Genomic DNA, 72,089 nt, shown 5'->3' with positions numbered 1-72,089 from the left:
CAAGAAATAATTGTGGGGTGATGGGGCAGGTTCCTGGTTTCTCTGAAGGAATATCTTTGAGTTTTTCTACAGGAACTGAAGGCTCCACCCAGGTAAAGGATGGTGACTTCTGGCTGAGTGCAGGATTCCAAGAACGTCACCCTGTTACCTCACCACCAAACAATCAGAAGAAAGTCATATATCCTCCAGCCCTCACCCCAAATTTCTCCTATAAAAACTTCTCTCCTAGGAAATGGGAGGATGGATGGGATGAATTAGGAGATTGGGATTGTCATATATACACTATTGATTGGTTGTTGTTGTTGTTTAGTCACTAAGTCGTGTCCAACTCTCTGCAACCCCATGGATTGGACAGGCCTGCCAGGCTCCTCTGTCCATGGGATTTCCCAGGTAAGAATACTGGAGTAGGTCACCATTTCCTTCTCCAGGGGAATCTTCCCAATCCAGTGATCAAACCCTTGTCTCCTGCATTAGCAGGCGAATTCTTACCACTGAGACACCAGGGAAGCCCTATACTCTATTGATACCATGTATAAGACAGATAAGGGTTTCCCTGCTGGCTCAGCGGTAATGTCTACTGCAACGCAGTAGACAATGCAAGAGATGTGGGCTTGATCCTCAGATAGGGAAGATCCCCTGGAGGAGGGCGTGGCAACCCACGTCAATATTCTTGCCTGGAGAATCCCATGGACAGAGGAGCCTGGTGGGGCTACAGTCCATAGGGTCGCAAAGAGCTGGACACGAGTGAAATGACTTAGCAAGTGTGCATGCATGCATAAAGTAGATAACTAATAAGAACCTACTGTATAACACAGGGAACTCTACTCAGTGCTCTATGGTGATCTAAATGAGAAGGAAATCCAAAAAGAAAGAGGATATATGTATACATATAACTGATTCACTTTGCTGTACAGTAGAAATTAATACATTGTAAATCAGATATATTCCAATAAAAATTAATTAAAAATAAAAAGCTTCTCCCCCAAACCATCAGAGAGTTCAGTTTTTGAGCACAAGCCATCTGTTCTCCCTGTTCAACCCTGCAATAATCCTTTCTCTGCTCACACTGCAACATTTCAGTTTTTTTGGCCTCACTGTGCATTGGGCACAGGAATTTGTGTTGAATAACACATCTTTCTTTTGAACAATTTTAGGTGATATGTAAATGAGGTTATGTGTTCCCAAATTATATTTTTTGTTTTATCATTAGATTTGTCTTATCATTATTAACCTTTGGCTTAGCACAAAAGTGAGTTGGTTCCAGGACTTGAATAGAGAAGCCAAGTGAAATGGCTATATTGATATACACTTCATAATGCTGAGACTCATTCTGTTAAATCTCTTCATATATCATTTTCCCCCAATCATAAGTCAGTGACATCTACTGTTATTTTATGTCTTTTTCTCAAGGGAAAAAAATCTTTATTAACTCCTTTTATTCTCACTCTCAAAAGTTCTGCCCCATTATTGTGGTGATATTAAATGCCAAGCTCTTGTTTGAAAATACAGGCCATTTTCAATAAGGCAGCTGAACTACAGAGCAATCGATTCTCTGCCTTCAATGAGATCTAGACACTTTTGCTTCAGTAAAAGTCTGTTATTAAGCCATCTCCCTTTCTAAAGTATTTCCTGGTGCTATTTTCTTTAATGACTCCCATTCTCATTTTACAAAACCTTCCTGAATCCTGTTGCCTTGACAACAAGGTAACATATTATGTACTTCATGAAGAGCAAGAACTAAAGACAACAGTATAGAATCCAGCCCTTCTCATTATTTAAGAGCTCATAGATGGAGGATTTGTGGCACAATGATAAAATAATGCTTACCAATAACCTCAAGAAGAGTTATAATTGTTGTTTCAATGACATTTTTCAGAAATGTCAAAGTATTCTATTTAACAATACATACAGAGTGCTTATAGGTGCCGCTAGTGGTAAAGAACCCTCCTGCCAATGCAGGAGATGTAAGAGATGCTGATTCAATCCCTGGGCTGGGAAGATCCTCTGGGGTAGGAAATGTCAACCTGCTCCAGTATTCTTGCCTGGAAAATCCCATGGACAGTGGAGCCTGGTGGGCTACAATTCATAGGGCTGTAAAGAGTCAGACACAACTGAGCACATACACCATAGAGTTTTCATAAGTATGGGGCAGTGTTGTAAACCTACAAAATTAACATCTAAATTTTCCTAGCCTTCTGAGTGACATGCTCTCATTGTTTTTATTTTACAGATAAGGAAACAGAGGTGTGGAAAGTTGAACCTACTTAAAATCACAGGGCTAGTAAATGTCAGAGGTTGCTTTCAACTCCTGGTAGTTTGGGTCCTCAGTTTCTAAGTAAGTTTATGTTTCCATATGACTAAAGAGTATTTGACCTTGAAATCTGAATGGAAGTTAATTTTCGGTGGCAAAAAAAAATCAAAAATACTGCTTCCATGTCACAAAGAGAATTTTCACATCTGAGGCTAAACAAATATTCCCCACATGTGATATTTAGTCCCAACTGGTTTGGTCTTTTTATTCTACTACATGTTAAAGAAAACCAAACAGGAGAAGAAAAATAGCCAAGATTTCTTGAAAGAACCATATTTCTGAGACCATTTATAAACATTGTCTCATTTAGTACTTTTTATGGGATAGACATTTTTATCTCTGCTTAATGATTAGGAACTAACTTTGAGAGGTTACACAACCTAAAAACATGCAGAGGCAGAGCCCAAACTCAAATGTAGCCTAGCTCTTCCTGCTGTGCATGGGCAGTTTTTAATCACACTTGGTACCATGGGGTAGCATTCCTAAACACCTTAATCATTTCACTATAGATCAGGCAATAGACTCACACTCTGGAATCTATTTTATTCCAAAGGTTGTATTGTTTTTTGGTTGTTTCCAAATTATCTTTAGTGTTAATATTATTCATATTACTTTTTCACAATAGATTTAGCTAAGTTAAACTTTGAATTTATGGAAATAAATTTATATTTATAATACAAAGAGGAAAGGGAGAATTCAAAACTGATCTCAAGTTTTCTAGAAGCAAAATTGGTGGTCAAGCCTCCATCCCTAACTATTCATCACTGCCTCATTGCCAACTTTATCATTTTTAATCCAATGGACTATGAACAAGTTACCTACCTCTCTCTGCTTTATTATGGTCAACACATATTTTAAGCTTGTTTCCAAAAACAGCTCTACAAAATTAGATTGTCATCACAAATTTATAAATATAATAGGCTTAGTTGCTCAGTCATGTCTGTCTGATTCTTTGTGACGCTTTGAACTGTAGCCCACCAGGCTCCTCTGTTCATGGGATTTTTCAGGCAAGAATCCTGGAATGGGTTGCCATTTCCTTCTCCAGGGGACCTTCCTGATCCAGGGATCAAATCAGCATCTCCTGTGTCTCCTGCATTGCAGGTGGATTCTTTATCTGCTGAGCCATTGAGGAAGCCCATAACTATAATATATAATCTCAAAAATCTTATTGCATCTTTATAGAATTAGATATTTTACAACTTTAAAAATATTTTACTAATACAACATGGAAAAGGGCATCTTATTATCATTGTTTTGTTCATTCATATCCATTCTCAGCAACCTCAAGTTAAAAAAAGAGATACAATTTCAGAAAAATACAAACAATAATGAACTGTTTCCTTAATAAGACAGCAGTTTTTAAAACTTCTTTAAAAATTTTACTAAAATATTGATAACACAAAGAAAAAAGGGAAAATTCACAGTTGATCTCAAGTTTTCTAGAAGTAAAACTAGTGGTCAAGCCTCCATCCCTAACCCTTCATCACTGCCTCATTGCCAACTTTGTCATTTTTAATCTAATGGACTATGAGCAAGTTACCCACCTCTCTCTGCTTTAGCTGTCACATCTGTACAATGAAAAAGGAAATAGAGCCTATTTCAGAGGTTCTTGTGAGAACAAAATAAATTTCTACATGCAGAGCTCTTCATGTGAAGAAGAGTAAGCTCTAAATATGCCTTAGCTACCATTAGCTTCCTCATTGTCATTGTTTACCCAGGGTTTTTGAAAGTGTACAATGTGTATTGCTGCAGATAAATAAGATTAAGTACTGCTCCCATGTGTTCAGTTATGTCTGAATTTTTGCAACCTCATGGACTGTAGCCCACCAGGCTTCTCTGTCCATGGAATTCTCCAGGCAAGACTACTGGAGTGGGTTGCCATGCCCTCCTCTAGGGGATCTTCCTGACCCAGAGATTGAACATACATCTCTTACTTCTCCTGCATTGGCAGTGGGGTTCTTTACCACTGGCGCCACCTGGGAAACCCTATACAAGATTAGGAGTGATATGGTTACTGTGGGGCAGGGGATATAAGAGATGTGGGTTCAGTCCCTAGGTCGGGAAGATCTCCTGGAGGAGGGCATGGTAACCCACTCCAGAATTCTTGCCTGGAGAATTCTATGGATAGAGGAGCCTGGTAAGCTACAGTCCAGAGGTCTCAAAGAGTTGGACAGACTGAAGCGACTTAGCATGCACACACACGCAAGCGTAGTTATTGTAGCAGGGACTCAGAAGTGTAATTGAATGAAAAGAATCACTTACAATGAGAAAATCATACCATTATCTTTTAACTCTCACTTAATTCTTCTGACTAAAACAAGATTAAAGTTTCTATTTTAGTGGCAAGATGTCTTTATTATCTCTCCAACAACTGAATATCTACTGTTTACCTAAGAGAGCAGGTCACAGACTGTCAGGGAATAGTTTTTGTGAGAATTTAATAAATTAATTTTTAAGCATATTTGCTTTTATAAATATGTCTTTTTGTTTTACTAATGTTTTTATTTAAATAATATAAAGATTTCCCATAAAATAACTTTAACTAAAAAATGATGCTGCTGCTGTTGCTGCTAAGTCACTTCAGTCGTGTCTGACTCTGTGCGACCTCATAGACGGCAGCCTACCAGGCTCCTCTATCCCTGGTATTCATGGGTCTCTCTTAAAAAATATTAAGTAAATAACAAGTGATAAGCAGATGTAGCAAAAATCACGAAGTGTTCATAAAGAGTTAGTTTGGAAAACACTAGAATCCTAACACTCTAAATCAGAAGTCAGCAAACTTTTTCTGTAAAGATCCAGACAGTTAATATGGTAGGCTTTGCAAAAGATACAGTCTCTGTCACAACAACTCAACTCTGCTCCAGGTAATATGTAAGTGAATGAACTTGGCTGGATTCCAATAGAATTTTATCTATAAAACAGGTAGTGGCTAGGTTTGGCCCACAGGCCATTATTTACCAATCCCTGCTCTAAATTATGAGGACTATTAGGATCCTGAAATAAATATTAGATTGCAGTCAAAGTTTTTATTTCTAAGATTTCACTATGGAAACAGAAAAATCATAAAACACTTCATTTGAAGTTGGGAGATTTTAAAAAGTGATTCTCTAGTAATTTCTTAAAAGACTGTGGCAAGGATTTCAGAATAAAAAACAGCTTCAGAACTTTAAGATGAAAAAGGATAGATAAGCAGCACCTAAACAACCTCTAATTCATATAAAAATATATGTATAATAAATGTGAGGTGATCAATGTGATAATTAACTAGATGATGGGAATCCTTTCACAATGTGTCCATATATCAAATCATCACACTGTACTCTTTAAATATCTTAGAGTTTTATTTGTCAGTTATACCTATTAAAGCTGAAAAACCCACAATGTAGTTTTTGGTTTCCTAAAAGTGCATAGTAAAGTCACCAGACAAAGTCATTTTTTTTGTAATATGAATGTGTGTATATGCATATCTTAAGACCCAATGGTAGCTTAGCTTTTAAACACAAACAATAACCTAAATATAATCTCATAGAATTTAAATTTATAGAAATTTTAATTTCACTATACATGATGTAATTAAATTCAGTTATAAGGTTTTCATGACTTCCCTGATAGCTCAGTTGGTAAGGAATCTGCCTGCAATGCACGAGACCCTGGTTCAATTCCTGGGTCAGGAAGAGCCCCTGGAGAAGGGATAGGCTACCCACTCAAGTGTTCTTGGGCTTGCCTTGTGGCTCAGCTGGTAAAGAAGCCACCTGCAATGCAGGAAACCTGGGTTCGATCCCTGGATTGGGAAGATCCCCCGGAGAAGGGAAAGTCTACCCACTCCAGTATTCTGGCCTAGAGAATTCCATGGACTACAGTCCATGGGGTTGCAAAGACTTGGACTCAACTGACTGAATTTCACTTCAGTTCTTCATAAGGTTTCCAAATGAAAAAATTAGTTTAAAAAATAATAAAATAAATAAATAAAACCCACAGATTACATGCCTAACAGCAACTCCTAGCAGAGAAGTAGCCCAGACACTTGCATCAACCACCAGCAAGTGAGGGCTGGACAGGGAGGTGTGGGCTGCATTGCTTAGGGTAGGAGCCAGGCCTGAATGCCATGAGGGCAATCTGAGGGAGCTAATGTGAGATAGCAACCCAAACTGTGGGATAGCCAGAGAGAGAGAAAAAAAGAGAGAGAGAACTTTCCCATGAAAAGCCCTAACCTGAGGCCTTGCCAGGCTGTTCACAGAACAAAGGACTGAGGAGCGAATACCAGAGGAGAGCTAGCCAGCAGCAGACTGGCCCATCCCCCGCTGGAGGCAGAGAGGCAGGCCAGCGGCAGCCAGAGCCGAAAGGGGCAATCTCCGCCCCAGAGACGGCATCCTCTACCAAACTGTGAGCAGGCTCCCAGTTGCTAATCAAGTCTTCCTGGGATCTTGGACAGTTGACATCCACCCGGAGAGTCACAGCCAGAGATCAGCTCCCCAGAAGAGACACACAGAGGACCTGAGTCGGCGCTCCTGCTGCGTACCCAGGAAACCGAGCAGCTGGGAAGGGGGAGGCAATAAGATGCACCACACCTAGAAGACTGCACTGCCCAAGCACCTGGTCACCTGAGCTGCTTGGACCTGGGAAGAGCACAAAATGCAGGCCCAACCGAGTCTGCACCTTTATGGAGTACCCGAAAACCTGAACCTGAGCGGCTTAGACCTGGGAAGTGCATGCAACCCAGGGCCCACTTTAGACAGTTCCCTGGCAGAGCAGCCTGGAGCCTGAGCAGTGTAGATGGCGAATGCACACACGCTGTGAGCAGGGGCAAACCCAGTGTGACTGAGACACTGTGAGCACTTCCTCACACACGCCAGTGATATTTGTTTGCAGTGTTCCTCCCTCTCCACAGCACAACTGAACAAGTAAGCCTAAATAAGTGATCGCCCCCTTGTATGAGGGCAGAAATTAGACACTGAAGAGACTTGTAAACAGAAGAAGCCAAGATAAACACAGGGAAACACTTTGGAAGTGACAGTTTCAACAGATTAAAACCCTGTAGTTAGCACTGACTACATTGGAAGTGGGCTATAGATCTTGAGAAGTATAAGCTGGAACAAGGAACTATCTGAAACTGGACTGACCCCACACTGCCCACAATAGCTCCAGAGAAATTCCTAGATATATTTTTACTATTATTATTTTTTAAATTTTTTTATTTTTAAGTCCTCTATTACTGCTTTAATTTTCACTTTTATAACCTACTATTACCTTTCACGATGCTGTGATCACTCATCTAGAGCTGCATATCCTGGAATGTGAAGTCAAGTGGGCCTTAGAAAGCATCACTACGAACAAAGCTAGTGGAGGTGATAGAATTCCAGTGGAGCTATTCCAAATCCTGAAAGATGATGCTGTGAAAGTGCTGCACTCAATATGCCAACAAATCTGGAAAACTCAGCAGTGGCCACAGGACTGGAAAAGGTGAGTTTTCATTCCAATCCCAAAGAAAGGCAATGCCAAAGAATGCTCAAACTACCGCACAATTGCACTCATCTCACATGTTAGTAAAGGAATGCTCAAAATTCTCCAAGCCAGGCTTCAGCAATATGTGAACCGTGAAATTCCTGATATTCCAGCTGGTTTTAGAAAAGGCAGAGGAACCAGAGATCAAATTGCCAACATCCGCTGGATCGTGGAAAAAGCAAGAGAGTTCCAGAAAAGCATCTATTTCTGCTTTATTGACTATGCCAAAGCCTTTGACTGTGTGGATCACAATAAACTGTGGAAAATTCTGAGAGATGGGAATACCAGACCACCTGACCTGCCTCTTGAGAAACTATATGCAGGTCAGGAAGCAACAGTTAGAACTGGACATGCAACAACAGACTGGTTTCAAATAGGAAAAGGGGTATGTCAAGGCTGTATATTGTCACCCTGCTTATTTAACTTATATGCAGAGTATATCATGAGAAACGCTGGACTGGAAGCAACACAAGCTGGAATCAAGATTGCCAGGAGAAATATCAATAACCTCAGACATGCAGATGACACCACCCTTATGGCAGAAAGTGAAGAGGAACTAGAAAGCCTCTTGATGAAAGTGAAAGAGGAGAGTGAAAAAGTTGGCTTAAAGCTCAACATTCAGAAAACAAAGATCATGGCATCCGGTCCCATCACTTCATGGGAAATAGATGAGAAAACAGTGGAAACAGTATCAGATTTTATTTTTCTGGGCTCCAAAATCACTGCAGATGGTGACTGCAGCCATGAAATTAAAAGATGCTTACTCCTTGGAAGGAAAGTTATGACCAACCTAGACAGCATATTCAAAAGCAGAGACATTACTTTGCCAACAAAGGTCCGTCTAGTCAAGCCTATGGTTTTTCCTGTGGTCATGTATGGATGTGAGAGTTGGACTGTGAAGAAGGCTGAGTGTCAAAGAATTGATGCTTTTGAACTGTGGTGTTGAAGAAGACTCTTGAGAGTCCCTTGGACTGCAAGGAGATACAACCAGTCCATTCTAAAGAAGATCAGTCCTGGGATTTCTTTGGAAGGAATGATGCTAAAGCTGAAACTCCAGTACTTTGGCCACCTTATGCAAAAAGTTGACTCACTGAAAAAGACTGATGCTGGGAGGGATCGGGGGCAGGAGGAGAAGGGGACAACAGAGGATGAGATGGCTGGATGGCTTCACTGACTCGATGGACGTGAGTCTCAGTGAACTCCAGGAGTTGGTGATAGACAGGGAGGCCTGGCGTGCTGCAGTTCATGGAATCGCAAAGAGTCGGACATGACTGAGTGACTGAACTGAACTGATTACCTTTCAAAAAAAAAAAAAAAGACCCTATTTTTATTTTTATTTTTTTAATTTATTTTATTTTTAAACTTTACAATATTGTATTAGTTTTGCCAAATATCGAGATGAATCCGCCACAGGTATACCTGTGTTCCCCATCCTGAACCCTCCTCCCTCCTCCCTCCCTGTGCCATCCCTCTGGGTCGTCCCAGTGCACCAGTCCCAAGTATCCAGTATCGTGCATCGAACCTGGACTGGCGACTCGTTTCATACATGATATCATACATGTTTCAATGCCATTCTCCCAAATTATCCCACCCCCTCCCTCTCCCACAGAGTCCAAAAGACTGTTCTATACATCAGTGTCTGTTTTGCTGTCTCGTATACAGGGTTATCATTACCATCTTTCTAAATTCCATATATATGTGTGTTAGTATACTGTATTGGTGTTTTTCTTTCTGGCTTACTTCACTCTGTATAATAGGCTCCAGTTTCATCCACCTCATTAGAACTGATTCAAATGTATTCTTTTTAATGGCTGAGTAATACTCCATTGTGTATATGTACCACAGCTTTCTTATCCATTCATCTGCTGAGGGGCATCTAGGTTGCTTCCATGTCCTGGCTATTATAAACAGTTCTTCAATGAACATTGGGGTACACGTGAAAAGACCCTATTTTTAAAGCAAACTTCATATATATTTTTTATAATTCTTGTGATTTTGTTTTGTTTTTTTAATATTGTATTTTTGAGGGTCTATCCTCTACTTTAGATTTTTAGTCTTTGCTTTTTTGTATTTGTTATAAATTTTGTACCTTTAAGAATCCAATCTTCAGTACCCATTTTTACTTAGGAGTGTGATAACTGGCTTGATTTCCCTCTCCCCCTTTTGGCTCTCCTTTTTCTCCCCTAGGTCACCTCTATCTCCTCCCTCCCCCTTCTCTTCTCTACCAAACTCTGTAAATCTCTTTGGGTATTCTGGGTTGTGGAGAGCACTTAGGGAACTGATTACTGGCTAGATCTGTCTCTCTCCTTTTGAACCCCCCACTTCTCCTGGTCACCTCTATCTCCTTCCTCCCTCTTCTCTTCTCTATGTAACTCCATGAACCTCTCTCAGTGTTCCAGGCTGTGAAGAGCACATAGGGATTTGATTACTAGCTAGATTGCTCTCTCCCCTTTTGATTCCCCCTCTTCTCCTTCTGGTCACCTCTATCTCCCACCTCCCTCTTCTCCATGTAACTCAGTGAACCTTTCTGGGTGTCCCTCATTGTGGAGAATCTTTTCTCCATTAACCTAGATGTTTTATCATTGATGCTGTATGGATGGAGAAGTCTTGAGGCTACTGTAAGAATGAGACTGAAAACCAGAGGCAGGAGGCTTAAGTCCAAAACCTGAGAACACCAGAGAACTCCTGACTCCGGGGAACATTAATCGATAAGAGCTCATCCAAAAGCCTCCATACCTACACTGAAACCAAGCTCCACCAAAGAGCCAACAAGTTCCAAAGCAAGACATACCATGAAAATTCTCCAGCAATGCAGGAACATAGCCCTGAGCTTTAATATACAGGCTGCCCAATGTCACACCAAACCCATATACATCTTAAAACTCACTACTGGACACGTCATTGCACTCTAGAGAGAAGAAATCCAGCTCCACCCACCAGAACACTGACATAAGCTTCCCTAACCAGGAAACCTTGACAAGCCACTCGTCCAACCCCACCCACAGGGAGGAACCTCCACAATAAAGAGGGACCACAAACTTCCAGAATACAGAAAAGCCACCCCAAACACAGCAATCTAAACAAGATGAAAAGGCAGAGATATATTCAGCAGATAAAGGAACATGAAAAATGCCCACCAAACCAAACAAAAGAGGAGGATATAGGGAGTCTAACTGGAAAAAAAATTCAGAATAATGATACTAAAAATGATCCAAAATCTTGAAAACAAAATGGAGTTACAGATAAATAGACTGGAGACAAGGATTGAGAAGATGCAAGAAACGTTTAACAAGGACCTAGAAGAAATAAAAAAGAGTCAATCAATAATGAATAATGCAATAAATGAGATAAAAAAACACTCTGGAGGGAATCAACAGTAGAATAACTGAGGCAGAAGATAGGATAAGTGAATGGTGGAAATAAATGAAGCAGAGAGGAAAAAAGAATTAAAAGAAAGGAGGGCAATCTCAGAGACCTCTGGAACAATGTCAAATGCCCCAACATTCAAATAATAGGAGTCCCAGAGAAGAAGATAAAGAAAAAAGCCATGAGAAAATACTTGAGGAGATAATAGTTGAGAACTTCCCTAAAATGGGGAAGGAAATAGTCATCCAAGTCCAAGAAACCCAGAGAGTCCCAAACAGGATAAACCCAAGACAAAACACCCCAAGACACATATTAATCAAATTAACAAAGATCAAACACAAAGAACAAATATTAAAAGCAGCAAGGGAAAAACAACAAATAACACACAAGGGGATTCCCATAAGGATAACAGATGATCTTTCAATAGAAACTCTTCAGGCCAGAAGGGAATGGCAGGACATACTTAAAGTGATGAAAGAAAATAACCTACAACTGATATTACTATACCCAGCAAGGATCTCATTCAAATATGAAGGAGAAATCAAAAGCTTTACAGACAAGCAAAAGCTGAGAGAATTCAACACCACCAAACCAGCTCTTCAACTAATGCTAAAGAATCTTATCTAGACAGGAAACACAGAAAAGGTGTATAAACTTGAACCCAAAACAACAAAGTAAATGGCAATGAGATCATACTTATCAATAATTACCTTAAATGTAAATGGGTCGAATGCCCCAACCAAAAGACAAAGACTGGCTGAATGGATACAAAAATAAGACCCCTATATGTGTTGTCTACAAGAGACCTACTTCAAAACAAGGGACACATACAGACTGAAAGTGGAGGGCTGGAAAAAGATATTTCACACAAATGGAGACCAAAAGAAAACAGGAGTAGCAATACTGATATCAGATAAAATGACTTTGAAATAAAGGCTGTGAAAAGAGACAAAGAAGGACACTACATAATGATCAAAGGATAAATCGAAGAAGAAGATATAACAATTATAAATATATATGCACCCAACATAGGACCACCACACTATGTAAGGCAAATGCTAACAAGTATGAAAGGGGAAATTAACAATAACACAATAATAGTGGGAGACTTTAATACCCCACTCACACTTATGGATAGATCAACTAAACAGAACGTTAGCAAGGAGACACAAACTTTAAATGATACAATGGACCAGTTAGACCTATTGATATCTATAGGACATTTTACCCCAAAACAATGAATTTCACCTTTTTCTCAAGTGCACAATGGAACATTCTCCAGGATAGATCACATCCTGGGCCATAAATCTAGCCTTGGTAAATTCAAAAAACCTGAAATCATTCCAAGCATCTTTTCTGATCACAGTGCAATAAGATTAGATGTCTATTACAGGAAAAAAACTATTAAAAATGCCAACATATGGAGGCTAAACAACACGCTTCTGAATATCCAACAAACCACAGAAGAAATCAAAAAAGAAATCAAAATTTGCATAGAAACAAATGAAAATGAAAACACAACAACCCAAAACCTATGGGACACTGTAAAAGCAGTGCTAAGGAGAAGGTTCATAGCAATACAGGCTTACCTTCAGAAATAAGAAAAAAGTCAAATAAATAACCTAACTCTACACCTAAAGCAACTAGAAAAGGAAGAAATGAATAACCCCAGGTAGTAGAAGGAAAGAATTCATAAAAATTAGGGCAGAAATAAATGCAAAAGAAACAAAAGAGACCATAGCAAAAATCAGCAAAGCTAAAAACTGGTTCTTTGAGAAGATAAATAAAATGGACAAACCATTAGCCAGACTCATCAAGAAAAAAAAGGAGAAGAATCAAATCAACAAAATTAGAAATGAAAATGGAAAAATCACAACAGACAACACAGAAATACAAAGGATCATAAGAGACTACTATCAGCAACTATATGCGAATAAAATGGACAACTTGGAAGAAATGGACAAATTCTTAGAAAACTATAACTTTCCAAAACTGAACCAGGAAGAAATAGAAAATCTTAGCAGACCCATCACAAGCACAGAAATTGAAACTATAATGAGAAATCTTCCAAAAAAAAAAAAATCCCAGGACCAGACAGCTTCACAGCTGAATTCTACCAAAAACTTAAAGAAGAGCTAACACCTATCGTACTCAAACTCTTCCAGAAAATTTCAGAGGAAGGTAGACTTCCAAACTCATTCTATGAGGCCACCATCACCCTAATACCAAAACCTGACAAAGATGCCACAAAAAAAGAAAACTACAGGCCAATATCACTGATGAACATAGATGCAAAAATCCTAAACAAAAGCCTAGCAAACAGAATCCAACAACACATTAAAAAGATCATACACCATGACCAAGTGGGCTTTATCCCAGGGATGCAAGGATTCTTCAATATTCGCAAATCAATCAATGTGATACACCACATTAACAAATTGAAAGATAAAAACCATATGATTATCTGAATAGATGTAAAGAAAGCCTTTGACAAAATTCAACATCCATTGATGATAAAAACCCTCCAGAAAGCAGGCATAGAAGGAACATACCTCAACATAATAAAAGTCATATATGATAAAACCCCAGCAAACATTATCTACAATGGTGAAAAATTGAAAGCATTTCCCCTAAAATCAGGAACAAGACAAGGGTGCCCACAATCGCCACTGCTATTCAACATAGTTTTGGAAGTTTTAGCCACAGCAATCAGAGAAGAAAAAGAAATAAAAGGAATCCAGATTGGAAACGAAGACATAAAACTCTCACAGTTTGCAGATGACATGATCCTCTACATAGAAAACCCTAAAGACTCCCCCAGAAAATTACTAGAGCTAATCAATGAATATAGCAAAGATGCAGGATATAAAATTAACACACAGAAATCCCTTGCATTCCTATACACTAACAACGAGAAAACAGAAAGACAAATTAAGGAAACATATCCACTCACCTTTGCAACGAAAAGAATAAAATACTTAGAAATAAATCTACCTAAAGAAACAAAAGACCTATATATATATAACTATAAAACACTGATGAAAGAAATAAAAAATGACACAAATAGATGGAGAAATATACCATGTTCATGGATGGGAAGAAACAATATAGTGAAAATGAATATACTACCCAAAGCAATCTACTGATTCAATGCAATCCCTATCAAGCTACTAATGGTATTCTTCAGAGAACTAGAACAAACAATTTCACAATTTGTATGGAAATACAAAAAACCTCGAATAGCCAAAGCCATCTTGAGAAAGACGAATGGAACTGGAGGAATCAACCTGCCTGACTTTAGGCTATACTACAAAGCAACAGTCATCAAGACAGTATGGTACTGGCACAAAAACAGAAACATAGATCAATGGAACAAAATAGAAAGCCCAGAGATAAATCCACGCACCTATGGACACCTTATCTTTGACAAAGCAGGCAAGAATATGCAATGGAGAAAAGACAAGCTCTTTAACAAGTGATGCTGGGAAAACCTGTACTCTACAGTACTTGGAGAGTACACTCCAGTACTCTTGCCTGGAAAATCCCATGGACGGAGGACCTGGTAGGCTGTAGTCCATGAGGTCACTAAGAGTCAGACGTGACTGAGCGACTTCACTTTGACTTTTCACTTTCATGCATTGGAGAAGGAAATGGCAACCCACTCCAGTATTCTTGCCTAGAGAATCCCAGGGATGGGGGAGCCTGGTGGGCTGCCATCTATGGGGTCGCACAGAGTCAGACTCAATGAAGCAACTTAGCAGCAGCAGCTGGGAAAACTTGTCAACCACTTGTGAAAGAGAGAAACTAGAACACTTTTTAACACCATACACAAAAATAAACTCAAAATGGATTAAAGATCTAAACGTAGGACCAGAAACTATAAAACTCCTAGAGAAAAACATAGGAAAAACACTCTCTGACATAAATCACAACAGGATCCTCTATGACCCACCTCCCAGAATATTGGAAATAAAAGCAAAAATAAGCAAATGGGACCTAATTAAACTTAAAAGCTTCTACACAACCAAGGAAACTATAAGCAAAGTGAAAAGACGGCCTTCAGAATGGGAGAAAATAATAGCAAATGAAGCAACTGACAAACAACTAATCTCAAAAATATACAGAGTTCATGCAGCTCAATCCCAGAAAAATAGGTGAGCCAGTCAAAAAATGGGCCAAAGAACTAAACAGACATTTCTCCAAAGAAGATATACAAATGGCTAACAAACACATGAAAAAATGCTAAACTTCACTCATTATCACAGAAATGCAAATCAAAACCACAATGAGGTACCCCTCTTAGAATGGCTGCTATCCAAAAGTCTACAAGCAATAAATGCTGGAGAGGGTGTGGAGAAAAGGGAACACTCTTATACTGTTGGTGGAAATGCAAACTAGTACAGCCACTATGGAGAACAGTATTGAGATTCCTTAAAAAACTGGAAATAGAACTTCCATATGACCCAGCAATCCCACTGCTGGGCATACACACTAAGGAAACCAGAATTGAAAGAGACATGTGTACCCCAATGTTCATTGTAGCACTGTTTATAATAGCCAGGACATGGAAGGAACCTAGATGTCCATCAGCAGATGAAATGATAAGAAAGCTGTGGTACATATACACAATGGAATATTACTCAGCCATTAAAAAGAATACATTTGAATCAGTTCTAATGAGGTGGATGAAACTGGAGCCTATTATACAGAGTAAAGTAAGTCAGAAAAAAATCAGCAATACAGTATACTAATGCATATATGGAGAAGGCAATGGCACCCCACTCCAGTACTCTTGCCTGGAAAATCCCATGGACGAAGGAGCCTGGTAGGCTGCAGTCCATGGGGTCGCAAAGAGTTGGACACAACTAAGCGACTTCATTTTCACTTTTCACTTTCATGCATTGGCAAGGGAAATGGCAACCCACTCCAGTATTCTTGCCTGGAGAATCCCAGGGATGGGGCAGCCTGGTGGGCTGCCATCTATGGGGTCGCACAAAGTCGGACACGACTGAAGCAACTTAGCAGCAGCAGCAACGCATATATATGGAATTTAGAAAGATGGTAATGATGACCCTATATGTGAGACAGCAAAAGAGACACAAATGTATAGAACAGTCTTTTGGACTCTGTGGGAGATGGCTAGGGTGGGATGATTTGAGAGAATAGCATTGAAACATGTAGATTATCATATATAAAACATAACGCCAGTCCAGGTTTGATGCATGAGACAGAGTACTTAGGGCTGGTGTACTGGGATGACCCTGAGGGATGGGATGGGGAGGGAGGTGGGAGGAAGGGTCAGGATGAGGAACACATATACAGCCATGGCTGATTCATGTCAATATTGGCAAAACCCACTACCATATTGTAAAGTAATTAGCCTCCAATTAAAATAATACATTAAAAAAATAATAAAATAAAATAGCTTATAAGAGGCAAAGTTGGTATTTGAACATAGCCACTAGGCTCAGAGCCCATGTCCCTACTCTGCTTCTGCTACTGCCACTAAGTAAGAACACAGTGGTTGGTTGTGTTTTCTTGAAATCGTTAACTCAGCTTAAATTCTGCTAGATATGGCAGGAATTTTCTTGCTGGTGCACATGAGAGAAGTTTGAGGGCTTGAACAAGGAGAAATACTTCTTGAGCAGAAATCAGAACACTGGAAAACAATTTCAGGCCATAGGTTTGGGCATGAAGTCACTAGTTTCATGGTAAGTTCCGATATGCACAGCTTCAGATAGCTCAGGCCAAGGAGAATTTGACAAACTGTTTGCAGTGGTTATACAAAGGCAGAACTGTGGTGGAGGAGTTGTTTTAAACAACTATGATGCAAGAAGGGCATCCTATTAGAATTAAATTAAATGTTGGCTTAAAAACTTAAAATTATAATTCCCTCCCAAGCTCAGATGCTTATTACTTTTGTAAATCTGGCTGCAAATTTATCTTAATGTTATATATCAACATGAGTAGTAGCTCATCTTCATAAATTTTGTTATTTTCATACGTATGTTCTTGTAGAAACAATTTAAGAATGTATGGAAGTTAACTTTGATACCCCTCATACATGTCCCACTTGGGCATAAGCATGAAAGACAACAATACCTCATAGTGATTATGGAAGTCAAAAATGAAAAAATTATTGTGTATTATAATCAGCATGAAGAAAGGCATGCCTCATACACCTCCCCTACTCCAGCTCTGGCAACTATTACATGGGGTGATAACAGTGGAATTACCAATACAGCTTGGAAGGCTATAATCACAAATTATTCTGAAAATCAAAAATACGTCTTCCTCTAGAAATTAAGATTTGAATTTTCTGAAACATTTGAATGTTTTAAAACTTTGAATAAAGAAAACAATATCATTAAGCAACAAATTGGGGTTTAATAAAGTTTTCTTATTGGCTTATTTCAATTTGATTTCAGCACTTATGTGAATAGTGAAGAAAATAGAGGCATTTGGGGCATATTAATCCATTACCCATTGACTACTCTTCAGTCATGCCTAATGCAGCCATCAGAGCGGTTCTGGACATCTGTGGTAGTACCAAGCATACCAGCAGTCTCAGTCCTCTCTCCTCCTCACCCACGGCTTTCTGGTTCTCCTTTTTAATTATCACTCTCCCTCCCCCTCCAGTATTCTCTCTTTCTTCCCTTCTCCCACCCTCAGAACCTTTATCTTTCCATAGGAATGAATGCAGCTGTCTTTCCTGGGACATTTACAAGAGCGCAAAGAGAAATTAGACATTTCAATGGCAACCCACTCCAGTACTCTTGCCTGGAGAATTTCATGGACCGAGCAGCCTGGCAGGCCACAGTTCTTACGGTCACAAAGAGTCAGACATGACTGAGCAACTAACACATACACACACACACACACCCCTGGCCAAATTTTTCTCCTGCTTCTCATCTATTCACATAGTTGAGCCTGTAACTAGAGCTTCTCTGTGTTATTTTCTTAACAAATAGAACTTTAGGAAATGGGGAAGTTACCAATGAATACTATAGAGTAAAATATCCTCTAAAATTTGACTTTTTTTTTATAAACACCCTTTTCCAAAAATCATTCAAATTAACATTATTAAACTAAAATAAATAGAGGGCATTTTAGGACAAAGAATAAATATAAATAAGGAAAAAAGATAAAACACAACCCATAAGGTTCCATCTTTTTGTAGATTAGCCACAAATTCAGATTTACAGGAGTCAGTTCAAAGAGGAAAGTACAACTTGGTACACGATTCACAGTAAACATATAAAGATATTATAGCAGATCCTCAGAAGAACCCCAAGTACTTCTAGAGATCGTGGATAAAAAACAATGTCCTCAACGTTGTTATAAGAAGCACAGTAAAAAGTTTTGCAACACAACTCTCATCAGATCAGATCAGTCGCTCAGTCGTGTCCGACTCTTTGCGACCCCATGAATCGCAGCACACCAGGCCTCCCTGTCCGTCACCAACTCCCGGAGTTCACTCAGACTCACGTCCATCGAGTCAGTGATGCCATCCAGCCATCTCATCCTCTGTCGTCCCCTTCTCCTCCTGTCCCCAATCCCTCCCAGCATCAGAGTCTTTTCCAATGAGACAACTCTTCGCATGAGGTGGCCAAAGTACCGGAGTTTCAGCTTTAGCATCATTCCTTCCAAAGAAATCCCAGGGCTGATCTCCTTCAGAATGGACTTGTTGGATCTCCTTGCAGTCCACGGGACTCTCAAGAGTCTTCTACAACATCACAGTTCAAAAGCATCAATTCCGCGATCAGCCTTCTTTATAATCCAACTCTCACATCCATACATGACCACAGGGAAAACCATAGCCTTGACTAGACGGACCTTTGTTGGCAAAGTAATGTCTCTGCTTTTGAATATGCTATCTAGGTTGGTCATAACTTTCCTTCCAAAGAGTAAGTGTCTTTTAATTTCATGGCTGCAATCACCATCTGCAGTGATTTTGGAGCCCAGAAAAATAAAGTCTGACACTGTTTCCACTGTTTCCCCATCTATTTCCCATGAAGTGGTGGGACCGGATGCCATGATCTTCGTTTTCTGAATGTTGAGCTTTAAGCCAACTTTTTCACTCTCCACTTTCATGTTCATCAAGAGGCTTTTGAGTTCCTCTTCACTTTCTGCCATAAGGGTGGTGTCATCTGCATATCTGAGGTTATTGATATTTCTCCCAGCAATCTTGATTCCAGCTTGTGTTTCTTCCAGTCCAGCGTTTCTCATGATGTACTCTGCATATAAGTTAAATAAACAGGGTGACAATATACAGCCTTGACGAACTCCTTTTCCTATTTGGAACTATCCCTCAAATCAGAATTCATTAACAAGCTATTCTACAGAGTTCACAAGTACATGTTGAACAAAATATGGGGATTCAGATAGAGAACACACCAAAAAAAATGTAGACAGGACATAGAGGCTATGATTAGAAACCTTCTAGATATCTATAAACTCTCCTTTTACCATCAGATATTTGCTTTACCTAGACCCAGAGACCTGTGTTAGCCATGCCTCTGACAGGAAATGCAGAAACTCCGTCCATGATCCTTGACCAATACCTTACTGTCCCTTGCACGTCTCCAGTGCATATGGCCTTATAAAGAACACTTCTGGGTAAATGATGTTTTCACTATACATTGAGATTGAGGCCCTAGATCCCTATGTCCTGTCTTATCTAGTGAGCCAGGCTGGCCACCTGTGAGCCAAACTCCAAAACTGTGAATACCAAAGTATACTTGTTTGTACTTGTTTCTAAGTTGATTTACATACCCTTATTTTATCCCTCCAACAGATGTGAAAGCAGAATGTTTAATCTGTATCACTAATCTGTATCATTTGTTATATCTTTAAATTAGTCTTTATAAATATCAGACACTACACCACAGCACTGAAAATGAATCACTGTTCTGAACAAGAACTGAAACAATTAAACAGAGCATCACAGCTTGCTTTGATAAAGAACAAATTCCAACTAAGAAGAGGCTCTTAGCACTGGATCCATAATGAGATAACTCAGATTGAGGAGACAGACCCATTATAATCGCCTAGAAATTCACTACTTGTAATGATAGTGACAAAAATTCCCTTTCATCATGATACATCTTAACTAAGTGCTGAATGCAAAGAGAGTATATGTTGATAAAATCTTATTCAGCTATTTAGACACTATTTGAGGATAAACAATGCTTCTCTTTTTTTCTTTCTCTCTCCCTCCTTCCCTCCCTTCTTCTTTCTTACACACACACACACACACACACACACACACATACACACACACTGCAAAGTGTCTTTAGGGATAATCATGGAGAGTATGAGAGAATTCTCATGTCAAGGTGTCTCTGTCAAAACTTGAAACAAAGCTAGGCCTCAGACCAGGGATTTGGCCAGCTGCTAAAGAAGCTAGGGCCAAAATTAGTGAAAGAAAAAAATATGAGAAAGAGGCAAAAAACTAGTATGTGATAAGATGATAAAAATCTGAACGTGTGAAGTATCTAACAAACACTAAAACAAACATCTTGAAGTGCATTTCCTTTCCAATTCGTCCCACCATTCAATCTACAGCATAATCAAAGAGGCCAGAATACCTAAAAAGTAAGCAAAACAACCCAAATACTTTCATAATTCTGCAAACTACTCCAATCTGTAGGATTTTCTTTCAAGAATCTGTTTTTAGAAAAGTAAGTTTTTTCTCAACTATTTTCTGTGTCGTGTTAGTTTGACTGAACTTAGGTGATTCTTTTTTTCTCTTCCTTTAGTGTTGCTAATTAGTGCTGAGCCTTGGCAGACCATACAGATAAGCTGGCAAATGACCAAAAACATGTTAATAGAGAATTGCTCATAACTCCCTTGCCACCAGTCAGAAATAATTGGTACCTTTCTTCAAGCTTCCCTAGGAGAATGACAAATCAAGAGGAAATGCCTTTTATTTCAAAGACCTTTTATCAGCTCTGGATCATAAAGCATGGCAATTTGTTTCTCCTTCTTTATTATAAAGAAACTATAACAACAACATTTTTAAAGGAATACTGATCAAAGTTAAGGAGCTTAACACCTGTCAAAATACAAATCCTAAAAAAAAAAATCACAAACCCTTTTGGCACATAGAAAATCTGAGGACATAGGGCTGCTAAAGAGTCAGGTTCCCTCCTTCACAGAAGGCACACCATCTGAGCCAACCACACATTTTGGTATGAAGATGAAGCTGCACTCCACATACGTAAACAAAACAAACAGAATAATCTATCATCATGTAGAAGGCAAGGTATAGGCCTCTTACCTGTTGGAATCAAGATTAAACAAAAGGAAAAGATAGACACATTTTTTTAAAAGCCATTAACACAAAGAAATAACCTTCCTCCTTTTATTGTCCAAGCTAAAGCTGCAATAAACCTCCGGGAAACTCAAAGACAGGCCAAAGCAGAGTGATGAATTGGCAAAATCTGGGGAATCTGTGTTTTAATTAAAAAAAAAATTTTAGGATTGGTAACAACTAAATCGGAGAAGGCAATGGCACCCCACTCCAGTACTCTTGCCTGGAAAATCCATGGACGGAGGAGCCTGGTAGGGTGCAGTCCATGGCGTCGCTAAGAGTCAGACACAACTGAGCGACTTCACTTTCACTTTTTACTTTCATGCATTGGAGAAGGAAATGGCAACCCACTCCAGTATTCTTGCCTGGAGAATCCCAGGGACAGAGGAGCCTAATGCGCTGCTGTCTATGGGGTCGCACAGAGTCGGACACAACTGAAGCGACTTAGCAACAGCAGCAGCAGCAACAACTAAATATATATTATTCCTAAATTTTTTTAACTATCACACTATTCACAACTTAATATTATCATCCACTTTTGCCAGCTCCTTATTATGGACAATATATAAAGTGGCATTTATTGTACATTATGCTATGCAGATTTGGCCTTGCAAGCCTGGGTCTGAGGTATCTGTGATATATCTTTGAGGTTTTCCATATGCATTATTAGAATGCATATACTTCTTGGAGAATTAAAACTACCACTTGAATTAGGTATGTATATTTGGAAATAAGGCTCCACTCTCACTTTATATATTAATTCTATGATTTTAATATTAAAATCTACTCTTTTTTATAGCTCATTGAAAGTTGAAATAGAATCATTTCAACATTTCAACTTCTAATGAGCTATAAAACACAGTAAATTTTAGTTTTAGAAATCACAGAATTACTATATAAAGTGGGAATGGAGTTGTATTGCCAAATATCCATGTCTTATTCAAGATGCATGGTTAATTATGTAATCTTTTATGCATAGGAAAGTATTTAGACATCTCAGTTGGGAAATTAAAAAGTTAGCTACTATTATTTAGAACACCTCTATTGAGTGGTAAGGTTTTATTTTAAAGACATCCAAAATCTTCTTTACAGAAATAAGCATATCAGTTTCTTACCCTGCCAGATGGAACACATCTGATCCTTGTTTTAAATTATACCAAATTATTTCTGTTTTATGAAAAGCTTATTATGCTTTGCAGCCTGGCTATTGCTTTCTGAAACTATATTTTCCACCAAAGAGTAAAAGAATTCTTCTTTTTTTTCTTTTGGTTTCAATAAGTAAAGAGAAGAGGGGAACCTCCATCCAAGCAGTTTGCACACACAATTTTTTTATTACAATATCTGATCTTGGTCACTTTTAAAGAGATTTTCTAAATTTTAGGTTTTCTTCATATATACATATCATATATGTGCATTTTCATACATACACAGGTAACTTCTGAATATTTTTTAGAATCCATCCAACGTTGCACACAGACAATTAATAAGGTAGCCCTACCAGGTTTTTAGCTGGGGGTGTTTGTGTTATAAATCTGTAAAGGAACCCAGGTATTTAGTATCCAAGTTTGTGAAACAGATAACTTAGAAAATAATTATTCAAAGACTCACTGAAAGATTTCTCCAGCTTCTTTCAGTAGCAAATTCCCAAAGGGCTTTCATAGTGATTCAACCAGCATTTGTTGATTCCCTGCCATGTGCCAACTGTTCAGAATCAGGGGGAAGAAAAGATGAGAAAATACCAACATACGTTCTCCTGAAATCCAATGGTTGAGACAAATCCATAAGCAAATAATAATAATGTTATAACATTTTATATATACTCTTACTTTGTCCCCCAAAGAATTTAAGTCACTAAATTATACCAAGTCTTCCCAGGTGGCTGAGTGGTAAAGAATCCATCTACCAATGCAGGATAAGTGGGTTCAGTCCCTGAGTCAGGATGATCCCCTGGAGACATAAATGGCAACCCATTCCAATATTCTTCCCTGGAAAATTGCATGGACAGAGGAGCCTGGCAGGCTATAGTCCACAGGGTTGCAAAGAGTCAGACACAACCGAGCAACTGAGCACATATGCAAATTACAGCTCTGGATAAGTGCAACATTAGAAGCACAAATGACGCATAGAAGGGAAAATAACAAATATGCTTTAATTTATAGTTGTATACATTTGAGCTTTGACGATGAATAGAAGAGGTTTCTTAGAGGGAACCCACAGATTGAAATCTGCCATAATGTCCAATCACAATTTTGAATACACTTACACAGCTAAATTCTATGAGTTAATATCTATTTATAGTTGGCAGATAACTAGTTTCTGCTATTTCTATTTGCTATCTATGAGTTCTTGATTTCATAGATGGTCAGGCAAATGTCTATTTGAAACAGCATATCAAAACACTATTTTAAGGGAAAGCTCAGGAAAAGCACCATAAATAGCTTGTGTCTTCTGTATTTCCTCATATAATTGTTGGGAGTTTTAATCTTTTGGGAGATATTAGACTTCTAAATAAATAGTAAGATAAATCATTAGCCCTGTATAGATTTGCTAAAATCATTATAGTTTGAAAACATTAGCTCCATATTTCAACCTATATGTAAAACTGAAAAAAAAAAGGAATTTGCTTTATGCTCCATTTATAGTTTCTAAAAGGTAGTTACAAGGTGCCTGGTACGTAATAGAAATTTGTAGTGGACACTGCTTTTCTTCTGACTAGAATCAGAATTTCTTTGGGGGCAGCATCACTGCTGTCCTTGGTCCTGATAGCTGTAGGCATGAGCATGTAAGTCAAGTCTAGCCACAGTAATATGATCAAGAATGGCCCCGTGACCCAAGTCAGGCCAATCAAGACCATTAGCAAGACTGGCTAGAGCTACAAGGAAAGAGATGCTAGCTGTAAAGATTATGTCTATCTAGAGAGGCCAGTGACCATCTTCACCACCGTATTGAAAGCTCCCATTTAGAATAAAGCTGATCCAGAAGAAAGCAGAGTCAAAAAGAGAGTAAAAGACTCAGATTTCTGATAATTTCAGCTATACTTCTATAGTATAGAGCATGACTGAAGCCAGATTCTCCTCTTTAATGTCCTTATTAACAAATTGTGTGTATATATCATGTATACATACATACATATGATGAATTCTGGTAGTGGCAACTACCAGAATGAGGCTTGATTAACATAGTAGCAAACAAATGTGAATTTTCATCCCCTCTTTTCCTTTCCTCCTCATTTTTGTAAAACTTAAAAGATTGCCAAAATGGGTACATTAGACCATATATTATATAACTATAGAAAGCCCATGGACAAAGGAGCCTGGGAGGCTAAAGTTCATGGGATCACAAAGTCTGACCAAGCAACTGAGCACAGTACATAGTCTATTAGACGGTATAACAACCTATTTTGTGTGAGAGAAAAAAAATCTTAAGGAATAAATATTATTGCATCTGGGATTTTTTAATTGTTAATTTTATGTCTGATTTGTCATTTACAGCTAAAAGAATTCACTGTGCATCTTTAGTTTCTCTTTGAATAAAGATAAAATAAGTATCAGGAATTTAAAAAAAAAAAACCTCACTGTGGTACAAGAGAACAGATACACTTTCATGCTTCACAAGCTTAATTCTGGAAACTCACAAAAACTTCAGAGAGCATAGATTATATTGTGTTATGTCAGTATTTAATGAAAAATCTGCTGTTTGCTGAAAAACCTAATCCTAAGAAGTAATTACTCTTCTACCCCTTTGTGGCTTGAAAAGCAAATATGCCATATCCCACCTATTTCTCAAGAAGGCAGAAAATCATCTTAATGATGCTTCCTTGCTAAACATCTGATATTACCTAGATGGTACACGAAACAAGAGATGCCAAAGGGACAAAATAGGAAACAGAGCTGTTGCCACAGATTATTCTAAGGTGAACATACAAAATCATTTGTGTTTTTATTGACAGTTCTTTGGTTGAAAGACACAGATGAAAATTAGGGATCAGGCTAATTTGCTGGGGAATGACTTTCATGTTTTCAACACTTTACAGGAATAGAAATCAAAGGGAATGTGCCTGCTTTCTGGCCCAGGTAATTTTTGAAGAGTACCAGTTAAAGAAGGAAAACTACTCTCTTTTTCAAACCCCCTCCTTCCCAGGTAGTATTTGAAGAGTACCAGTTAAAGAAGGAAAACTACTCTCTTTTTCAAATCCTTTCCTTCTCAACCCCCTATGAGAGTAGTTTGATGTTCCCCTTGAGACAGTATTGGGTACTTTGCCAAGAACATGCAATCTATATTGTTCATATATGAGAAACAACATTTACAAACAACTGTTTGTAAATGACAAGTTATTTTTCTTCATAAGGTTTTATATGTCTTCTAGGTATAGTTACCATTTCTTGTATAGGTACCTAAATGAAAGGAAAAGATTGCTTTGCATCCCTAGTATTTGGCATAGGCAATCTAAGCTTTAAATGATGGTATCAGTATTCCCACAGCAAGCAAGATGTGCTTCCAAATACAATTAAACAGATATATGAACAATGCCACCTCCTTTTTCAGCCAATTTTTGCCCTCCTTTCCGGGCACTTGCTCAATATGTTTTATTCTTTTTTAAAAAATGCTACATTAACCACCAGCATCAGAAAAGATCATTGGCAGCTAATCTGCTGCCCAAGTTAAGGCTCTGTTCAATATTTCAGTGTTTCCAAAACTGACACACTGCTTGTTTGGCCCTGACTGCAATCTTGTTTTCAATTTCTATCTGCCTTGGGCATCTTCCTCCTGTCACATATCCATATGCGTCTAACTGCACCACATGTAGGGCCAGATGCTAGGAATGCCATGATACCAAGGCATGTGACACAAGGATGATCTGCTCTTTCCCTTATAATTAAATGAGAAAACTGCGGGTGTACTGTCTCCCACCTGGCCCCATCACAAATGCAGCCAACAGATGCCACCACATGTGATTCATGCAAGTCCAAAGGAAAGATGTAAATACGCCCCCTAAAATTTTTTTTTCATCAAGGACTGGAGCTCCATGAAGTTGGTTACTTTGTGAAGAAAAACAGGTGTTAGGGTAAAATAAAAGACACAGCAACACCCAAGGTAACCAACACTCTGTGGCTTCTGTCCAAAACCATGTCACACACTGGCCTCACGCTTTAAAGCACCTGTCATTTCCTATTGTGAGCTTCCCAGGCGCCGGGTTGGCGACAAGCCAGGGTTAAACCCACTGGCAATTATTCACCCCATGTCCATCAGCCTGTGCTCTGAAAACCCCTCAGACCCCTCAGACTTGCCAGCAGCAGCCAGTGTTTCCTTTGATATCTGCTACCTCCCAGCAAACCGAGTTCAGAACAGACAGGCCGTCAGAGAATGCTCACTTTCATCTCTGCTCTCTTACCACTAATAAGCTCCTCTCTAATAACCATATTAAATCCAGCTATCACACATTGAAAGAAGGCTTCAAAAAAAGTGCTGCAAACAAGTTTGTGACATAAAGTACAGAAATGAGGACACTGGATAGATGACGAGTGATGCTGGGTACAAAGGATTAAGTACAACAAGAAACCTTGAATACTGCAACTTTTTGCCAAATTCAGTCTGTGATTAGGTCTCTAAGTTTGATTCTATTGATTTATCTTTAATGTTGTCATCTAATCTTATGAAATTATATTTTTTTAAAGAATTGATGTAAATACCAAATAATCATGAACTAAAACTGCATTAGTCTTCTGACATTTAGTGCTGATGGCTTGACTGAAAAATGATCAAAAAGAAATATGCAGCCGCTAACAACTTTCCCAGATGTATACATTAATACATGCATACATTTCCTAAAAAGAAGGTTGCAAATTTTCAGGTGTGAATTTGTGTTTTCAGAAAATTTATGAGCATTTAATATCTCAAGTAATAATGTAATAGTTTTATAATTAGTCAGACCTACCTCCTCTCATAAATGTATGTCTGATGCCTCTGTAAATGTATATCATCTGCTAAGGGTTCCAATGGAGTTATCAGCTTTTCTTTCCCTTACTAAGTAGTCCAAAAGGAAGAAATCAAAAGAAAGAAGCAGTCATCACTGACCACACACCTTGGGGATGTACAATACTTTTATGTCTCTTCAGATCCATTCCTTGCCTTTATCCTCAGCCTTTAGCATTTACATTGATGACCGTCTGGCACATGGATCTCACAGCCTGTATTTTTCAATGGCTTTAATGGCCTTCATCCCAAACCAGCCACAAACATGTTTGAACAACCTTGTCATAAAGCTATGGTCCTAATAAGCTGTCAGTTCCATGAGAGCAAAAGTTACAACTTGCTATTTTTTGTAGCTCCCACAGCATTGGGCAAAATTATCAGCACATAATATGCCATTGCTGGAGAATGGAATGGCAACCTACTCCAGTATTCTTGCCTGGAGAATCCCATGGACAGAGGAGCCTGGCGGGCTACAGTCCATGGGGTCACAAAGAGTCAGACATAACTGAAGCGACTGAGCGATATACCACTGAGGCTTGGAACTCTTTGATTTGAATGCAACATATCTGAAATTCTTATCACAGCATTCTGTCCATATCCTCCCATCTCGAAATGCATCTGCACTTCATTCTTATAGAAGATACTTAATAACAAAGTCTTTTATACTTCTTCCAGTTCATCCTTGATCTCTCCACTGACAATATAATCCCCACTCAGTCCTGGACTTCTGTTGAGTCACTTCTCTGCCAACTCCATCACAATCATAAAAGCCTCACCTTTGGACCTACTGGCAAGTTTATCTCCAAATTATTTTCCCACACATACATGCTTTTCCATTCTATTTTCTCTGTTTCTAGACTGATTGAGATGTCTAGAAAAGAGGCAGAAATGGCACGGTGCAGTTTCATCTTGCTGCTGCTGCTGCTAAGTTGCTTCAGTCCTGTCCAACTCTTGTGCAACCCTATAGGCGGCAGCCCACCAGGCTCCCCTGTCCCTGGGATTCTCCAAGCAAGAACACTGAAGTGGGTTGCCATTTCGTTCTCCAATGCATGAAAGTAAAAAGTGAAAGTGAAGTTGCTCAGTCATGTCCGACTCTTTGCAACCCCATGGACTGCAGCCTACCAGGCTCCCCCGTCCATGGGATTTTCCAGGCAAGAGTACTGGAGTGGGGTGCCATTGCTTTCTCCAGCAGTTTCATCTTGGGGAACTCCAAATAGACTTACTTGCTATTACTCATCAACTCTTAGCTTACTCCTAGGGATTTCTCAGAGTTTTGTCCCCGTAAGCCCCCAAATATTCACATGCTAGAATATGGAATATGGCACAAGCTGGAATCAAGATTGCCGGGAGAAATATCAATAACCTCAGATATGCAGATGACACCACCCTTATGGCAGAAAGTGAAGAAAAACTGAAGAGCCTCTTGATGAAAGTGAAAGAGGAGAGTGAAAAAGTTGGCTTAAAGCTCAGCATTCAGAAAACGAAGATCATGGCATCTGGTCCCATCACTTCATGGCAAATAGATGGAGAAACAGTGGAAACAGTATCAGACTTTATTTTGGGGGCTCCAAAATCACTGCAGATGGTGATTGCAGCCATGAAATTAAAAGACGCTTACTCCTTGGAAGGAAAGTTATGACCAACCTAGATAGCATATTAAAAAGCAGAGACCTTACTTTGCCAACAAAGGTCCATCTAGTCAAGGCTATGGTTTTTCCAGTGGTCATGTATGGATGTGAGAGTTGGCCTATAAAGAAAGCTGAGCGCAGAAGAATTGATGCCTTTGAACTGTGGTGTTGGAGAAGACTCTTGAGAGTCCCTTGGACTGCAAGGACATCCAACCAGTCTATCCTAAAGGAGATTGGTCCTGGGTGTTCTTTGGAAGGACTGATGTTGAAGCTGAAGCACCAATATTTTGGCCACCTGATGCAAAGAGCTGACTCACTTGAAAAGACCCTAATGTTGGGAAAGATTGAATGCAGGAGGAAAAGGGGACCGCAGATGATGAGATGGTTAGATGGCATCATCGACTCAATGGACATGAGTTTGGGTAAGCTCCAGGTGTTGGTAATGGACAGGGAGGCCTGGCATGCTGCAGTTCATGGGGTCGCAAAGAGTCGGACACAACTGAGCGACTGAACTGAACTGAAAAGGTCACTTGAGTTGGATAAAGAAACATGCTTGTGTTTGGTTACAGAAACAAGAGTGGGTTGACGTCAGCCTTTGACTCAAGTTCAGGGGAGCAAGTCCACTGCTAATGGGCTGACTTTCAAACCATAAGACTATTACCAATTGACTGACTTTCCATGGTGAATTCATAGAAGCAAACTCTTATTAATCAGTGAGACAGGTTTAATACCAGGACTGATGTTTACTGATTATCAAGTCAGCTTTTCCTCAGAATGTGAAGACTTTAAAGTTTTTATCATGCCTAAAAAATGTACTAGCTGTAGTAAATTTTGGTGCTAGTGATATTTTTTAATTTCATCTAATATAGTAAACCATTCCCTTGACTAAAATAAAAGACCCAGATTGGCATGGAGACGTCATCTGATTTGCCAAAATCTATCAGATGGGCATTAATAGCCTAGAGCAGCATATTGAGAGGACTATGAAATCTTATCCAGGCCCAGCAGGTTAGAGTGTCATCATTCATTATCAATGTTTGTTATGGAGAGAAGAATTGAATGATCGTACAATGCCATATCGTTCTGATTCTGCCCTAGACCCCAAAAACCAGTCAGAATCTACAGTTGGCTAGATTGAACTTCATGGATGGTTATGGAAGAGATTAATTCTAACAAGAATGATTGAACTGGTTGTATTCCAAGCAACTGACATTTAAAAATAACAATGACTGGGATGGAATAAAGGGTATATGTGCTAAAGGCATATAGATCGCACCAAAATTCAGTGAAATCTTAATAAATTGAGACAGAGTAAAAGAATAAACATTTCCAAAGAAGTAAAAAAGGAGGAAGGCTAATGTAATTGATAAACACATCATGCTTTAATAATTTTTTCTCTGAAAAAAATGTGTAATATGAAATGTTTAACAATGAATAAAATGTTTCCTAAGTTTAATTCTTTATGGGTATTAATTCAGCATTCAAAACATAACTTTTTTTAATCTTATATATATATCTTTTTCTTCAAAAACAAAGGGGCCTTAGACCAATAAATTAATATCCTTCACAAAAATACTATTATTGCATACAGGCAAATTCACTTTCCTCTCAGGAAATGACATTGCATTTTCCACTATTTTGAAAGTAACTCTCAAGATATAAGACTGTGATAATTTTTTAATCAGGTAAAACACAAATTTGAATCAGACACTTGGTTAGAGTATAATAATATGTCGCTTTTTAGTGAAGGAGTCTAGCAAACCTTTCAACATCTATATCTAAATTTATTTTTTCCATCCTCACCACTACATAAATCATAATTCTTAAGAAGTAATGTTATAACATTATTTTCATTGACTCCAAATGGAAAATTATTACTGCTTAATGATAAAAAGGAGAAAACAGAGATTCTAAAGAATAGATGGAATTCATGAACTTAAGAGACCACACAGTTCTCCAGAAGTATTTCTCATGTTTTCAAGGGCTTGCTCAATTTTAATTTCCTTTCAAATACCTAAGGTTGAATCATGTCTTAAAATTACATATCTCCAGTGTTTCCTGTCTTACAACATACTTGGTCTCTCTACTCACTGTCAGTATATGAACCAGAACAGTGATCTTTCCAGCACAATGACAGTTCTTTATGTTCCAAATAGTTAATCCAGGGGACACTAGCAAGCACATGCCTCTATAACATCTTCTTGGGCTTCCCTTGTGGCTCAGCTGGTAAAGAATCCACCTGCAATGCAGGAGACCTGGGTTCGATCCCTGGGTTGGGAAGATCCCCAAGAGAAGGAAATGGCTACCCACTCCAGCATTCTGGCCTAGAGAATTCCACAGACTGTATACTCCATGGGGTCGCAAAGAGTCAGACACTACTGAGCCACTTTCACTTTCACTTTTCATTTTCACTAAATGCAGTAAATGTAAAGTAATCAACTATAAAGACTGTATAAAAAATTTACAGTGAGCAATAAAAAATATTGGATTTAGAGCCAAAAATAGTGAAAATTGGAAACATAAATGTTAAAAAATGCAACATTATTCACTAAGGATATGACTGAGCAAATGTCCTAATTTCTCTGAAACTTATTCTCCATATTTCTAAAATGGTGACCTCTCTCTTCATGATGATTATTAAATGTGATAATTCCACTAGAGTACTTATTCAGTACTTGATGCATGACAAGTATTAGTAAAGACGTAGTAAGACCAGATGTGGAAACCAAGGATGACTTCCTAAACGTGGTGAAATGCAAGCCAGCTCCCAAAGTAAAGAGAAAAACAGAATACATTCAGGAAAGGACATGAGCAGAGAAATGGAAATGGAAATTTTCAAGAAAAGCATTTCATTATATTCATCTTCTATCAGATCAGATCAGTCGCTCGGTTGTGTCCGACTCTTTGCGACCCCATGAATTGCAGCACGCCAGGCCTCCCTGTCCATCACCAACTCCCGGAGTTCACTCACACGCACGTCCATGGAGTCAGTGATGCCATCCAGCCATCTCATCCTCTGTCGTCCCCTTCTCCTCCTGCCCCCAATGCCTCCCAGCATCAGAGTCTTTTCCAATGAGACAACTCTTCGCATGAGGTGGCCAAAGTACTGGAGTTTCAGCTTTAGCATCATTCCTTCCAAAGAAATCCCAGGGCTGATCTCCTTCAGAATGGACTAGTTGGATCTCCTAGCAGTCCAAGGGACCCTCAAGAGTCTTCTCCAACACCACAGTTCAAAAGCATCAATTCTTCGGCACTCAGCTTTCTTCACAGTCCAACTCTCACATCCATACATGACCACTGGAAAAACCATAGCCTTGACTAGACGGACCTTTGTTGGCAAAGTAATGTCTCTGCTTTTGAATATGCTATCTAGGTTGGTCATAACTCTGCTTCTAAGGAGTGAGCGTCTTTTAATTTCATGGCTGCAGTCACCATCTGTAGTGATTTTGGAGCCCCAAAAAATAAAGTCTGACACTGTTTCCACTGTTTCCCCATCTATTTCCCATGAAGTGATGGGACCGGATGCCATGATCTTCGTTTTCTGAATGTTGAGCTTTAAGCCAACTTTTTCACTCTCCACTTTCACTTTCATCAAGAGGCTTTTGAGTTCCTCTTCACTTTCTGCCATAAGGGTGGTGTCATCTGCATATCTGAGGTTATTGATTTTTCTCCTGGCAATCTTGATTCCAGTTTGTGTTTCTTCCAGTCCAGCGTTTCTCATGATGTACTCTGCATATAAGTTAAATAAACAGGGTGACAATAAACAGCCTTGACGAACTCCTTTTCCTATTTGGAACCAGTCTGTTGTTCCATGTCCAGTTCTAACTGTTGCTTCCTGACCTGCATACAAATTTCTCAAGAGGCAGATCAGGTGGTCTGGTATTCCCATCTCTTTCAGAATTTTCTGCAGTTTATTGTGATCCACACAGTCAAAGGCTTTGGCATAGTCAATAAAACAGAAATAGATGTTTTTCTGGAACTCTCTTGCTTTTTCTATGATCAGCAGATGTTGGCAATTTGATCTCTGGTTCCTCTGCCTTTTCTAAAACCAGCTTGAACATCAGGAAGTTCACGGTTCACATATTGCTGAAGCCTGGCTTGGAGAATTTTGAGCATTACTTTACTAGAGTGTGAGATGAGTGCAACTGTGTGGTAGTTTGAGCATTCTTTGGCATTGCCTTTCTTTGGGATTGGAATGAAAACTGACCTTTTCCAGTCCTGTGGCCACTGCTGAGTTTTCCAAATTTGCTGGCATATTGAGAGCAGCACCTTCACAGCATCATCTTTCAGGATTTGGAATAGCTCAACTGGAATTCCATCACCTCCACTAGCTTTGTTTGTAGTTCTTGCCATCTCTTCTTAATATCTTCTGCTTCTGTTAGGTCCATACCATTTCTGTCCTTTATCAAGCCCATCTTTGCATGAAATGTTCCTTTGGTATCTCTGATTTTCTTGAAGAGATCTCTAGTCTTTCCCATTGTTATTTTCCTCTATTTCTTTGCACTGATCGCTGAGGAAGGCTTTCTTATCTCTTCTTGCTATTCTTTGGAACTCTGCATTCAGATGTTTATATCTTTCCTTTTCTCCTTTGCTTTTTGTTTCTCTTCTTTTCACAGCTATTTGTAAGGCCTCCCCAGACAGCCATTTTGCTTTTTTGCATTTTTTTTCTATGGGAATGGTCTTGATCCCTGTCTCCTATACAATGTCACGAACCTCATTCCATAGTTCATCAGGCAGTCTATCTATCAGATCTAGGCCCTTAAATCTATTTGTAAAGTTTAAAAATAAAATAAAATTTAAAAAAAATCTATTTCTCACTCCACTGTATAATCATAAGGGATTTGATTTAGGTCATACCTGAATGGTCTAGTGGTTTTCCCTACTTTCTTCAATTTAAGTCTGAATTTGGCAATAAGGAGTTCATGGTCTGAGCCACAGTCAGCTCATGGTCTTGTTTTTGCTGACTGTATAGAGCTTCTCCATCTTTGGCTGCAAAGAATATAATCAATCTGATTTCGGTGTTGACCATCTGGTGATGCCCATGTATAGAGTCTTCTCTTGTGTTGTTGGAATAGGGTGTTTGTTATACTATTGTCTAATTCTCCATAAGATCATATTAACTTTCTTTTTAATAATAACACAGAAACTGAATTGAGAGAGATCTTGAAAGAACAGCTCATCTGTTACCTATGCTTCAGACAGACAGGATCATCTTTAAGCTATTTATTTGTTAGTTCCTTGAGATGACAAAAAGAAAAATCATGGTAAATTACAAAATACAAAACCCTTTAATTGGTGGCAAACCTATCTTCCACTTTAAGCTAAGACAATACATTCTTGAAGTAACTGCCAAATGGATGTACTCTCTGCAAGGGCACAAGTCCTTTCATCCTCCTTCCTGTCCTTGGAGCTGTCAGTTATCATTAATGTTGCAGTCTGTTTCATGCAAAGCACTTGCCAATGTGGAAGGTGTTACTCTTGAGTATCTGACTTATGGATAGAGAACAATATTCAATATGAAATCTCAACTGCCTGAATAAAGGTCCCCTGCCACAAACAACTTCTATTTGTCCATCTTGGTAGGTAGAGATACCAAGTATTTATTAGAGTGCATAAATTATAAAAAAGAACTGAGTCATTTTTTAAAAAACTGTAATTAATAAATTTTCTTAAAAAAATAGATTAATTAGACCTTCATATACTTAGTATCTTTTTAAAAAACTTCTTTTCAAAAATATCAATATATCAAAGATGAATGTAGACACCCTATGTGAAACAAAAACAGAATAGCTTTCTTAGTCCAATACGCCCTCTAAAAGTAACTAGAAAATCTAACTAAAATAGTTTTGAAATATATCTGTTGGCATTGGAGAATCTTTGGGACATCCAGAACAGAGGGTCAAAATCTCAAAAAAGAAGAGAAATTCTTTGAGGTGAACCCTGAGTCTTAAGGAAGAGGGAAGAGGCTGAAGACAGAAGCTAGAGGAGAACATAGGCAAAACACTCTCTGACATACATCACAGCAGGATCCTCTATGACCCACCTCCCAGAATATTGGAAATAAAAGCAAAAATAAACAAATGGGACCTAATTAAACTTAAAAGCTTCTGCACAACAAAGGAAACTATTAGCAAGGTGAAAAGAGAGCCTTCAGAATGGGAGAAAATAATAGCAAATGAAGCAACTGACAAACAACTAATCTCAAAAATATACAAGCAACTCCTACAGCTCAACTCCAGAAAAATAAATGACCCAATCAAAAAATGGGCCAAAGAACTAAATAGACATTTCTCCAAAGAAGACATACAGATGGCTAACAAACACATGAAAAGATGCTCAACATCACTCATTATCAGAGAAATGCAAATCAAAACCACTATGAGGTACCATTTCACACCAGTCAGAATGGCTGCGATCCAAAAGTCTACAAGCAATAAATGCTGGAGAGGGTGTGGAGAAAAGGGAACCCTCTTACACTGTTGGTGGGAATGCAAACTAGTACAGCCACTATGGAGAACAGTGTGGAGATTCCTTCAAAAACTGGAAATAGAACTGCCTTATGACCCAGCAATCCCACTGCTGGGCATACACACTAAGGAAACCAGAAGGGAAAGAGACACGTGTACTCCAATGTTCATCGCAGCACTGTTTATAATAGCCAGGACATGGAAGCAACCTAGATGTCCATCAGCAGATGAATGGATAAGAAAGCAGTGGTACATATACACAATGGAGTATTACTCAGCCATTAAAAAGAATTCATTTGAATCAGTTCTAATGAGGTGGATGAAACTGGAGCCTATTATACAGAGTGAAGTAAGCCAAAAGGAAAAACATAAATACAGTATACTAACGCATATATATGGAATTTAGAAAGATGGTAACAATAACCCTGTGTACGAGACAGCAAAAAAGACACTGATGTATAGAACAGTCTTATGGACTCTGTGGGAGAGGGAGAGGGTGGGAAGATTTGGGAGAATGACATTGAAACATGTAAAATATCATGTAAGAAACGAGTTGCCAGTCCAGGTTTGATGCACGATACTGGATGCTTGCGGCTAGTGCACTGGGATGACCCAGAGGGATGGTATGGGGAGGGAGGAGGAGGAGGGTTCAGGATGGGGAACACATGTATACCTGTGGCGGATTCATTTTGATATTTGGCAAAACTAATACAATTATGTAAAGTTTAAAAATAAAATAAAATTTAAAAAATTTTCAAAAAAATAAATAAATAAAAAGCAGAGACATTAAAATAAAAAAAAATTTTTGCAGAATGAAAATTCTAAACCAAAGAAGACAATGCAGCTTTTCTCATAGAACTAACTAGATAAAAAATGCACTTTGGGCCTGCTAAGGCAGCCAGAGAAGCTGAGATCATCAGCAGAAGTGAAGCATAAGTCCAAACTCACATAAGTTTTCCCCTCATATCATTTCCTAATTCTTAAATTACACAGGGAAAAGTAGGTAATAAGCTGAGCAAAAGTCTACAGGAAACCTCAGTGGAGCTTTCCACAGTCTCACAGTACAGGTGAAATAAAAATTAGAGTTCAGGATCTCCCAAGTAGAACAGCCTTGCATTAAATACCCTAGGCTTTCACTTAGGAATTTTTGAATTCTATCTTCTGAGATGGGCAAACATGAGATCTAGGCTTAAAAGGGTCAAAAATGTAGCCTAGGATCATTTTAATCTCTGATTAGATTAAGGGCTTCTGCCCCTATTCTACTACATGATGGAATGTAGGGCAAATCACCTCTGGAGGAAGAGAGCCCCTTCCTTTGTAGATACATCCAAAGCCCCTCCACTTTATAGATACAGATGTAGGTATAGATACAATGCCATCATTCCATTAAAATATTATTAGACATACTAAGAAACAGGGCCAGGTGACAAGCAAACAATAAAAAGAGACTCACAGAAAAGAATCTGAAAAAGAATAGATGTATGCGCACGTAAAACTGAATCATCTTGCTGTACACTTGAAACTAATGCAACATTGTAAATCAACTACATTCCAATATAAAATAAAAATAGAAAAAGAAACAGATCCACAAAGGAGACCCAGATATTCTACACAAATTTTATTTTTTTCCTTCAATGGGATATTATTTTTTAATATAAATTTATTTATTTTTATTGGAGTCTAATTACTTTACAATATTATATTGGTTTTGCCATACATCAACATGAATCCGCCATGGGTATACACATGTTCCCCATCCTGAACGCCCCTCCCACCTCCCTCCCCATACCATCCCTCTGGGTCACCCCAATGCACCAGCCCCAAGCATCCTGTATCATGCATTGAACCTGGACTGGCAATTCATTTCATATATGATATTATATATGTTTCCATGCCATTCTCCCAAATCATTCCACCCTCTCCCTCTCCCACAGAGTCCAAAAGACTGTTCTATACATCTGTGTCTCTTTTGCTGTCCCGCATACATGGTTATCGTTACCATCTTTCTAAATTCCACATATATGCGTTAGTATACTGTATTGGTGTTGTTCTTTCTGGCTTACTTCACTCTGTATACTAGGCCCCAGTTTCATCCACCTCATTAGAACTGATTCAAATGTATTCTTTTTAATGGCTGAGTAATACTCCATTGTGTATATGTACCACTGCTTTCTTATCCATTCATCTGCTGATGGACATCTAGGTTGCTTCCATGTCCTGGCTATTATAAACAGTGCTGCAATGAACATTGGGGTAGCTCTTTCCCTTCTGGTTTCCTCAGTGTGTATGCCCAGCAGTGGGATTGCTGGGTCATATGGCAGTTCTATTTCCAGTTTTTTAAGGAATCTCCACACTGTTCTCCATAGTGGCTGTACTAGTTTGCATTCCCGCCAACAGTGTAAGAGGGTTCCCTTTTCTCCACACCCTCTCCAGCATTTATTGCTTGTAGACTTTTGGATAGCAGCCATTCTGACTGGCATCTACACAAATTTTAAAGTTCATATAAATGACTTTTAAAAAACAGATAAGATAAAGAACTTCACTTGAGAAATAAAAATCTACAAAAACAACCAAATATAAATTACAGAACTGAAAAGTAAAATAATTGACATTAAAATGCAATTATTGTTTCAGCAAATTGAATTGAAGTAGAGAAATTCATGATCAAAAAATAGGTTATTATAAAATATACATGTTCAAAAACAGGAAGAAAAACAATGCAAAAAATATCAAAGACATGAAGAAAAATCTAACAGTCATATTATTGGAGACCCAAGATGGAAGGGTAAAAGAATCAAACTGAAGTAACATTTGAAGGAATATGTGTGAGACAGTATTAAGATTTGTAAAAAATATCAATCTGCACATTCATAAAGCTCTAAGAAACTACACACACACACACACAAAAAAACATTTTTACCAAAATTCCTGAACAAAACTCACGATAAAGGGAAAGGTCTTAAAAATGAGCCAAAAGAACAAAACACATTAGCTTTAAAGGAGCTACCAAATTAACAGCTAAGTTTGAACAGAAATGATGGAAGCCAGAAAATAATAGGATAACTGCTGAAAGGTTTTTTAATTCAATGTAAAATTATATGTCCAGAAAAAAATGACCTTTAAAGATAAAGGTGTAAATCATAAACAAAACAAAAAGAGATCATGGGAGGAAAGACACTTCTGACAAGGGATTAGTTTCCAAAATATACAACCAGCTCATACAGCTTAATATCAAAAGCAACAACAACAATCAAAAAATGTGCAGAAGACTTAAATAGACATTTCTCCAAAGAAGACATACAGATGGCCAACAGGCATATGAAAAGATGCTCAACATCACTAATTATTAGAGAAATGTAAATCAAAACTAGAATGCTGAAAATATCTATCTTGGGGAATCAGAAAAATAACAACAAATTAAATTCAAATGAAAGTAGAAGGAAAAAAATTATAAACAGTAAAAATAAATGATGTAGAACATATACACAGTATAGAAAATCAACAAAGGCAATACTTGATTATTAAAATAAAATAAAATTATGAACTCCTATCAAGAGAAACCAAGAAAAGAGAGGTAAGTTACAAATGACCAATATTTAGGATACAAAAGGACACATTACCACAGGCACTCTGGACATTAAAAGGAAAATTAGAAGTTATCAAAATAACTGTTTGCTGATAAATTTTAAAAATGCATATAAAATAAATTCTTAGATAAGTACAAGATAAAAAATAACATAAGAAGAAATTGAAAAATAGAATACTACTATCCTAGAAAAGTAGGACTTCCCAGGTGGCACTAGCGATAAAGAACCCACCTTCCAATGCAGGAGACATAACCGATTTGGTTCAATCCCTGGGTCAGGTAGATCCCCTGGAGTAGAAAATGGTAACCCACTCCAGTAGTCTTGCCTGGAGGATCCCATGAACAGAGGAAACTGATAGGCCATAGTCCACAGGGTCACCAAGAATCGGACGTGACCGAAGCAACTTAGCATGTACACGCATACTAGAAAATAAATAGTATCTCTAATCAAAACCCAACAATCTCCAGATCCAGAGAGTTTTACCAGTGAATTCCTCCACATGCTAAGATATAAAATCAATCTTATATGAACCCTACCAGTGAATAGAAAAACAGGAAACACTTCTCAACTCATTTTTTAAAGCCAGCATATTTATACCAAAACCTGACAAATGCAATTCAAGAAGGAAATGTTTATGTCAATTTCTTTCATGAACATAGACATAAAAATCCTAGACAAAATATTAGTAAGTCCATGTATGGTTAACTCCTTTTGCTGTTTACCTGCAATTATCACAACATTGTTTGTTAATCAGCTATACTTAAATACAAAATAAAGTTTAAAAAACATTTATTAGTAAGTCAAATCCAGTGACATAAAAAAATCATAACCAGTTAAGATTTATTCAAGAAATACAAAGTTGGTTTAACAAACTAAATTTAATCAGTATATTCACCACCTTAACTAAGTAAAGGAGAAACATTATATAAATACATGCAAAAAAATATTTTTATAAAATTCAACACCCATTTTGGTTTAAAAAAATCTCTTGGCAAACCAAGAATAAGTAGGAACTCCTTAAATCCAATTTTAAAATGATACTTACAAAAACCCTATTGCAGGGACTTTCCTGGGGGCCCAGTAGTTAAGAATCCTCCTGCCATTGCAGGGGACTTTGGTATGATCTCTGGTCCAGAAACTGAGATCCCACATGTCCCAGGGCAGCTAAGCATGCAAGCTGTAACTACTGAAGTCCACATTCTAGAGCCCACACTCCAACAAAGCTAGTAAAGGTGATGGAATTCCAGCTGAGCTATTTCAAAAGACAATGCTGTTAAAAGTGCTTCACTCAATATACCAGCAAATTTGGAAAACTCAGCAGTGAACACAGGACTGGAAAATGTCAGTTTTCATTCCAGCACCAAAGAAGAGCAATGAAAAGAATGTTCAAACTACTGTACAACTGCACTCATTTCACATGCTAGCAAGGTCATGCTCAAAATCCTCCAAACTAGGCTTCAACGGTATGTGAAGTGGGAATTTCCAGATGTACAACTAGATTTAGGAAAGGCAGAGGAACAAAAGACCAAATTGCCAACTTCCACTTGATCATAGAAAAAGCAAGAGAATTCCAGAAAAACATCTACTTCTGCTTCATTGACTATGCTAAATCCTTTGTGTGGATAACAACAAACTGTGGAAAGTTCTTAAGGAGATGGGAATACCAGGCCATCTTACCTGCCTCCTCAGAAACCTGTATGCAGGTCAAGAAGCAATAATTAAAACCAGACATGGAACAATGGACTGGTTCAAAATTGGGAAAGGAGTCCATCAAGGCTGTATACTGTTACCCTGTTTATTTAACTTATATGCAGACTGCATCATGCAAAATGCTGGGTTGGATGAAGCACAAGCTGGAATCAAGATTTCCAGGAGAAATATCAATAATCTCAGATATGCAGATGACACCACCCTTATGGAAGAAAGCAAAGAGGAACGAGGGAACCTCCTGATGAGAGTTAAAGAAAAGAGTGAAAAAGCTGGCTTAAACCTCAATTCAGAAAACTAAGATCATGGCATCCAGTCTCATCACGTTATGGCAAATAGATGGGGAGAAAATGGAAACGATGACAGACTTTATTTTCTTAGGCTCCAAAATCACTGTGGACGGTGACTGCAGCCATGATATTAAAAGACACTTGCTCCTTGGAAGAAAAGCTATGATGAACCTACACAACATGTTAAAAAGCAGAGACATCACTTTGCCAACAAAAGTCTGTCTAGTCAAAGCTATGGTTTTTCCAGTAGTCATGTACAGATGTGAGAGTTGGACCATAAAGAAGGCTGAACACCAAAGAATTGATGCTTTGGAAATGTGGTGCTGGAAAAGACTTTTAAAATCCTCTGGACATCAAGGAGCTCAAACCATTCAATCCTAAAGGAAATCAGTCCTGAATATTCACTGGAAGGACTGATGCTGAAGCTTAAGTTTCAATACTTTGGCCACCTGATGGGAAGAGCCGACTCACTGGAAAAGACCCTGATGCTGGGAAAGTTTGAGGGCAGGAGGAGAAGGGGATGACAGAGAATGAGATGGTTGGATGGCATCACTGACTCAATGGACATGAGTTTGAGCAAGCTCCAGGAGACAGTGAAGGGCACATAAGACTGGCGTGCTGCAATCCATGGGGTCAGGAAGAGTCAGACATGACTGAGCAACACAACAACAGACCAATTCTAGACAGAATGTAGATCTACATGTAAAGCATCAAGCAATAAAACTTCTAGAAAATGAATAAAGAAAATATTCTTGTTTTGTGGTAAGTGTGGAATCCTGTGCCTCCAAAGACACTATTATAACAGAAGATCATGAAGCAAGTGAAAGGAGAAATTGACAAGTGTACATCAATCAGACAACTCATATGAAGAATCTAAAAGAACTATTGATGCAAATCAGGAAGAAGAAAGAGCAATTACTTAAGATAATGAACTGCAGAAGGAAATGGCAACCCACTCCAGTATTCTTGCCTGGAGAATCCCAGGGACAGAGGAACCTGGTGGGCTGCCATCTATGGGGTCGCACAGAGTCGGACACGACTGAAGCGACTTAGCAGCAGCAGCAGCAGCAAGATAATGGACACTGCACAGAAGAGTTTCTCCAAATGGTCAACAAGCATATGAAAAGTTGTTCAACTTCGTTGGTCACCTAAAATATATCACTTAAATCCACAATGAGGTTTTATTATATAAGGCCAGAATAGCTAATATTAAATGACTAACAATTCCACATGTTGGCAAGGATGGGAAGCACCCGAAACTCTACACTAATGGAGATGGAGTAAATTGGCACAACCATTTTGGAAAATCATTCAGTGATATCTACAACAAGCGAACAATAACTGAATATACGCCTTCCCTATGACTTAGAAATTCCAGCCCTAGATGGATACATATGTATACATGTATACGCAACAAAAGATACACAAGAATATCTTATATGAACATACATGAGTGTTCATACCAGCACTATTTATGATAGTCAAAAGTTGGAAACAATCCAAATGTTCCTAATAAATAAACAAGTATGATAAATTGTGTTATATTCATACAATAGAATATTAAACAGCAGTGCAAATGAATGAACTCCTGACATGACAACAATATAGAAGAGTTTTGCAAACATTTTAAGTGAAAGAAGTCAGCCAAAAGGAGGACATATTGTACAATTCCTTTCATACAAAATTCAAAACAGATAGAACTTAAAGATGTTCATAGAAGCCAGGATATTACTTACCTTTGAGAAAGAAGATTTATAACTGAGGAAAGCACAAGAAGTGTTTCTGAGGTGCTGGTAATTTTCTACTTCATGATCTGGAAAGTGGTTACACAAGTGTATTCACTTCCTAAAAAATTACCAAGCTTAGGTTTCATGCATTTCCTTGTGTACATTATACTTCAACAAACAGTTTTAAAAGTAAAAAATGAATGTGCAAGAAGTGTTCCATTAAAGAAAGATTAGCAAGAAACTTCTATTAGAAAGAAACATTAAGAAAAGGCCTACAATGTAATTTAGTGTTCACAAAAAGAACACTACTGTTTTAGGTTGCACATAAAAGGCATTCTGTTACAGTCAGGGGGGCTAGAACACCTCCCTAAAGATTAACGGAAGCACTCCAGAAGATTGCATTCAGATTATGATATCACTATACTACAAAAGAAAGCTCAGAGAAAGATCTTTTTTAAGTTCAGAGGAAATAAGTCTTTGATACAGGAAATAAGAAATATCCAATTTTTCTATTAGAAGAAAATCTTACCAAAAGAAGAAATACAACAAATCACTAAAGATAAAGAAAGCTTAATCCATCTTCCTCGCTCCTGTGCTTTCTCTCCAATCCCACCCTTCCCCTAGTAACTCTACCAGCCACACTCTCAGCACTGTTGCGTTTTCTCACCTCCTGCAAGACAGCCACTTTGAGAAGTGGGAAACACAAAGCTCTAAATAAACACAAAGCTTCTTGATCACCACTGCTCAAAACCATCCTTCTTACCAATATTACATTCCTCAACCAAGTTTTTAGGAAACCGGTTAGGGAACAAATACATAACATGAAAGTTTACACATATTTTTCTATTAAAATTACCTCATCTCCTCATCTGGCAGCAAATAAGTCTATACATTTCTAAACCTGCCTCTCATTGCCCAGAATATCTATGTAGAAATAATTATGCCTAAGTCTCTCTTAGGGGACTTTCCTGGTGGTCCAGTGGTGAAGACTTCGCCTTTCAATGCAGAGGGTATGGGTTCAGTCCAGATTGGGGAGCTAACATACCACAGGCCTTGCGGCCAAAGAGCCGAAACATAAAATAAAAGCAATATTATAACAAATTCAATAAAGACTATAAAAATGGTCCACATTAAAAAAAACCTCTTTAAAAAAATCTATGTTACCTTGAAAAAAAAAAAAAGCAAAAGTAAGCTTATTGAGCTGGTAAAGTAAGTCCCCTTGCACGTCCTTATTTCTCCTTTACTTCAAACAAAATAATAGTTTAAATTTTTCAATGTCTTTTAAAGACATTGGTATAATTCAGAACAATATAAGTATCTTCATGGTTCAGATACAGAAAGAAGTCCATAATAATGAAAACTAGTTGTAGCCAGCTCTAAGCATGTGAGGCACTGGGATCAAAATTAACAAGTGTTGGTCTCTGGCAGCTCCACTGCTTCAGGAGAATAAGGACAGAACACTCCGTGAGTGTCAGAGCCCACATTCAGGCTCAAATGTTGAAACTACAAGCTGAAAAAAAAGACTATTCCTGTCTGGGAACAGAGACTGGAATGGAAAGCTGTTAGCCTTGAAACACAAGAAAACAAATGAAAGTTTCTAGGACTAGATGTACAATATCCCCAAGTCAATATAAGACATAGTTTTGAACTGGACAAGAATCCAAAGGAAAGCAATTGCCAAATCGCCAAGTACAAGGATGTCTGAAGAGAGAAGGAAACCTCTTGCTTAAGATGAGACTTGAAAGTCAGAATTTAAAACCTGACAAAGAAACCCCACCCAGTAAATGAAAGCCCACAAATTCAACAAAAGGGAGAACTGAATCTCAAAGACATGGAAACAATAAAGCATATGACAATTTTTTAAATAAGCATTTTAATATCTTCAAACTGATAAAAGAAGAAAATGCTTCTATTGCAAAAAGAGGGGTCGGGGTAGGTTATGGCACAAAAATAGGTAGATGTAAAATAAAAACAACTTGGTATGATAAAATTATAAATGCTAGAAATGAATATATATATATATATATACACACATACATACACACATATATCAAGTGCTTTTCTGATGGCTCAGACAGTAAAGAGTCTGCCTACAATGCAGGAGACCTGCATTTGATCACTGGATCAGAAAGATCCCCTCCTCCTGCCCTATGGAGACCTCTGTTTGTGGAACCTAACAGACAGGAAGTCAGCTGAGAGGGAGAAGTATGATTCACAAAATCCCAGCCCAAGAAATGAGGTAGAGAAATAATAACTGGTTACCCGTGCAGACATGTAAGATAGGTTATGCTGTCCTGACAACCTAAAATCTCTAATAGAATAAAAGTATACTTTCTGCCATTCTTTTTGTCCAGGGTCTCTGTTCATCACAGCCAGTCAAGGACCATGCTTATGGAAGTTTCCACATCCATCAGTGCAATGGGAAAGGTGTATGGATCATACATTTGCTGTCAATGCTTCTGCTCTGAAATATTACACGTCACTTTTGGAGCCATGTGTTGTTGGCCAAAGCAGGTCACATCAGTTCAGTTCAGTTCAGTCACTCAGTTGTGTCCAACTCTTTGCGACCCCATGAACAGCACGTCAGGCCTCCCTGTCCATCACCAACTCCTGGGGTCCACCCAAACCCATGTCCATTGAGTCGGTGACGCCATCCAATGATCTCATCCTCTGTCCTCCCCTTCTCCTCCTGCCCCCAATCCCTCCCAGCATCAGAGTCTTTTCCAATGAGTCAGCTCTTCACATCAGGTGGCCAAAGTATTGGAGTTTCAGCTTTAGCATCATTCCTTCCAAAGAAATCCCAGGGCTGATCTCCTTCAGAATGGACTTGTTGGATCTCCTTGCAGTCCAAAGGACTCTCAAGAGTCTTCTCCAACACCACAGTTCAAAAGCATCAATTCTTCGCTGCTCAGCTTTCTTTATACTCCAACTCTCACATCCATACATGACCACAGGAAAAACCATAGCCTTGACTAGATGGACCTTTGTTGGCAAAGTAAGGTCTGTGCTTTTTAATATGTTGTCTAGGTTGGTCATAACTTTGCTTCCAAGGAGTAAGTGTCTTTAAATTTCATGGCTGCAATCACCATCTGCAGTGATTTTGGAGCCCAGAAAAATAAAGTCAGCCACTGTTTCCACTGTTTCCCCATCTATTTGCCATGAAGTGATGGGACCGGATGCCATGATCTTCGTTTTCTGAATGTTGAGCTTTAAGCCAACTTTTTCACTCTCCTCTTTCACTTTCATCAAGAGGCTCTTTAGTTCTTCTTCACTTTCTGCCATAAGGGTGATGTCATCTGCATATCTGAGGTTATTGATATTTCCCCCAGCAATCTTGATTCTAGCTTGTGCTTCCTCCAGCCCAGCGTTTCTCATGATGTACTCTGCATATAAGTTAAATAAGCGGGGTGATGATATACAGCCTTGACGTACTCCTTTTCCTATTTGGAACCAGTCTGTTGTTCCATGTCCAGTTCTAACTGTTGCTTCCTGACCTGGATACAGGTTTCTCAAGAGGCAGGTCAGGTGGTCTGATATTCCCATCTCTTTCAGAATTTTCCAGTTTATTGTGACCCACACAGTCAAAGGCTTTGGTATAGCCAATAAAGCAGAAATAGATGTTTTTCTGGAACTCTTGCTTTTTTGATGATCCAGCGGATGTTGGCAATTTGATCTCTGGTTCCTCTGCCTTTTCTAAAACCAGCTTGAACATCTGGAAGTTCATGGTTCAGGTTCTGAAGCCTGGCTTGGAGAATTTTAAGCATCACTTTATTAGTGTGTGAGATGAGTGCAACTATGAGTAGTTTGAGCATTCTTTGGCATTGCTTTTCTTTGGCATTGGAATGAAAACTGACCTTTTCACATGACCATACCAAATTTCAGAGCGGAGAGTATGGGAAGTGAAGTCCACTATATGCCCCAAAGGCCAAGAAAATTAATAAAAGTGGCCCGTTCAAGGGACTAGTAATGAGAAGGTGTCATAAACCAAGAATTACAATTAATCCAATTCTAGGCACCTGAAGTACACACACACACACACACACACACACACACACACACTTGTATATAAACACATATACTTTATATATATATGTGCACACTTTAAATACCTCATCATGCTACACCTAAGTGTTTTGTGGGAGCAACAGTGAGACAAATACAGTTTCCAAGAGAGTCAATGACTCAGAGTGCATAACCTTAACATTACCTTTAAAATTTTGTGCCCTAGACTGCAGCATTAAAGGAAGAACATGTTAATAATTTTAAAAACATTTTTTATCAGATTTAAGGAAAACAATGTAATAATACAAGAAGGATTGTCTTTGACATGGAAAACATCTGAGTCCCCAAGTTGCTCTCCTTGACAGGGCTGCAATAAATGAGGCTGAATCAAGACAACAATTCAAACCGGTTTAATTTCAAGTGCCAATTCCTACTGCTCAGCAGAGGTTACCAGGTGGTGGATCATCCAGCCTCCCTGGGTGACATGCCTACCTCATTTCCCCCAGCTGTGGCCATGAGCTGCTTCTTGAACCTCCAAGAGGCCACACTCTTCTAATTGGTTATGTCCGGTAATCCTGTTTCACCTTTATCTTTAATAAGACAAGTCACACATTTGAATCTCCAAATCTCTCGTCTGTGTGATTAATTTTTTGAAGCATAGATTTGCATTTATCTTCTCCAAACACTTTTGAGTTTGGCCTGTTATCCTTGAGGCGGTCAGGTACACAGAATGAAAGACAGTACATATCTGCCAATTTCACACTTCTAAAAATAAATCTCTTAGAAGAGGTAGAAATATATATATATAAAGGCTTCCATTTTCTAATCATGGGAGCTACTGTCCCACCCCCTCTACTTTTTAGCCAGCATACAGACAATAAGACAGTCTGGATGATTCCAGGTCGAGCTTGAGCAAGTATATTTGTTAGAATAGGACCTGCTAACGAGCAGTCAGGTAATCATAGTGTGTCAAAACACCTCAAAGTGGCCCTCTCTCAAGCTCAGAGTGTTAAACCCTCAAACCCTGTCCTGGGCCTGCATATAGACTTGAGAGAAAAATAAGACTTTATGCAGGAGGGGATGTAACGATCAAAGGGACTCCATCACTCCCTGGCATCCCAACTCCACCCTTAGTAAAGCCAGATCACTTTAGGCTGTGGGTTTCTTTTTGGATGCCTATTTTAGAGGTATTTGTTCCATGGCATCACCTCTTTTCAACTAATCTTCTTCCTCACACAGCATCAGCAGGTGTGGCTTAGGTGCTGTGGTTAGCCAGACTCTGGAAATTTCAGGTGACAGAGACCCATTTCAAACTGCATACGCAGAAAAATCCACTTTGACTCACAAACCTATAAGTGCATCTGGCATGACTGACTGGACCCAAAGTTTCTACAGTGTGTTCAGAAAGCTGCCTCTGCTCTTCTTGGACCTCCTCTCCTCTCTTCATGTTCAGGCAGGCTTTTCTTCCAAGGTGGTAGCAAAGTTAGCCATCAGCAGCTTCAGCTCCATTCTTCCAGGTTAAGAGACCCAGCAGAAGAGATCACACCTCTTTCCAACAGCTCAGACAACAGTACAGGGGAATGGTGTCCCTTGTGGCCAAATCCTGAACCATCAGAGGAGCCAGGGTCTTAACTCCTCATATGTCTCCATTCTAGCCTTACCAGTACCACTGGGACTGACAGCGATGAAGGAGTAAACGTACAAAGAAAAATCAGGTAATGAATGCTGGGAATGGACACACAAGAAAAAAAATCAATATATATGCCCACTTCCAGGATGGATGATTTAGGACGCTGCTGACACTGAACATTCTCAGGCAATGTCTAGTCAATCCCTGAGGCCCTTTCAGTAACATCTAAATGTAGCAACAAATAAACTTGGGATACAGGAAAGGGAAAATAATACAGTCTGCTTCATTTTTAATAGCATGGAAGGAAAAGGGAGGAAGGTGGAAGGAGGGCCTGGGGTGAGAGAGAGACTGAAGTCACCTTAAGTTCTACTAAGCTCTGTGCCCTAAACTGTGAGAAGGTCGTCTCCTACCCCAGGATTACTGTGAATTCCTGAGATGTTCACGTTCTAGTGAAGTCATTAGACAGCCTGTTGCTTCCTTTTCACTCTATACAATCTTTGTCTCACCTTGACTTCTAACCCTAGTACCTTTCTTTGCACCAACAAAGGCAAACTGTCTAAGGCAAGGGTTTGAGATCTCATCGGCCTGTGGGTATTGGCTATGTTACTCCAACTGTCAGGGTCAAGGAAACTGTCTCCTGGATTTCCCAGATCTGCAGCAAAGACCCAGGAGGTTCCTGGAGTCTCCATGCACACCCCTCCCCAACTAACGCAGTGATGGGAGGATTTCAGGTCTCAGGAACTCTGGAAACAGCTCTTCAGCTTCCCTTCCACCTACAGCACCTCTCTCCACAGGGTTCAAAATCAAGTCCTTAAAGCTAGCAGGAGGACCATAGCTGAGGTAAATGGTACATTGCCCTCCCTCCTACCTTAAAGCTGTAGAAGAAAATCATCCCCTTCAAGAAAAACTCTTGAAGCAAGTTTATGCAAACAGATCCACCCTCCATCCATTCTCTTACCAGATGACTAAACTTTGCCAGACACCTAGGAATACCAGCTGAGACCCAAGCCAATACTAGCTGACAACGTTCTAATGAAATGTTTGCTACTGAGTTACTTAGTTATTTAATGTCTCATCCACAGTGCCTTTTCAGAACTCACCTGGGAAACCTGGCAAACAAGAATCATGCAGCAAATCTTTGGTGGCTGAGAAGTAATATATTTTGCAATTAGAAATGGAGATTCTATGAAAATAAAAATTAAAGATTAGGAACTCTAACCAGAGCTAGGTAAGAATATTGGAGTGGGTAGTCATTCTCTTTTACAAGGGATCTTCCTGACCCAGCATTGCAGACAGATACTTAACCATCTGAGACATCAAGGAAGCCCCTATACAACAAAAATTAAATCTTAAAACTAAAAGAACAAAATTCACACTTATAGGTCTCTGGCTTATGTATTTAACAAACAATCATTGATGGGAAAATAAAAGAAGGAAAGAGGGAGGAAGGGAAGGAGGAAAGGAAAGAAGAAGAGTAATAAATATTTCTCACATTTCATGTAAAAAAAATTACCACTTTTACTTTCTAAAGGAAAAAAATCAGACTATCGATATATTTTATCCTTAATTTATATTTAAATTATGCAATGGTATAAATATTGGATCATTTTTACATTGTCATACAATGCATTACAGGCTGCCCTGGTAGCTCAGCTGGTAAAGAATCTGCCTGCAAAGCAGGTTCAATTACTGGGTTGGGAAGTTCCCCTGGAGAAAAGATAGGCTACCCACTCCAGCATTCTTGGGCTTCTCTGGTGGCTCAGAGGTAAAGAATCTACCTGCAATGTGGGAGACCTGGCTTTGACCCCTGGGTTGGGAAGATCTCTTGGAGAAGAGAATAGCTACCCACTCTAGTATTCAGGCCTGGAGAATTTCATGGACAGAGGAGCCTGGCAGGCTACAGTCCATGGGGTCGCAAAGAGTCAGACATGACTGAGTAACTTTCACTTCACAATGCATTACTTCTATTAAGAAAGGTCAAAATTATACAAGAACAGAATTTCCAGAAAGCTTGGATATGCTAGAGTTCAAGAAAACAGAAAAGTCTCAAAATCCCCTGCAATTACTGAGCCCCCATGCTCTGGAGCCTGAGCTGCAATGGAGAGCCTGTCCTGCAACAAAAGACCCTACTCCCTGCAGCTAAGACCTGACACAGCCAAGTAAACAAATACATGTTTTTAAGAGAAAAAAGACAGAAGAGGCCAGAGTAAATCAAAGAACAAAACCCAACTGTATTTGTCTATAAGAAATCTACTCTAAATATAAAGAAACATATACAGTAAAAGGGTGAGGAGTGGGAAATGGGTGGAATTTTTAGTTTAAATATAATTATTTAAAATTTTTTCAATAAAAGCTAAAAAAATCTTTTAAAAAGTAAAGTGATAAAGAAAATATACCATGCTAATACTAATCAAAAGAAAGAAGGAATAACTATGTTAATTTCACACAGAGCTGACTTCAGAGCAAGGAAAATTATCAGGGAAGCAGAAGGGCTTTACATAATGGCAAAGAAGTCAATTCTCCAAGAAGACAAAACAATTTATAATGTGGTTTTTGCAGAGTCCTTTTCCTAAAGAATTTTTCTGAGAAGTTTTGTCCATAATTCTGTGCTCAATTTCCTAGTCCAAGCTAAGATAGGAACCACAATGTGCTCATAGAACCATGACTGACTCTATATCTATGCCTTTCTTTAAAAGGTTACCTTCTTTTAAGGAGAAAAAGAATGTGCTTTGTCAACGAATTGACATTATTAGAGGCAATCCAGCTACCTTTTAAATATTGAAAATAAATAAATAAATAAGTGATTTCTTGAGTTTCCAGGGGGAAAAAAGACATTAGGAAGAAACGTGAGTTTCAGAATTCAGAAAATACACGTAACAGGGGCAAACATTCTGATCAGTTCATTTTCTGAATTTGGCTTTAAAAAGGTAAGATTTAAAGTTTGCTAGCTATCTGTTTCTCTTCTTATCACAGGCAGATAATATCTAAAATAAAGGAAATCAAGTTATCTAAAATTTTATAAGTTAAGCATAACACTGTGATAGCACAGAAATAAACTTCAGGAAAAGCTCTGTATTGTAAGACATATGTATGAATTCATTCATAACTTTTCAATAGCTATACTATAACAACAATGAGAAACTTAGGAGGAATTGAACCCAAAGGTAGCACATGCCTCGAATAATGAGCAGGAAAAAAAAAAAAAAAAAAGCCATTCAGTCCACCTTAACTTAAAGTCACCAGCCACCTTAACAAGTAAAAAGCTAAAAACACTGAAAAATCAACAATTCTTCATAGATCTGTCAGAGAAGTGATATCATAAGGAAAACCACTGTCCCTAAAACTGGAAAGATTGATGAAGAACACAGAGAATCACAATTTATATAACATAAATCCACCAGTAGAAAATGTGATGGGAACCAGTGCCAAGGTAGGAAAACTTGAGTTGTAATTCACAATTGCTGAAGGCTCAGTGTGGAGCAATCTCTGAGTTAAAAACTCCAGGGGGACTCAGTCAATGGGGTGAAGCTTTTGTGAGTTTTACCTCCAGGTGTGCACAGTGAATATTAAAGAAAAATAATCCTTTTTTCTTCTCTCAGGAAGAGGGCAAAAGGAGCCACTTTGAGATACACCAGAGTATTCTGTCCTTCATAAAAAGGCCTGCCCTCTGGAGAAACAATTTTACCAGAAAAAAATGAAAAATTATAATTTTAACCTCCTGTGGTTTTATCAGAGTCCAATCTTCCTGGAACAAAGAAAGTATTCACTCCATAAGTATCTTGCCTTCCACATGAGAAAGGAGAAATACCCAACCCCAGCCCTGTCCCAATAAGGGGTGGATGTAAACTGAGAAGCACCAGTGAAGTTCACAGTCCAAAGCAAAGGCTCACTAGCAGACTGAGACCTAATGATAGGACTATAGAATGCATCCTCCCCCCACCCCAACATTTTACCACAGCATTGCTAAAGACATATGTATCAAATTTCATTTTACCCAGTACAACATGTCCACTTTCAACAAAATATTTCAATTCATACAAAGGCTGCTCTCAGACCACAATAAAGTTAAACTAGAAATCAGTAACAGAAAGATAACTAGGAAATCCCAGAGTATGTGAATATTAAACAACATATTTCTTTTTTTTTAACTTTACAATATTGTATTGGTTTTGCCATATATCAACATGAATCCGACACAGGTATACACATGTTCCCCATCCTGAACCCTCCTCCCTCCCCGTACCATCCCTCTGGGTCGTCCCAGCATACCAGCCCCAAGCATCCAGTATCGTGCATTGAACCTGGACTGGCAATTCATTTCATATATGATATTATACATGTTTCAATGCCATTCTCCCAAATCTTCCCACCCTCTCCCTCTCCCACAGAGTCCAAAAGACTGTTCTATACATCAATGTCTCTTTTGCTGTCTCTTATACAGAGTTATTGTTACCATCTTTCTAAATTCCATATATATGCATTAGTATACTGTATTGGTGTTTTTCTTTCTGGCTTACTTCACTCTGTATAATAGGCTCCAGTTTCATCCACCTCATTAGAACTGATTCAAATGTATTCTTTTTAATGGCTGAGTAATACTCCATTGTGTATATGTACCACAGCTTTCTTATCCATTCATCTGCTGATGGACATCTAGGTTGCTTCCATGTCCTGGCTATTATAAACAGTGCTGCGATAAACATTGGGGTACACGTGTCTCTTTCAGTTCTGGTTTCCTCAATGTGTATGCCCAGCAGTGGGATTGCTGGGTCATATGGCAGTTCTATTTCCAGTTTTTGAAGGAATCTCCACACTGTTCTCCATAGTGGCCGTACTAGTTTGCATTCCCACCAACAGTGTAAGAGGGTTCCCTTTTCTCCACACCTTCTCCAGCATTTATTGCTTGTAGACTTTTGGGTCGCAGCCATTCTGACTGTGTGAAATGGTACCTCATAGTGGTTTTGATTTGCATTTCTCTGATAATGAGTGATGTTGAGCATCTTTTCATGTGTTTGTTAGCCATCTGTATGTCTTCTTTGGAGAAATGTCTATTTAGTTCTTTGGCCCATTTTTTGATTGGGTCATTTATTTTTCTGGAATTGAGCTGTAGGAGTTGCTTGTATATTTTTGAGATTAGTTGTTTGTCAGTTGCTTCATTTGCTATTATTTTCTCCCATTCTGAAGGCTGTCTTTTCACCTTGCTTATAGTTTCCTTTGTTGTGAAGAAGCTTTTAAGTTTAATTAGGTCCCATTTGTTTATTTTTGCTTTTATTTCCAGTATTCTGTGAGGTGGGTCATAGAGGATCCTGCTGTGATGTATGTCAGAGAGTGTTTTGCCTATGTTCTCCTCTAGGAGTTTTATAGTTTCTGGTCTTACATTTAGATCTTTAATCCATTTTGAGTTTATTTTTGTGTATGGTGTTAGAAAGTGTTCTAGTTTCATTCTTTTACAAGTGGTTGACCAGCTTTCCCAGCACCACTTGTTAAAGAAATTGTCTTTAATCCATTGTATATTCTTGCCTCCTTTGTCAAAGATAAGGTGTCCATATGTGCATGGATTTATCTCTGGGCTTTCTGTTTTGTTTCATTGATCTATATTTCTGTCTTTGTGCCAGTACCATACTGTTTTAATGACTGTGGCTTTGTAGTAGAGCCTGAAGACAGGCAGGTTGATTCCTCCAGTTCCATTCTTCTTTCTCAAGATGGCTTTGGCTAGTCGAGGTTTTTGTATTTCCATACAAATTGTGAAATTATTTGTTCTAGCTCTGTGAAGAATACTGTTGGTAGCTTGATAGGGATTGCATTGACTCTATACATTGTTTTGGTTAGTATATTCATTTTCACTATATTGATTCTTCCAATCCATGAACATGGTATATTTCTCCATCTATTAGTGTCCTCTTTGATTTCTTTCATCAGTGTTTTATAGTTTTCTATATATAGGTCTTTAGTTTCTTTAGGTAGATATATTCCTAAGTATTTTATTCTTTTCGTTGCAATGGTGAATGGAATTGTTTCCTTAATTTCTCTTTCTATTTTCTCATTATTAGTGTATAGGAATGCAAGGGATTTCTGTGTGTTGATTTTATATTCTGCAACTTTACTATATTCATTGATTAGTTCTAGTAATTTTCTGATGGAGTCTTTGGGTTTTCTATATAGAGGATCATGTCATGTGCAAACAGTGAGAGTTTTACTTCTTCTTTTCCAATTTGGATTCCTTTTATTTCTTTTTCTGCTCTGATTGCTGTGGTCAAAACTTCCAAAACTATGTTGAATAGTAATGGTGAAAGTGGGCACCTTTGTCTTGTTCCTGACTTTAGGGGAAATGCTTTCAATTTTTCACCATTGAGGATAACATTTGCTGTGGGTTTGTCATATATAGCTTTTATTATGTTGAGGTATGTTCCTTCTATTCCTGCTTTCTGGAGAGTTTTTATCATAAGTGGATGTTGAATTTTGTCAAAGGCTTTCTCTCCATCTATTTAGATAATCATATGGTTTTTATTTTTCAATTTGTTATTGTGGTGTATTACATTGATTGATTTGTGGATATTGAAGAATCCTTGCATCCCTTGGATAAAACCCACTTGGTCATGGTGTATGATCATTTTAATGTGTAAACAACACATTTCTAAATAATGCATGAATCAAAGAAGTTGTCTCAGAAGTTTAAATATGTTTTTAACTACATGAAAAAGAAAACACAACTTATCAAAACTGTGGGATGCTACAAAAGCAGTAGATCATAAAACAACATATAAAACACAAAACTACAAAACACTTAGAAGACAACTGAGGACAAAATCTAGATGACCTTGGGTATGCTGCTGCTGCTGCTGCTGCAGAGATGGCAGCCCACCAGGCTCCCCCATCCCTGGGATTCTCCAGGCAAGAACACTGGAGTGGGTTGCCATTTCCTTCTCCAATGCATGAAAGTGAAAAGTGAAAGTGAAGTCGCTCAGTCATGTCCGACTCTTAGCGACCCCATGGACTGCACCCTACCAGGCTCCTCCGTCCATGGGATTTTCCAGGCAAGAGTACTAGATTGGGTTGCCATTGCCTTCTCCAGACCTTGGGTATAGCAATGATATTTTACATACACCACCAAAGGTACAATCCAAGAAAGAAATAATTGATAAACTAGACTTCATTAAATGTTAAAGTCTGGCTCTGTGAAAGACACTGCCAAGAAAATGAGAAGACCTGGGAGAAAGTATTTGCAAAGAATACATATGCAAAATACACACAGAACTCTTAAAACTTGGCAATAAGAAAACAACTCAGTTTAAAAGAGGCCAAAGATCTAGAGACATCTCAACAAAGAAGATACCCAGATGGCAAGTAAAAATGTGAAAAGATGTTCAACATAATAAGTCATCAGGGAAATACAAGTTAAAACAGCAAAACATCAATACACACCAATTACAATGTTCCCAATCCAAAACACCTGCAACACCAAATGCTGGTGAGGATGTGGAGCAACATTGCTGATGAGAATGCAAAATGGTGCATCCAATTTAAAAGACAGTTTGACAGTTTCTTACTAAACTAAACATAATCCAACTATACAATCTGGCAATCACACTCCTTGGTATTTGCCCATAGGAGCTGAAAACAGTCCTCATGAAAACTTGAACACAGATGTTTATGTAAGCTTTGTTCACAAATGCTAAAACTTGGAAGCAATCAAGATGTTCTTTAGTAGGTGAAAGAATAAATAAATAGTGGTACATCCAGACAAAAGGATATTATTCCATACTGAAAAGTAATGACTTAAGAAGCCATGAAGAGAAATGGAAAAACGTAAATGCTTGTTATTAAGTGAAAGAAGCCAATCCGAAAAGGCTACATACTGTATGATTCCAACTATATGATATTCTGAAAAAGGTAAAACCTTAGAAACAGTACATATAATAGTGGTTGCCAGAGGTTAGGGAGTAGAGAGATGAGTGGCAACACTACAGAGGATTTGGGGGGCAATGAGACTATTTTGTACAAACCACAATGATCAACCCCTGTTATTATACATCTGTCAAAACAATTAGAATGCACAGCACCAAAAGCAAGGCCTAGTGTAAACCATGGACTTTGAGTGATAATGATATACCACAGTAGGTTCATAGATTGAAGTAAATGCACCACTGTTGAACAAGGATGTTGTGCATGTGTCAGGATACAGAGTATGTGGGAACTCTTTGCACTCAGTTTTGCTGTGAACCCAAAACTGATGTAAAATAAAGTTTACTAATTAAAAAATGAATAATAATACAAGCACAATTAAATTTTTCAGGCAAGCATATATCCTCCATCGGATCAGATCAGTCGCTCAGTCATGTCTGACTCTTTGCAACCCCATGAATCACAGCACACCAGGCCTCCCTGTCCATCACCAACTCCTGAAGTTCACTCAGACTCACGTCCATCGAGTCAGTGATGCCATCCAGCCATCTCATCCTCTGTCGTTCCCTTCTCGTCTTGCCCCCAATCCCTCCCAGCATCAGAGTCTTTTCCAATGAGTCAACTCTTCCCATGAGGTGGCCAAAGTACTGGAGTTTCAGCTTTAGCATCATTCCTTCCAAAGAAATCCCAGGGCTGATCTCCTTCAGAATGGACTGGTTGAATCTCCTTGCAGTCCAAGGGACTCTCAAGAGTCTTCTCCAACACCACAGTTCAAAACCATCAATTCTTCGGCGCTCAGCGTTCTTCACAGTCCAACTCTCACATCCATACATGACCACAGGAAAAACCATAGCCTTGACTAGATGAACCTTTGTTGGCAAAGTAATGTCTCTGCTTTTCAATATGCTATCTAGGTTGGTCATAACTTTCCTTCTAAGGAGTAAGCGTCTTTTAATTTCATGGCTGCAGTCACCATCTGCAGTGATTTTGGAGCCCAGGAAAACAAAGTCTGACACTGTTTTCACTGTTTCCCCATCTATTTCCCATAAAGTGATGGGACCAAATGCCATGATCTTCGTTTTCTGAATGTTGAGCTTTAAGCCAACTTTTTCACTCTCCACTTTCACTTTCATCAAGAGGCTTTTGAGTTCCTCTTCACTTTCTGCCATAAGGGTGGTGTCATCTGCATATCTGAGGTTATTGATATTTCTCCCAGCAATCTTGATTCCAGCTTGTGTTTCTTCCAGTCCAGCATTTCTCATGATGTACTCTGCATAGTTAAATAAGCAGGGTGACAATATACAGCCTTGATGTATTCCTTTTCCTATTTGGAATCAGTCTGTTGTTCCATGTCCAGTTCTAACTGTTGCTTCCTGACCTGCATACAAATTTCTCAAGAGGCAGATCAGGTGGTCTGGTATTCCCATCTCTTTCAGAATTTTCCACAATTTATTGTCATCCACACAGTCAAAGGCTTTGGCATAGTCAATAAAGCAGAAATAGATGCTTTTCTGGAACTCTCTTGCTTTTTCCATGATCCAGCAGATGTTGGCCATTTGATCTCTGATTCCTCTGCCTTTTCTAAAACCAGCTTGAACATTAGGAAGTTCACGGTTCACATATTGCTGAAGCCTGGCTTGGAGAATTTTGAGCATTACTTTACTAGCATGTGAGATGAGTGCAATTGTGTGGTAGTTTGAGCATTCTTTGGCATTGCCTTTCTTTGGGATTGGAATGAAAACTGACTTTTTCCAGTATCCTCCATAGAGACTAGAATACAGATTTATTAACAAAAAAATGAGCATCTACCAAATAGGAAGCACTCTCTGAGGTACTAGGAATATAAAATAAATGAGACCTAGAACCTAGATCCTACCTAATGGGGTGATGATATAATCACATGAGAAGTTCTATAATAAAGATATGTACAAAGTAAGATAGAAAGCAGAGAATGGAAATATACCAGAATTTTGACATTTATCTGATGAACTATGAAGACTACCATCTATGAAGATGAGGTATCACTACTACAAATGAATATGTTAATTTGTACAAAATTTACAGAGGCTTCACTGTAATACAAAACAGAAAAAAAAAAAACAAAACTAAAGTTAGTACTTTAGTATTCTCCACCTAGGTTGTTGCCCTTCTAGGGTGCAGGGTTGTACTGTTTTTCTGTTGCTAAGTTGTGTCTGACTCTTTGCAACCCCATGAATTGGATCATGCCAGACTCCTCTGTCCTCCACTATCTCCTTGAGTTTGCTCAAATTAAGTCCATTGAGTTGGTGATGCTATCTAAACATCTCATGCTCTGCTGCTCACTTCTCTTTTTCCCTTCAATCTTTCCCAGCTACCAAGGAAGATGGTGGAGTAGAAGGACGTGCACTCATCTTCTCCTGCAAGAATTCCAAATTGCAACTTGCTGATGAACAACCATCAACAGAAAAATGTTGGATCCCACCAGAAAAAGATACTTCACATCCAAAGGCAAAGGAGAAGCCCCAACAAGACAGTAGCAAGGGCAAAATTACGTTTAGAATCAGACTCCATATCCACCAGAGACACTTGGAGGGCTCAAACAAAACCTTGTGTGCATCAGGACCGAGGGACCCCACAAGAGACAGAGCCAGACCTGCCTTTGAGTGTTTGAGTGTCTCCTGCAGAGGCACAGGCCAGCAGTGGTGTGCCATGGGGACAGGGGCTCCGGTTCCATCAGACCTGGGAGGCACCGCATGTGGCCTAAGTCCTCTTGGGGGAGGTCACCATTAGCCACACCACAGAGCCACCAAGCAGACAGCCCACAACCTGGTGAACCATTATACCACAGAAGTTCTTGCACTGTTATGAAAGTTCTAGGATGCAGAAAAGATTTCCCAACGTGGAGATCTGGCAAAGGGGCTAAAAACCCTCAGTGAATTTGACTTTGGAGGCCAGTGGGATTTGATTACAGAACTTCCACAGGACTGGGGAAATAGACTTTTGGAGGGCACGAATAAAACCTTGTGTGCACCAGGACCCAGGACAAAGGAGCAGTAACCCCACAAGAGACTGAGCCAGACTTGCCTGTGAGTGGCCATGAGTCTCTGGTGGAGGCAAGGATTAACAGGGGCCCTCTGCAGGGTCAGGGGCACTGATTACAACAATGCAATAGTTCCTTCCTTTTGAAGGAAGTCACCATTACCACCATTACCCCTACCTGATTGGCCTTGCCAAACAACAGAGAGGGAACACAGCCCTGTCCATTGATAGAAAGTTGGAATAAAGATTTACTGATCACAGGCCTGCCCATCAAAACAAGACCCATATTCCCCCACAGCCAGTCCCTCCCATCAGGAAGCTTCCACAAATCTCTTATCCTTATCCATCAGAGGGCAGACAGAATGAAAACCACAGTCAGAGAAAGCTAACCAAACTGATCACATGGATGACAGTCTTGTCTAACTCATTGAAACTATGAGCCATGCCATGTAGGGCCACCAAAGACAGACAGGTTATGGTGGAGAGTTATGACAAAACGTGGTCCACTGGAGAAAGGAATGGCAAACCACTTTAGTATTCTTGCCTTGAGAACCCCATGAACATATGAAAAGGCAAAAATATAAAACACTGAAAGATGAACTCCCCAGGTCGGTAGGTGTGCAAAATGCTACTGAGGAAGAGTGGAGAAATAACTCCAGAAAGAATGAAGAGGCTGAGCCAAAGCGAAAACAATGCCCAGTTGTGGATGTGAGTGGTGATGTAAGTAAACTCCAATGATGTAAAGAACAATATTGCATAGGAAACTAGAATGTTAGGTCCATGAATCAAGGTAAATTGGAAGTGGTCAAACAGATGGCAAGAGTGAATACAGACATTTTAGGAATCAGTGGACTGGAATGGGTGGATTTAATTCAGATGACCAATATACTGAGGGCAAGAATCCCTTTGAAGAAATGGAGTAGACCTCATAGACAAAAAGAAAGAGTCCAAAATGCAGTACTTGGGTGCAAACTCAAAAACAACAGAATGATCTCTGTTCGTTTCCAAGCCAAACCATACGATAACATAGTAATCCAAGTCTATGCCGCAACCCCTAATGCTGAAGAAGATGAAGTTGAACAGTTCTATAATGACCTGCAAGACCTTCTAGAACTAACACCAAAAAGAAGATGTCCTTTTCATCATAGGGGACTGGAATGCAAAAGTAGAAAGTCAAGAAATACCTGGAGTAATAGGCAAATTTGGCCTTGGAGTTCAAAATGAAGCATGGCAAAGGCTAACAGGGTTTTGTCAAGACAGCACACTACTAATAGCAAACACCTTCTTCCAGCAACAAAAGAGAAGACTCTAAACATGGACATCACCAGATGGTCAGTACCGAAATCAGATTGATTGTATTCTTTGCAGCTGAAGATGGAGAAGCTCTATAACATGGGCAAAAAGAAGACAAAGAATTGACTGTGGCTCAGATCATGAGATCCTTGTGGCAAAATTCAGACTTAACTTGAAGAAATTAGGAGAAAACCACTAGAACACTCAGTATGACCTAAATCAAATCTCTTATGATTCCACTTGCAGTAGAAGTGACAAATAGATTCAAGGGATTAGATCTGATAGAGAGAATGCCTGAAGAACTATGGATGGAGGTTCATGACATTGTACAGGAGGCAGTGATGAAGACCATCCCTAAGAAAAAGAAATACAATAAGGCGAAATGGTTGTCTGATAAGGCCTTACAAATAGCTGAGATAAGAAGAGAAGCAAAAGGCAAAGGAGAAAAGGAAAGATATATCCATCTGAATGCAGAGTTCCAAAGAATAGCAAGGAGAGATAAGAAAGCCTTCCTAAGTGACCAATGCAAAGAAATACAGGAAAACAATAGAATGGAAAAGACTATAAATTTCTTCCAGAAAATTGGAGATACCAAGGGAACATTGCATGGAAACATGGGCACAATAAATATCAATAACCTCAGATATGCAGATGACACCCCCCTTATGGCAGAAAGTGAAGAACTAAAGACCTTCTTGATGAAAGTGAAAGAGGAGAGTGAAAAAGTTGGCTTAAAGCTCAACATTCAAAAAACAAATATCATGGCATCCAGTCCCATCACTTCATAGCAAACAGATGGAGAAACAGTGGAAACAGTGGCAGACTTTATTTTGGGGGGCTCCAAAATCACTGCAGATGGTGACTGCAACCATGAAATAAAGACGCTTACTCCTTGGAAGAAAAGTTATGACAAACCTAGACAGCATATTAAAGAGCAGAGACATTACTTTGCCAACATAGATCCGTCTAGTCCAGGCTATAGTTTTTCCAGTATGTATGGATATGAGAGTTAGACTAAAAAGAAAGCTGAGCACCAAAGAATTGATGCTTTTAAACTGTGGTGTTGGAGAAGACTCTTGAGATTGCCTTGGACTGCAAGGAGATCCAGTCCACCCTAAAGGAAATCAGTCCTAAATGTTCATTGGAAGGACTAATGCTGAAGCTGAAACTCCAATACTTTGGCCACCTGATACAAAGAGCTGACTCATTTGAAAAGACCCTGATGCTGGGAAAGATTGAAGGTGAGAGGAGAAGAGGACAACAGAGGATGAGATGGTTGGATAGCATCACTGACTCAATGGACATGAGTTTGAGTAAACTCCAGGAATTGGTAATGGACAGGGAGGCCTGGCATGCTGCAGACCATGGCGTCGCAAAGAGTCAGACTGAGCAACTGAACTGAACTGCACTGGGCACAATAAAGGACAGAAATGGTATGGACCTAATAGAAGCAGAAGACATTAAGAAAAGGTGACAAGAATACACAGAAGAACTATACAAAAACAGATCTTCATGACCCAGATAACCACTATGGTATGATCGATCACACAGAACCAGACATCATGGAATGCAAAGTCAAGTGGGCCTTAGGAAGCATCACTATGAACAAAGTTAGTGGAGGTGTTGGAACTCTAGCTGAGCTATTTCAAATCCTAAAATATGATACTGTGAAAGTGCTGCTCTCAATATGCCAGTAAATTTTGAAAACACAGTAGTGGCCACAGGAATGGAAAAGGTCAGTTTTCATTCCAATCTCAAAGAAAAGCAATGCCAAAGAACATTTAAACTACCACACAATTGCACTCATCTTACATGCTAGCAAAGTAATGCTCAAAATTCTCCAAGCCAGTCTTCAACAGTACATGAACCAAGAACTTCCAGATGTTCAAGCTGGATTTAGAAAAGGCAGAGGAACTAGAGATCAAATGGCCAACATCTGTTGGACCAAGAGAAAACAAGAGAATTCAAGAAAAACATCTACCTCTGCTTTATTGACTACACCAAAGAGTTTACTGTGTGGATCACAACAAACTATGGAAAATTCTTAAATGATGGGAGTACCAAACCACCTTACCTGCCTCCTGAGAAACCTGTGTGCAGGTCAAGAAGCAACAGTTAGAATTGGACATGGAACAACAGACTGGTTCCAAATTGGAAAAGGAGTACGTCAAGGCTGTATGTTGTCACCCTGCTTATTTAACTTATATGAAGAGTACATCATTAGAAATGCTGGACTGGAAGAAGCACAAGCTGGAATCAAGATTGCAAGGATAAAGATCAATAACCTCAGATATGTAGATGACACCACCCCTATGGCAGAAAGTGAAAAGGAACTAAAGAGCCTGTTGATGAAACTAAAAGAGGAGAGTGAAAAACCTGGCTTAAACCTCAGCATTCAAAAAATAAAGATCATGGCATCTGGTCCCATCACTTCATGGCATATAGATGGGGAAACAATGGAAGGAGTGACAGATCTATTTTCTTGGGCTCCAACATCACTGCAGATGGTGACTGTAGCCATGAAATTAAAAGACATTTGCTCCTTGGAAGAATAGCTATGACCAATCTAGACAGTATATTAAAAAGCAAAGACATTACTTAGTCAACAAAGTTCTGTCTAGTCAAAGATATGGTTTTTCCAGTAGTCATGTACAGATGTTAGAGTTGGTAAGTAAAGAAAGCTGAGCACCGAAGAATTGATGCTTTTGAACTGTGGTGTTGGAGAAGAGTCTTGAGGGTCCCTGGGACAGCAAGGAGATCCAACCAGTCCATCCTAAAGGAAATCAGTCCTGAATATTCATTGGAAGGACTGATGCTAAAGCTAAAGCTCCAGTACTTCAGCCACCTGATGTGAAGAGCTGACTCACTGGAAAAGACAACTAATGCTGGGAAGACTGAAGGCAGGAGGAACAGGGGATGACAGAGGATGAGATGGTTAGATGGCATCACCGACTAGATGGACATGAGTTTGAGCAAGCTCAGGGAGATGGTGATGGACAGGGTGTTCACGGGATCGCAAAGAGTGAGACATGACTGAGTGACTGAACTGAACTTTCCCAGCATCAGGGTCTTTACCAACGAGTTGGCTCTTCGCATCAGGTGGCCAAAGTATTGGAGCTTCAGTATCAATCATTCCAATGAATATTCAAGGTTGATTTCCTTTAGAATTGATTAATTTGATCTCCTTGCAGTTCAAGGGACTCTCAGGAGTCTTCTCCAGCACCACAATTCAAAAGTATCAGTTCTTCCACACTCAGTCTTCTTTATGATCCAACTCTCACATCCGTACATAAGTACTAGAAATGACTATACAGATCTTTGTCAGCAAAGTGATGTCTCTGCTTTTTAATAAGTTGTCTTGGTTGTCATAGCTTTCCTTCCAAGGAGCAAGCATCTTTTAATTGCATGACTGTAGTCCTGTGGTTAGGAAAAGGCAATGGCACTCCACTCCAGTACTCTTGCCTGGAAAATCCCATGGGCAGAGGAGCCTGGTAGGGTGCAGTCCATGGGGTCGTGAAGAGTCAGACACCACTGAGTGACTTCACTTTCACTTTTCACTTTCATGCACTGGAGAAGGAAATGGCAACCCACTCCAGTGTTCTTGCCTGGAGAATCCCAGGGACGGGGAGCCTGATAGGCTGCCGTCTATGGGGTTGCATAGAGTAGGACACGACTGAAGTGACTTAGCAGCAGCAGCAGCAGCAGTCCTGTGGTCATGTATGGATGTGAGAGTTGGACTGTGAAGAAGGCTGAGCACCGAAGAATTGATGCTTTTGAACTGTGGTGTTGGAGAAGACTCTTGAGAGTCCCTTGGACTGCAAGGAGATTCAACCAGTCCATTCTGAAGGAGATCAGCCCTGGGATTTCTTTGGAAGGAATGATGCTAAAGCTGAAACTCCAGTACTTTGGCCACTTCACGCGAAGAGTTGACTCATTGGAAAAGACTCTAATGCTGGGAGGGATTGAGGGCAAGACGAGAAGGGGACGACAGAGGATGAGATGGCTGGATGGCATCACTGACTCGATAGACGTGAGTCTGAGTGAACTTCAGGAGTTGGTGATGGACAGGGAGGCCTGGTGTGCTGCGATTCATGGGGTCGCAAAGAGTCGAACACAACTGAGCGACTGAACTGTACTGAACTGAACTGAACTGAGTCACTGTTCACAGTGATTTTAGAGCCCAAGAAAATCTATCACTGCTTCCACTATTTCCCCTTCTATTTGCCATGAAGTAATGAGACTGGATGCCACAATCTCAGTTTTATGAATGCTGAGTTTCAAGCCTGCTTTTTCACTCTCCTCTTTCACCCTCAAAAGGCTCCTTAGTTCCTTTTCACATTCTGCCATTAGAGTGGTATCATCTGCCTAACTTAGGTGGTTGTTATTTCTCCCAGCAATCCTGACTCCAGCTTGCAATTCATCCAGCCTGACATTTTGCATGATGTATTCGTCATATAAGTTAAATAAGCAGAGTGACAATATACAGCCTTGTCTTGCTTTGCCAATTTTGAACCAGTCCGTTGTTCCAGGTCTGGTTCTAACTGTTGCTTCTTGATCCACATACAGGTTTCTCAGGAGACACGTAAGGTGGTTAGGTATTCCCATCTCTTTAAGAATTTTCCACATTTGTTGTGATCCACACAGCCGAAGTCTTTAGCCTAGTCAATGAAGCAGGAGTAAATGCTTTTCTGGAATTCCCTTGCTTTCTCCATGGTCCAACAAATGCTGGCAATCTGACCTCTGTTTCCCCTGCCTCTTTGAAACCCATCTTGTACATCTGGAAGTTCTAAGGTCATATACTGGTAAAGCCTAGCTTGAAGGATTTTGAGAATAACCTTACTAGCATCTGAAATGAGTGCAATTGTGCAGTAATTTGAACATTTTTTGGCACTGTCCTTCTTAGGGATTGGAGTGAAAACTGATCTTTTCCCATCCTGTGGCCATTGTTCAGTTTTCCAATTTTGCTGACATATTCAGTGCAGCACTTTAACTTCATCATCTTTTAGGATTTTAAATAACTCTGCTGGAATTCCATCACTTCCACTAGCTTTGTTTGTAGTAATGTTTCTTAAGGCCCACCTGACTTCACACTCCAGGTTTTCCGGCTCCTGGTGAGTGACCACAACATTGTGGTTATCTGAGTCATTAAGACCTTTCTTGTATAGTTCTTCCATGTATTCTTGCTACCTCTTCTTAATCTCTTCTGGTTCTGATAGATCCTTACCATTTCTGTCCTTTATTGTACGTATCCTTGCATTAAGTGTTCCCTTGGTATCTCTAATTTTCTCGAAGAGAGTTCTAGTTGTTCCCTTTCTATTTTTTTCCTCTACTTCTTTGCTTTGCTCAGTTAAGAAGTCCTCCTTATCTATCCTTATTATTCTCTGAAACTCTGCATTTGGTTGGACTTACCTTTCCCTTTCTCCCTTGCTTTTCACTTCTCTTCTTTCTTTAGCTATTTGTAAAGCCTCCTCAGACAACCACTTGGCCTTCTTGCATTTCTTTTTCTTTGAGATGGTTTTGGTCACTGCCTCCTATACAATGTTATGAACCTCTGTCCATAGGTCCCCAGGCAGCCTGTCTACCAGATCTAACTCCTTGAATCTAGTCATCACCTCCACTGTATAATTGTAAGGGATTTGATTAAGGTCATGCCTGAATGATCTAGTGATCTTCCCTACTTTCTTCAATTTAACCTTGAATTTTACAATAAGGAGCTCATGATCTAAGCCACAGTCAGCTCCCAGAGTTGTTTTCCTGACTGTATAGAGTTTCTCCACCTTGAGCTGCAAAGAACACAATCAATCTGATTTTAGTATTGACCATCTGGTGATATCCATGTGCAGAGTTGTCTCTTGGATTGTTGGAAAGGGTATTTGTTATGACCACTGTGTTCTCTTGACAAAACTCTTTTTAGTCTTTGCCCTGTTTCATTTTGTGCTTCAAGGCCAAACTTGCCTGTTATTCTGGGTATGTCTTGACTCTCTACTTTTGCATTCCAATCCCCTATGACGAAAAGGACATCTTCTTTGGTGTTAGTTCTAAAAGGTCTTGTAGGTCATCCTAGAACCAGTCAAGTTCAGCTTCTTCAGCATCAGTGGTTAGGGCATAAACTTGGTTACTATGATGCTGAATGGTTTGCCTTGGAAACAAACAGAAATCATTCTGTCATTTTTGAGACTCCATCCAAGTACTGCATTTTGGACTCTTTTGTTGACTATGAGGGTTACTCCATTTCTTCTGAAGGATTCATGTCCACAATAGTAGATATAATGATCTTCTGACTGCAAGAGTCACCTTAAAAACAAACAGTTTTAATTCCCAGACTTTGCATATAGACTATCCATATATTTTTTCCCTTTAATACAGTTCAGTGGCTCTCAATCTTTAGGATATATAAAAATAGAATACAGAGTTAATGGGTATATATTTTGTAGGCAAGTTTCAGAATTTTCTAGTGTTCTTCTGGCCATACAATTTACTGACTTCACAAGGTTTTCTCTTAGGCCTCTACTAAATTTGTTTTAGGTATTTTCCCAGAGGATGCTGATAGTTGAAACAAATCTAACAAGATAAAATAAACAGTTTTCATTTAAATTTAAAATAAACTCATTCTTAAATATTTTTAAATAGCTGATTTCATGCTTAGATAGGGATTAGTTTCCTACATAATCTGACTGAAAAATGCATAAAATGTGGTATGTTACCAAAAAACTTATCACTGAATGTGCCACTGGTTTAAATACTTTTACATAAAATTGAAGCTAGTAAATAAGTAAGTTAAAAGGAGTCTTGGCATGAACACAAATGTTGACTTACCACTGGCAGAAAGGGAAAAGTAGAAAACTACATTCAAGTTGTTAGAACATTCTACCTCTCAGTCGTGTCTGACTCTCTGTGACTCCATGGACTGCAATCTGCCAGGCCCCTCTGTTCATGGAATTTTCCAGGCAGAATAGCAGAATACTGGAGCAAGTTGCCATTCCCTACTCCAGAGGATCTACCTGACCCAGGGATCGAACCTGTGTCTCTTGTCTCTCCTGCATTGGCAGGAGGATTCTTTACCACTAGCACCACCTGGAAAGCCCACTCAAGTCAGCTCTTCCCAAACACTATACTATTGAATACAAAACTGCTAAATTTCATCTATGTTCTGGCATCACTGCTCCCCAAATTTCTGTACAGCACACTCCAACCTTAGTCATGTCCACACTACTTCTTTAATAGCAACTGGCTGATAATACTTGCTTCCCATCATGAAATTCCCAACCACAGACATGGTTGGTGTCATGACTATTTAAATGGAAACATGTTGAAGTAAGGATGTCAGTATCTCACCTGGTTTATGGCAGGTTTTATGGTCAAGGAAGGAAATGAGGAAAACAGGAACTGTTTATTTACTTCTAAGTCTCACAAAATAGATTAGGATTTCCCAAACTGTTGTTAAGTCATCAGCCTCACAAGATATTCCATCAAGAGTTTGATGGACAAATGACTTTGGTAAATGGCAGGCAGTATGCCCCCTTCTTAGAGATTCACAAGGCACATTAAAATATTAGACAACACTTAGAAGTTTAAAAGTAAAGATATATGTTTCACTCTAACCAGTATTTCCAGACCTAGGGCATTTTGTAGCTAAAGGGTGACAGTACATGCTATCCCAAAATATGCTACTTGGGCATAAGAATCATTTTGACATAAAGGCACTTGAAGAGCTAACTTCCCTTTTTTCTTGCTGAAAACAGAAGACAAAACTTTCATGTGAGAGCTGTTCTCCCTATGCCAGGAGGAAAGAAACATCCTTATCATCAGAGGCAGAAGTCGAGGCTGAAAGAACTCTATACAAATAGACCTTGTTAAAATAATTATCTCTCTATATTCTTTCCATTTAGTTTAATTATTTTTCACAATTGCCTTTCTTTATTCAACCTAGTATAAAAACATTTAAGTTTTGCCTGTCCTTTTGTGTCTTTGTTTCCATACAAGGGCTCCTGTGTCATGTAAAACTTACATTAAATAAATTTACTTTTCCTGTTAATCTGTCTTAATTTAATTCTCAAGCCCAGTTGGGCACCTCACATAGTACAGGCATGCCACCCCTACAAAACTGATTTTGTTTAGTACTTACTAGCAACCACTGAGAATGACTATTTTTCAGAACACACCATAGAAAATGCTACACCAGAGAAAAGCAAAGAAGTTAGTTTTGAAAATGTGTCTCCCATTTTAAGCAGAAATTCTTTACAAAACAGACAGATGATGGGATTATTACTCAATTTTCATGAGCATACCAAAGAATTATATTTTTTAAAAAAACTTTCCTTATACACTTAAAATAAACTAATAAATTTTCAGTTTGTTTTGATTATATGTAATTCTTTTAAAACTTTCTTGGTGGCTCAGCAGTAAAAAGACCTCCTGCAATATAGGAGACATGGGTTCCATCCCTCAGTCAGGAAGATCTCCTGGAGAATAAAATGGCGACCCACTCCAGTATTCTTGCCTGGGAAATCCCATGGACAGAGGAGTCTGGCGGTCTGTAGTCCTTGGGGTCACAAAAGAGTCAGACATGACTTTGCAACTAAACAACAACAACCAAAAAAAGCATCCAATGTGAGAATAATTCTTCCATTCACACGTGATGTGGTCACAAAAAGTGAAGACTCTAGGATTCAATGACACAGTAACTGACCAGGTCTTTTTAGATACATTAATTAAAGTAACATGCACAAACTAATCACTCAATAAATCCTTGTTGAATTGAATTGAATTGAATCACAATATCCTTATTGTGACTTGCCAGGTGGCACAGTGGTAAAGAATCTGCCTGCCAATGCAGGTTCAATCCCTGGGTCAGGAGGATCCCCTGGAGAATGAAATGACAACCCACTCCAGTATTTTTGACTCAAAAATTTCATAGACAAGGAGTCTGGTGGATTATCGTCTATAGGGTTTAGAGAGTCAGACACAACTGAGCAACTGAACACACATTCACACAGATACTTAGTGAGATAAAACTTAAAAACAAATGAGCTACAGTCTTCCACCTACGATGTATATTATAAACCAATTAGTATATAAGCAAGTGGTAAGTAGAGAAATTCTATCAGTGTAGAAGGCAGAAGCTGTGTTGACTGAAATGCAATTTTTTCAAGTAAGGGAAGCAACAATTGTGGAAAAAAGTAAACTCTTCAGCAGGAAAGAACAATGGTCTCCACTTGTTGCTGCAGAGGCAGGAGCCCTTTCAATATTGTGTTATTTCAAATAAGTGCCTGCATCCAGGATCCCTTCTCCAAAGAGGTGCACCCCAGCTTTAACTGCTCTTCTTCCTTTACTCAGAACTCCAATTCCAGTTGTACTGTCTCCATATTAACAAGCCAGTACTTTCATTCTATTTTGCTTGTGTATTTTTGGTATCCCATAAGGCAACCCCTAGTTGTTTTGCCTTCAGACAGTATTACTGTATCGGTTAAAGTTCTGGCTACAGAGTTGCATAGGTTTTAAATGGTCTGCCTCAGTTCTATTTTCCCATAAGCCTTATTATTTTTCAGTTCAGATCAGTTCTGTTGCTCAGTTGTGTCTGACTCTTTGCAACACCATGAATTGCAGCACGCCAGGCTTCCCTGTCCATCACCAATTCCTGGAGCTTTCTCAAACTCATGTTCATTGAGTTGGTGATGTCATTCAACCATCTCATCCTCTGTCGTCCCCTGCTCCTCCTGCCTTCAATCTTTTCCAGGATCAGGGTTTTTTCAAATGAGTCAGTTCTTTGCATCAGGTGGCCAAAGTATTGGAGTTTCAGCTTCAGCATCAGTCCTTCCAATAAATATTCAGGACTTATTTCCTTTAGGATGGATTGGTTGGATCTCCTTGCAGTTCAAGGGACACTCAAGAGTCTTCTCCAACACCACAGTTTAAAAGCATCAGTTCTTCAGCACTCAGCTTTTTTTATGGTTGAACTCTCATATCCATACAAGACTACTGGAAAAACCATAGCTTTGACAGACCTTTGTCAATAAGGTAATGTCTCTGGTTTTTAATATGCTGTCTAGGTTGGTCATAACTTTTCTTCCACGGAGCAAGCATCTTTTAATTTCATGGCTGCAGTCACCATCTGCAGTGATTTTGGAGCCCCCCAAAATAAAGTCTGTCACTGTTTCCATTATTTCCCCTTCTATTTGCCATGAAATGATGGGACCATATGTCATGATCTTTGTTTTCTGAATGTTGAGCTTTAAGCCAACTTTTTCACTCTCCTCTTTCACTTTTATCAAGAGGCTCTTTAGTTCTTCACTTTTGCCATAAGGGTGGTGTCATCTGCATAACTGAGGTTATTGATATTTCTCCCGGAAATCTTGATTCCAGCTTGTGCTTCATCCAGCCCAGCATTTTGCATGATGTACCCTGCATATAAGTTAAATAAGCAGGGTGACAATATATAGCCTTCACATACTACTTTCCTGATTTGGAACCAGTCTGTTGTTTCATGTCCAGCTCTAACTGTTGCTTCTTGATCCACATACAGATTTCTAAGGAGGCAGGTCAGGTGGTCTGGTATTCCCATCTCTTTAAGAATGTTACACAGTTTGTTGTGATCCACACAGTCAAAGGCTTTGGTGTAGTCAATAAAGCAGAAGCAGATGTTTTTTGTAACTTTATTATTTTTAGCACACAATTTTTCCTAATAGGAAGTTTTCCAGGAACATAAATTTCATGTTCTATCAAAAACTCCTTCAGTTATAAATTACTCTCTTAAGGGAACAAATGAGTAGCATGTTTTGATTATACAGGCTGTTGTTAGGTTGTTTCTTTAACCCAAGGATGTTGAGGGAGGAGAGGAATTGGGAGTTTAGCTCTGTTATGGCTTGAATGATTTCAGTATCGTCCTAACCCTTTCATTTGCTCTCAGTCAGACTTGTTTCTTATTTCTGGAAAAATCACACACAACTCAGGGTTTTTGTAGATATTCTCTTCCTTGTTGTTTAAATCTTAGCTCAAATGTCAGCCTCCGTGAGAAATCTTTCCTGACCACCCTCTCTAAGGCTGTACTCTCTCAAACTTCTGTTCTATCACACTTCTCTTTTTCACTGCCTTCCTAACATTTAACATCTCCTGATCTATTTTGGGCTTGTTGGACCCATGAAAGACTGGACTTTAACTGCCTTTTTGACCAGAGAGATGAAGCAGGAGACCAGAGTGCTTACAGCTAAAGAAGTGACATACTGAGAAGGCCCCACAGCCTCTAATCCACAGTCTAAGTACCTGTGTTTCCAGTCTCATTTTATACTGCTTTCCCTAACAGCTTCTCACCACAACCCTAGCCATTCATTGAAACTTTTGGAGGAACAATCAGTGTTCTACTTTGATCTTAGGC

Source organism: Bos mutus, chromosome 2, assembly GCF_027580195.1.
Source record: "Bos mutus isolate GX-2022 chromosome 2, NWIPB_WYAK_1.1, whole genome shotgun sequence".
Classification (NCBI taxonomy): Eukaryota; Metazoa; Chordata; class Mammalia; order Artiodactyla; family Bovidae; genus Bos; species Bos mutus.
Note: the sequence above shows the minus strand (reverse complement) of the source record.